The sequence below is a fragment of the Aythya ferina genome, assembly GCF_964211825.1.
Source record: "Aythya ferina genome assembly, chromosome: 5".
Taxonomy (NCBI): Eukaryota; Metazoa; Chordata; class Aves; order Anseriformes; family Anatidae; genus Aythya; species Aythya ferina.
This window is the reverse complement of record NC_140301.1, coordinates 64,705,339-64,777,427: the sequence shown is the minus strand read 5'-3', so window position 1 is coordinate 64,777,427 and position 72,089 is coordinate 64,705,339. Positions and strand designations below refer to the sequence as shown.

Below are 72,089 nucleotides of genomic sequence, written 5' to 3'. Positions count from 1 at the left end.
CCAGGGAGATCAGGACAGGGGAAGTAAAATCCATGACAAACAACAAAAACCTCCATACTGCAGGAACACTGGAGTGAATAAAAACAGTTTTGTTCTGCGAGGCATTTCCAGCTCAGTCGCTGCAGCCCACGGCTGCTCGGGGGGTACTGCGCCTGCACCAGCCTGGCCCCGGGCTGCCGGCAGCTTCCCTCTGTGCAAATGCTGCACTGCTGACTTTTCAGAACACCTTTTGCTTTCTCCATACCTTTCTTTTTCTTTCTCTTACATCTTACTCAGACTCAAGAGGAAATAAATTTCTAGGTTGTTTGGCCCTTTCCACTTCTGAAAATAGGCCTTTGTAGTTTTCTCCAGTGATCGGTAAAGATTTCCCAAAGCATCTAAGATTTGTCTCCCGAGAAGACACCACTGAGCACTCAGTTCTTTATAGACTATATCATTCTATAAAAAGCTATATAAAATTGTTTCGTTTGAATTATACCTACTGAATATCTACTGCCAGTATCCAGATGATGGAGGAGCAGGCTTCTTTCATCTCAAATAACTCAGATGAGGACCGGCAAATAAATCTCACAATTTTTTGGTAAAACTGATATTTGAAACGATCAGTTATGCAAATTAATCTGTGGAGTTTTCAGATGTACTGAGCTGTGGAAAAGGAGAAGGAGGTTACTGTGGTTAAGCATCTTCCTAAGCATATATTCGGTTAAATCCCACCCACTGTATTTGAATTTCTGTAAAATAATTGAGATACAATTTGTTATCTGGATTAGGCAAAATGTGTAACCTCCAGTGTTACACATTTTGCAAATACAAAGAGAGCACTGCCATTCCCAGGGGATCACAGTGTAAAAAGGATTCGTATCTCTAACTTCACTCAAAATATTTTTAAAAGGCTTCTACACAGGTAAGAACTTAAGAAGAAATGGTACACACACTTCATATAAATGTACTGGTTTTAAAGTGATTAGTCAGGCACAACCTCTACCACATACATCCCTCGGTTTGATCATATCTCTGTCTTTAGGCACCTGAATGTGTCACTTCTCAGCCATCACGGGCTTCCGAGTAAGAAGGCATTTAGACAGTCACAGACGGGGTGAGGATGGAAGGGGCCTCTGGAGATGATGTGGTCCAACCCCCCAGTTTAGCAGGCTTGGTCTCTTTTATATTTTGGACTAAGCTCCCTTAAATTTTGACTTCCATGAACGGTTTTTCTGTTGCATTTGGGGAAAATAAAACAAGCTATAAAACAGGAGAAAATATAATGCTAAATTGTAAAGCCATCCTGGCATGTGTTTTGAGACATCCTGCATTCTCTCCAGTCATATTCTGTTATAATTATTTTTAATATCCAATTAGGGAATATATCCCTAAAATATATTCTGATGGAAAAATAATATCTTTTAATTCTGTAGATAATTTTTTTCTTATTTTATTCCTACTTTTATTGAAATAGTCTCTAGACATATTTTCTTTTGTAATGCAATCCAGTATGACCCGGGGTTACATTTTTTTATCACTGTTAGCTTTAACTATATGTCTTAAAGTTTCTAACAGGAATGTAAGTGAATTACATTATGTAACTAGACCTCTTTTTGTAGTGAAATATTAAATGCATGTATTAGCAGAAAATTGACCATTTAATTATTATTTATTTATTAAAAATGTTCTTGTTCATGCATGTATGCGGACACATACATGCACACATATATAAATACGTATATATATATATATGTATGCACTTCTATTTGATTTCTCTTTTTTTCCCTTGAAACTAAAAGCCATCCGATATGATGCCTGGTGACTCAAGCCAACTGACTTTTGACAGTGTGTAGGATTTTCTTGCTTACTACGTTATTTCCTTCCAATTTCCTCAAAATAGGTCAAGATCTGTGTAAGACACTGAATTCCCCACATCAGCCATGAGTGGCTGGGGTCCAGGCTCCTTGGTAGTTCTTCAGGGGAGTGACTGCCGCAGAGCTTCCCTCTTCCATCTCCACAGCGAGCCGAGCTGTGTGGTAATGCTGGCCATGGGACTTCACGTGCTGTCATTTCCTCACTGCTAACATTTACGCTCTACACATACCACTTCCCAGGAACACCAGCAGAGCTATCTCAATGATCACTTCAGATGTATTGATTACAAAGGCTTTTTCTGTGTTCCCAAAATTTTGATTAACAAGAAAGTAAAAATAAGAAGTTATTTTCTCTATAAATTTATCTCATTTTTATTGACCCTGATTACTTATTGATCTTTCCACTTGTACAGCTGTGTCCATAGCCATGGAAGCACCCTCTGTTCTTGGCTGTCATGGCTCATAATTCTTCTCATGTGTTCATCAGCATTTATTTAAATGTTTATCTTTCCTGGACTGGTTGCTTTCTGCTGCATTGTGTCATGGAAGATATCACTAGAAATCCACTTAAAAAATTATCCCCAACCAAGCCAGGGATCTTATTATCTCTCCAGTTTGATAATGATCAAAAAGTAATGAGCAATTACTTTTGGAGGAGTCTTTTTTTTTTTTTTTCCCTGACTTGCCTGTATTTCCTTGCGCCCTCGCCCCCAGCTCCCCTCTGCCACCACCCCTTCTGCAGGCATGCAGGTGGCCCCAGCAGCTAGGCCTTTGAAAGGCAGAGTCTGACAAAAGCAAGCTTCATAAAATGCAGTTTTATTGAAACTCAGCCATTAAAATATTGTAAATTCCATGGGGAGTTTGTTGTGCAGAGAGAAAATGACAACAGCCCAGCAATGGGAGAACAACCAGTGCTGGTACTTTGGGAACAGATTCTTCCCATGCTTGCCTTCACTTTAATATCTGGTTTGCAATTTTATTTTTTATAATGCCATAAATTTGAATACAGGACTTAAAACTGAACTCAAAATGCACCTTTCCTTTTTATTACACAGATTTTTTACTCACTGATATATTTTTTTTTGAATTTCAGGGGTTGATTCGTAGAAGAAAAAAATAAGAATTTTTGACATTTTACTGTCCTCTGTTAAAAAGAATAGACAAATAACACAAGCATTATGGCAAAACTCGAAGACAAAAGACAGCAACCAGCCCTAGTGGGTCCCTGTGGGCAGGGGGTCCCTGTGGGCAGGGGGGTCCCTGCGGTGGGACAGGCTGTGCCTGACGCCGTGCCAGGGCACAGCTCACCTGGCCGTGCTGCAGGAGAGGCAGCGAGGCTCCTGGCTGCTAGTGGGGACGGGGCTGCGCTACGGGGGCTGCCACCAGCTCTGCACCACTCAGGGGGATAGCAAATTCTGATTCAAGCCATGTATATTCATGCCAGAAGACATAAGTTGATTCCTGAATAAGCATAAACCCACAGAACTACCTCTTAAAGTGGATGTGAAGCAATTTGCCAGTTGTCTGTGTGGCAGCTGACAGCACTGTAAATCCATCTGGGTGCCCAGAATCACCCTTTTCACCTAGCAAACATGTTCATCTGTACCCTTCTGTATAAACATCTTACTTTTTTTTTTTCCATGTTTTTTATTTATTTTTCAAGTACTTCAGCAATTTGGGGCTGTTAAAGAAGTTTTGTCTGAAGAAAGAAGACAAATTCTTTGTCTAAGGAAGTTTTAAAGAAATTGTATGTGTCAGGTAAGGAAAACTGCATCCGAAACATCTGAATTTCAGAAAAGGGAAACAGAAAAAGTGCAAGGCAGAATTATGAAGTGATTTGAGCCTTTCATATCATCTTGTGACAAACCTGGGGATGTCTGGTTCATTTGCACCAAAGCAAGTTAAAGTGAGCACCATTGCAAGGTAAATAATTACCCATTTGTTCTGTGCAGCTGTGAGAGTCCAGGCGTTTATTTCCAGCAAGGAAGGCCGTGTCTCTCCCGGTCAGTACGATTTGCCAGGATCCTGGGCTCCACAGGGTCTGTGTGGCAGCCAGCTGCGTGCAGCAGCGCTCTTGTTAGCTTGTGCCTTGGCTGCAGTATTACTGAAATCTTGTGGCGCTGGAAAAGCTGTGCAGTAGCAAGTGATGGGATGTTTAAAAGCCTGGCTCACATGCAGTTGCTTCTGAAAGAGCACAGACTGCAGTGTTTGCAGAAATTAATCCCTGCTTCAGAGTGCTTTCACCTTACTGTGCTGCACCAGTTTGATGTTGCTCTCCTGCAAGGTGGCATTTCAAACGATACACATAAAATTAAACAGCTAAAATCTGAGACCTGAGGTTTGCTGTAATGCGCATCCAGAATAATTTAATGCTAGAGACTGGAGAATATTAAAGTGTTTTTTGTGGTCAACATTGGATTGATTTAAATATTGTGAATATGTTTAATGGTATTTAAATTATTTTTTGCACAGACTTAACTGCTCTAATAAGATAAGAATATTTTGAAGAACTTATATACAAGAATAATTTATAGGGCTGCTTTGTTCTGCGACGCACAGTAAATCAATGTGATTGGATGGAAATGATGTTTGAAACTATTCTACTTGGGGGCTGTTATAACAATGCAAACTACTTCTGAAGGACAGTAGGTGAATTTAATTCAGTTTGTATCACCACATTCATGATTTAAAGTTCCTAAATGGCAAAAAACAAATTTATTTTTTCTACCAGGAGAATATTTTAAATCACCTTAAATACCAGAAGAGATTTATTCCAGTTTATGGGATCCCATAATTAGCACTGTAGAATACAGAAAATGTTCCTGGATAACATCACCAGTTCCCAGGGATAGGTTAAATAAACACAATTTCTGTATTTATTTTTTTTTTGTCTCACTGTCACCATGAGCACTGGGGCTACCAACCCCCCTTTTCCAGAAGCTGGTAGCTGACAAAACTACCTGTGCAGTGCACTTGAGATATGTCAAGGAATATAATAAGACAGGTAGATAGCTTTTCTCCCTTCCCTTCCCTTCCCTTCCCTTCCCTTCCCTTCCCTTCCCTTCCCTTCCCTTCCCTTCCCTTCCCTTCCCTTCCCTTCCCTTCCCTTCCCTTCCCTTCCCTTCCCTTCCCTTCCCTTCCCTTCCCTTCCCTTCCCTTCCCTTCCCTTCCCTTCCCTTCCCTTCCCTTCCCTTCCCTTCCCTTCCCTTCCCTTCCCTTCCCTTCCCTTCCCTTCCCTTCCCTTCCCTTCCCTTTTTTAATTAATTTTCAGTTCTGTTTTCCCTCCCTTATGGAAAACCATGTCAGCAAGCTGCTCAGTTCCTCTACTGCAAGCAATCTGTAGCAGTTACCCACTGAACTGCCCAGAAGCCCACTCTTGGTGGGAATGGGATAGCCCCTTGCTCCCGCTGTCTCCTGGGGTGTCTGTTCTTTCCCTGACTTCAGCACCATGGTTTCACACCCCCGACAAGGGCTCTTCTCATCCCCTCTGACAGCGGTCCTGCTGTGCGCTGCAGGAACCAGCATGCATCCAACCCCACTGCCTCTGCCTCGGCCCCATCAGCTCTGCTCTGCAGGGCTCTGTGGGGCTCTGTGGGGCTCTGTGGGGCTCTGTGGGGCTCTGCAGGGCTCCATGGGGCTCTGTGGGGCTCTGTGGGGCTTTGTGGGGCTCTGTGGGGCTCTGCGGGGCTCTCTCCCCAAGACTCCTCCACCCCTGCTGCCGGAGGTCAGGCTGTGGTACTTGGGCATGGGCACGCAGCCCACCCATGAGCAGCAGAGTGAGGGGACTCCTGGAAAATGGGAATTACAGGAGCATATTTCACATCTCTTCCTGCTTTGTGACCTGCTGCCATTAAAAATAACTTTCAAAATTTAGTTACCTCTCTGTTCAAACAAGCACTATGTTCCTGTTATACAGGGAGACAACAGGCTGGGTCACCGTAAAAGTATGTCTCTCGGAAAGAGCACTAAATTTTGATTACAGCCATCAGAAGATCAAGAAGAGTCCACTGTTACAGGGATTCACAATTCTCTCTCAAAAACTGTGCTTTACACCTGCTTTGACTATCACTTGAGTGCAATGCCCCAGTGCTTTCAGAGAGAAACCTTTCCAGAGATTTAGGGGACTTCATTCCAGCAGGAGACAGCACAAGAACAAATTCAAAATCCTTATTCAAAATTAGAAACACATTTTTAACAGCGTGGTTGATCAAACACAGAACAAACTGCTTTGGAAGTGGTGGAGAATCTGCCCATTGGCATCACTAAATCAGGACAGATTGTTTTTAAGATGATATGCTTGATCTAAACACAACCTGTCAAGTGTGATACAGGGCAAGTGCTGAAATCAAATACCCTGTCACACAGCGAAGGTCGTATAAACTGAGATTACAGCTCCTTCCTACAGGACATGAAGGCAGAAGACAGCGCAGCTGCTCCTGCATGACAGAGTTCCCTGTATTATGAGTCACGTCACTTCCATCCCATCTCAAGACTTCAGGTCTGCTTTTTTTTTTTTTTTTTTTTTTTGTGTGTGTGTGTGTGTGTGTGTGTTTTATTTTCCACAGCCATTTTTGAGGGGTTGGCAGGAGAAATGGCTTCACTGACCAGCTGCTAGCAAAAGGATGCAGAAATCATGCTTTAAAATCAGGAGGCAGCGGCAGCGTAAAGCCAACACAACGGCTGCTGCAAGGCTTGCTGGCAAACTCCTGTGATGCTCAGGTGTCACACCAAGTGTCCCGGGCTCCAGCCAGCGTCCAGAAGAGCCCCTGGGCTCTGCTGCCTGCGTGGTGCAAAGCCTGACAAGCGAGGCCACAACAGGGAACTGCAGGGAACAGCAGTCTCACATCTTCTGCTATAGAGAGGGAACTGTCGGCTTAAGCAAGGGTGTGGTAAAATCCTGTCCTGGCTGAATCCCCTCCCAGCCCGACAAACTAGCAGACTGCAGTTAGCTCTTTTGAAGACATCTTCTTGGGTGCACCAGTGCAGCAAAGGAAAAGGGAAGCAAAAAGCAGATAGGCTCCAGCTGTACAGGGGGGGCAAATGAGATAGGTTCTTGGGTCCCAGGTGCTGCCAATGGCTGGGACCTGCAGCTGGGTTTCTGCAGCACACAGGATCCATCCCAGCCACTGCCTCATGCAGCAGCTGTGTAACTACCTTGATATTTTGGCATTATATATATATATATATATATAATATATATATATATATATATTTTTTTTTTCCTGAAGCAAATCTTCCACTTCTGTTGTTATCTGCTTCTTACATGTTATGCTATTAGGATTTGCATTTACAGGTTTGTGCTTTTCTTAATTGCATATGCAGCCTTCTAAGTGCCTTAACAGAGGGACGCCTTCTAGATAAAATAATTATAATCAAATAAAAATAAATACTCATTACCTAAATAGCATATACAACAAATAGAACCTTTCCATTTAAAGGCTAAGTGACAAGCTTAATGATGAATGATATAGACTAATTACAGGTTTCATAACTCATTAGCATCAAAATGCAAAAATGCTTTAAGGCAAGATAAATTGGTCACTATAGTCCTGCAGTTGCTTGTCCCAGCTAGCCTGACGATCAATGGCAGATGCAAAGGCAATAGCAGATTTGTGCTTTTTCTGTCCCATAACCAGTATTTCTGAAGGCACGACTGCTGGCATCACTGCACCGGTGATGCTGGGGGCTGCTCCCGGTGCCCTCTGGCTGGGGGGAGCAGCCCATCCTGCCTGCAGATGTGCTCCCTCCTGCTTGTGCCCATCCATCGCTGCAGCTTCTTTCATGCAGGCAGTGCACACAGCATCCACCCTGAATTATTGATGGGGCTGCTTTATCATTTGGACATCTTCTCAACAGGGTGCAAGGTCAAGCCGATAAAATCACTGCACAGCAGCACCACAGCCTGCCTCACAACTCGTCTTGTGGATGGTGAGCTGTAGATACTCAGTGCTGTCAAATCTGCTCAATACTGAGAAAAGAGAGCAGAAATACGCTGCTAACTTTATTCCATCACTTTTGGGCCATGTAGGAAAGCCTCAGGGTATTTCGGATATGTTACTGGGTTTGTTTGTTTGTTTTTAATTACTTTTTTATTTTATTTTATTTTATATTACTTTATTTTACTTATGTGCAGGAGACCTACAAACAGACATACCAGCATGGATGATTCAAGGGAGGGTTGAAACAGTAGAGAAATTCCCTGTTGGTGTAGCTTCAGCCCTGCTGAGCACACGGGGCAGCACAGCCAGAGCAGGCGGGGCTGGTGCTGAGCAGCACCATGAGTAGAAATCCCAGAATGGGCTCACAACGTTACTGCCCCAAGGTACTGCTGGCTGTTGGCTGCAGGATCATCCCACAGAACTTTATGGGTAAAATCACTGTGAAGGTCTGCAGGAGACACAGACAATCATCCATCTGTAGCAGACTGAGGTAACCTCCTGACAACCCCACCTGGAAGGATGCTCCTTCAGCTGCTGCTTGGCCAGCTGCGACATCGCCAAACCGCTCCACACAGATGACTCAGGACAAATGACAAAAGCAAACTTTTGAATTCTATAATACTTTCATTGAGCTGATCAAAATCTCCTGCATAATGTGAAGATAAGCTCAGAACTTCATACAGAGATTTGTCCAGCTAAGAGACATCCTACCAACTGGGAGATGTATTTGGGAGAGAAAATGTTGCATGAAACCTACCACACCTGTGGCAAGTGATGTCATATGTGATATGCATGAGGACCATCCTTTCTGTCCTGCTTTATGTGGTCTTGTTAGACAAGTAGGTAGATATGTTTAGCTGAAAAGGGTTCTGAAGTGTCCAGTGAAAGCTGCTTATGGTCCTGAAGCCTCTACTCCTGCTTAGCCCCTGTTCGTGGGCACTAACTCCTCCTCTGCCAACTCCAGCACTGTCTTTCTCGACCATGAGGACTGATAAAACAGTGACACAGTACTTGGATGTAGATTTACTACCTACTTCACTTCCTACAGTGACTCTGTCCTTAAGACATACTGCCAATTTAAACAAAACATACTGCCATTTCAAACAAAACCAAAATACAACACAGATTAAAATAAATAAATAAATAAATAAATAAATAAACTCAAAATAAAGAAGAAACATAATACAGAGCCACTGCCTACTATGTCCCAATTTTAGCTTTATTTATAGGAGATACTGTTGTAAAATTAAACCTTCAGATAATTCACATTGAAAGGCAAGTCTTATGGAAACATTAATTGCTTACTGTTATAGCTTATTTTTATCATGTTGTCTTGTTACTCTAATTTGTTAGGCAATATCCGTAAAGCTTTGATAGCAATGAGGCACAAATCCTAAATTTCCACAGCATATGTGGAAGTGCTGTCTCAGAGAGCCTGTAGCACGTTGCAGGTAAGATCAGGCAGAGGAGATCCGCACCGGAGAGCTCTGCAGTTCTGCTTTCATTTAAAATGAGTGGAGAAGACATTTCTGATCCATGGCACCTGGAAACACTTCAAGTCTTCTTTTCTCCTCATTTAGTTTAGCCTTTTGAAAATATGAGCTTTTTATTGGGCTGGGGGGGAGGTAAGGGAATCGAACTTGTGGCTTTTTTGAACGTTGCAGGGCCACGCTGTGAGCGGCCGGGCCGTGTGTCCAGCTGTGGTGGCAGGCGGTGCCTTGTTCTACACGGCCCATGGGCGCCCAGGCTGCGGCCATGGCCGGGCCTCAGGCCTGCAGCGCCCAGTTCCCTGCGGCCTGGCAGTGGCACAAAGAGGACATGAGGAGGGCGGTGTGAGGACACCGCAGAGCACGTTTGGAGCACGGCACAGGAAGCGATTCCTCAGGGAGGAGGGACAGCGGGTCGGGTCGGCTCCTCCTGCCCCAAGGCTGCTGGCCTCGTGTGCTCTGCGGGGCATGGGGAGCACCAGGAGACCCTCGAGGTGCGGCTCCTGCTGCTGCGCTGCTCAGGAGGGAGAAGGCTCCCGAAAGCAAAAGCTCCCTTCAATGATTTACCCTCCGAGTGCTTCTGGCATGTGCTGCTGCACTGTGTGCTTCCCTAGGGAGCAGCAGGCAGAGAAACTGCAGCCAGGAGTGGTGCCAGGCTGGCCAAAATGGAAAGGGAAGATCTTTCCCTTGTTTGCCAAATAAAATAAAATAAAATAAAATAAAATAAAATAAAATAAAATAAAATAAAATAACCTAGCCCCCTCAGACTTTGAAAGCTTTGAGCCTGTGGGCCTTGTGAACAGAGACATCTTGCATCAGTTTAATGGGTTGCTGAATAACCGCTGTGAGATGACTGATTGAAATTCTCTGTAACATATATAGAGATATCTAGAGATAAAACAGCCTTAAAAACATGGGGGGAAAAACAACAAAAGCAAAGTAGTTGAATGAAATTTGCTCATGACAGCTGCTCGGTGCTGCACTAACTGCTCACTACTGATGATGTATGCTTCAGCACATGATTGTGTTTCTTCAACCCTACTTCTAAGATGCAGCAAAAATAACATAAGAGAATACTCATTAGCCACAAAAACCCTTGTTTGCATGCAGATACGGATGAGCATTTGCATATAAATAATCCATTCCTCAGACTTTTCTGGGAAGAAAGACCTACTTTTATTGGTGTTTGTGACTACTGCATAGGAAGGGACATGGTCAGGCTGAAATGCAGCAGCTGTCTGGGCTGAACAGATGTTCAGGAAAACCACTCTGCAGTCTGACCAACTCCAGCAATTAAACAGCATTTGGACCTTGGGAAGATGCAAACAACTTCAAGTATTCCACACTGCATCTCAGTATTTCATGTCTGCCTCCTTTCAAAGCCGTATCAGTCAGAAAATATGCTTGCAGCCTAAACCTAAGTCCTTGTGGGTGACTGATAAAGCACTTCTTATTTGAGAATTTTCTTGTCCAAAAGAAAACAGGAAGGTTGACTCCTTATTGTTTTTTAATATCTAAAAAGCAATATCTGATTTTATTTTATTTATATATATATATAAATATATATAAAAGATTCAGAGAATGTTGATTTCTTTTCATACTGATGCAATAATGACATGCATGATACAATGATTAATCAGTCTTCTAGCTACCATTCACTTCCCTTGATACGTAGGCTGGGTAGCAAAGAGCTACACCAAATTTAGAAAGGATGAATCTATTTAGCCCTAGTAGAGTCATTTCACTGTTCAGCACCACTTTTTTTTTTTTTTTTTTTTTTTTTTTTTTTTTTTTTTTTTTTTTGTGTGTGTGTGTCTGTGGTAAGCTTCATTTTCTATTGACTCCTGGCCAATGGTGAACTGATACACCTGACCATCTTTTAAACACTATTAACATGATGATGTAACAAACTTAGAGAAGCCCATTAATTCAAATATACCTAATCAAAAAGTCATGCAAACTAAATTAGATATACAGTTAGAGCAAGGGATGCCATCTGTTCAAACTTTCTAAGGGCTAAAGTAACTGAGATGAAGCCAATTTCAGTAGGCAATAATAAAATTATGCTGCAGAATTACAGGCTCTATGTCTCACAGTTTATTCCCCTTTCCTTAAATTATTATCCTAAATCATATGAATACAATTACCTTCATCTATACATTACCTGATCTGCCTTCTTTTTGACTATTAAATGTAACAACCTTTGTCAGTGAAATGTAGAACAGAAGTCTTATAGCTGCTGAAATGGAGTAAGAAAATGTCTCATTAATTTCCTGACAGCAGTAATTTCAAATATTTTATATGCTTTCTCTAAATGGTCACCACTTGCGCGATACAAGCAAAATAGACGTAAATTGTACATCTGACCCTTGCATATAATGTGTCCAGTGCTGCTGTGTGATGTGACGCTTTGGCACAAATGTTATAAGCCTTACATTGATAAGCACCACATTTACCTCAACAAAGGAAATGCTTGGGAAAGTCCTAAGTCAAAAAACACTTTCCTGTTAACAGTTCACTGTTTCAGACTTACAAAAAGTCACTGGAGTAGCCCACACCTGGAGGGCAGCCCTGCACCCCTGGCACCATGCTGAGCCACAAATCACTGCCCATGGGAGGGTGGCTCCTGCAGCGAGGGGAGGCATCTCAGCTGCGTCTACTTTTTGCAGTAGTGGGGGCACTGAACATCCCTGCCTCAGCCAGTGTTCAAGCACTGCCCCTCTTGAAGACAGCATTATATCTCTGAGCCAATTTTGGCTGAGCAAGGTCTCTTCTGTGGCACTGGGACAATGGGGTTTGGGATGTGGGCTTTAGTGGGCACTCACAAACGTGGGGTGATGGTGCATCACTCATCCTCATCTCCTTGCCTGCTGAATCTATGCACCAATGAGTGATAAGGGTATCTTGTCAAAAATCCATTTTCTTCATGGAAATTAAATAACCAGGTAGAAGCCCAGTCCTGCTCTATCTAATACTGGGAGAAAAGGCCGGTTTCCTGATACAGCTCCCTGGTCTGGGCTTGGTGTGTCTCTCTAGCACTGCTGCAAACACCTCAGGCACGGATTGGGATTCAAATCAAGCCAAAGGAAAAGCCCAGCAGGCTGAATGCAGCCATTCTGTTTTGGAGGGTGAGAGGTTTTAAAGGTATGGGCATCGGCCGTGGCATGCCAGCTCGTGCCAGAGGACAGACCTGGGACGTTGGATTTGAGAGGGCAAGCACAGGCGTTGGGTCCAGGTTCGGCTGTGCACTTCCTTGAAAACACTGTGCTCCCTCAGGCTGGTGCAGGTCGTGCATTTCTGAGTAAGGAGCTATTTAGGCTCAAGAGCAGGCAGCAGCCGTACATGTGTAGAACTCTAAATACTGTTGCAAACCTGTACGTGTGGAGTGAGTAGGCCACAGAGCCCTGAGTCCAGGAAAATAAATTCATGGATATATTAATATAGTCATAATATAATGTTCGTTATGTAATATTCATTAATATTCATTAATATACATCAATATGATAATATATCAGTCATATAAGAGTAATTTGTTAATATGATACTAATAATACAATAATAATAATATAACAACAATAAAACAAACAAGCACTTATAGCATCGAGTCAATATGCACTTTCTGTTTAAACTGGGCTTAGCAATGTTGGCCTCATTAAAAATAATTTGATTAAAACAATATCTTTCTGGAAAAATGACAACCAAGTCATAAAACACGCCACAGACCAGGGCCATGCTGCCGTTAGGAACGTGGGCTTGGTTGCTGATCGGGGCAGGCTGCCCAGGAGCCGTTCACCCAGACAGGGCTGTGCTGCCAGGGGGATGCTCCCAGGAGTGCCCACGGGCTTTGTCCCTGATGCAGGCGGTTTGTCCTGGTGTCCACTGCTGCATCCTGGGAACAAGGACATGTGGGGACCCACACGGCTGCGCTGATGCATTTACATCACATGGCAAAGGTCAGGGAAATAAGTGGTGTTTCTAAAAGATGCTATATACCAGTGAAATGACCCTGCTGCTGGCCAAAGAGACTGTGGACGTGCTGCGAACAGAGGAATTGCAAGGACATGTGGGGCGAGGGCAAACAGCCAGCAGCTGCAACGCGCTAGGCATCACCCGTGCCCTGCAGCACCCAGTGTGCAGCCCCTGTGCTCGCTGCCTGCCTCAGGGCTGGGGCTTGCCCTGAGCTGCAACCTCCAGCCAAGACTGCGGTTCTGATAAAAGTGTGCAGAGGGAAACTTCTTGTAACGTGAAAAGGAAACAAAGAGAAATGGCGAGCTCATATTGTTTTCAATTTCTTTCCATTCTACTGTATTCCCGTTGGTATTTACATTTCTGCCCAATAATGAGGTTTTCTTTTTTTTTTTCTTTCATCTACTCATGGATATTTTTTCCTGGTATTGGCTCAATTGTACTTTCTTCAAAGTTAGAAAAAAAAAAAAAAGGAAATAAATAGGAAAAAAAAAAAAAAAAACACAAAACAAAACTATGACAAAAATCCCTTGAGTTATTTCTTTCACCAAGCTTTGAAAAAGAAAGGAAGGGAGAAATCACACTTCAAAAGCTGGAGGGATAGCATTCATTTCCGAGTCTAGGAATATGTGAATAAAGAAGAAACTTTTCAGAGAGATTGATTTTGCTACTGAGCTCTTGATTTTCGGAACCAGCTGTTTAATAAAAAAAACGTGTATCACAGATATGCTAGTATTAATTCTGTGTAGAACCTGTTTACAAAAATAGATGAAGTTTCACAGGATTCAGATGAGCTTAAGCACCTAACGATTCATCCCTGTCCCTCCTTCAATATGCCAGGGAAATCTGGAAAAGGCCCGGTCCCATTCCCCGAGCGCAGGCTGCCCCTTCCCATAGGGTGCGTGTCCTGCACTGGCCAAACCCAGCCCTTCTCTGCCGGGGATACTGTCTGCCTTGCATTTTCCCAGCCCTTTTATTCTCTGTGCATACAGTAAGCTGTAGTGACACTGTGTCTACACGTGTTGAATTCCGCACCAGGCCCTCTGCATTTGTCTCTTTCATTCTCAGCGAGCGTGCTGATGGCCTGGGGAGCCCAGGAGGTGTTCAGAGCTCCTCGCAAAACCTGGGGCCCGGGCAGGCTGCCTGACACCAGCCAGCCCCCACACAGCCATACCCCAGGGGCAGGGCCACTGCATTCAGCCTGGGGCACTGCGGGGGCTTGTCTCAAAATCCTCAGTGCTGGCACCTCAGCCCCACTGACCCCGCACCGATCAGCGTGTCCCGGCTCGTGGTTTGAGACTGCAATGGACAAATTCACTGCTTTGGTCTGGTATCCATGTGTCTTCTTCACAGATCTCTCCTCTAAGACCTTGATTTCAGTTTTTGGATTGGAAGGGAAAATTTGCATTGTAGAATGGCATCTGAGAGAGCTGATTATTGCTACATAAATTAAACTAATTGCAGGCGGAACGGGTAATCTGGAAAGCAAAAGCATGCTAGGAAGGAAAGAACTGGAAAGCGGATTTAAGGGGAAAAAATATGAGTTTTTTGTGTGTCTGTAATATTTTTGGTTTTGTGTGTTATTTCATGATATGGATTTTACCTCTAATGTCTAATTAATCCTTATAGCTCATCCTAAATGAACACAGAAAAAGGATAGCCACTTATGGCTCCAGTCATGGTAACCACTTCAAAATGCTACATCAAATTTAATTAATTCTATACATTTCTGCATGCTTCAGAGTCATTTTGCTGTTGGTAACTTATTTTGAAGCATATATAATCAAAACCATTTAATCTTGCTTCCTGTGCTTCACCTGCAGGCCAAGCAGTCACATTTCTGGGCAGCTAACTCAGAAGTCGGACGGACTGGGGTGGCTGTGAGCCTGGGCAACAAATCCTGCCCTACTTACATGTGTTAAGCTTAAAAACCTTAAATAGTATTAAGAAGAGGACAACAAACATTTTACAATGAACATTGAAACAGATATCACCATAAAAATAAACAATTTTGATTATTATTTATTTGCTTTTCTTTTTTTTTTTTTTTTTTTTTTTTCTCAGTCTAAAGGCTCCAACACATTCATTACAACTATACAAATGCTGTGATTAATCTAAATGTGTGTTCACTCTTTAAATATTTGTCCATCTCTGCTTTCGGTCAGCTGTACTCTGCAGCAGCACTACGGCTGCTGTTGGAAGTCAGGCTCCTGCCCTCAAATGCTCACCCCATCCTGCAGCACGGTGCACACTGCTGTGCCCCCGGTAATTAATGAAATTAATGAATGCCCTCTACACGGGGTTACATTCAGTGCTAGTAGCAATGCAGTTGGAGGGAGGCAGGTGTGTTCTGGGCACTGGTTAGCACATTTGTCCCCCCAGAAGGTGCTCGACTCGTGGGACCAGTGTGTGGGCAGCGATGCACGCACCTGGCTGCCTCAGGCATCCCCTGCGCCTGCAGGGGCTGTGCCTCGCACACCCTTCTCCTGCCTTGGTGGCTTTATGGTTACTTCATGTGGTCCTGGAAGGCAGCTGAGTAAACAATCCCTAGGGATCTCCAAAAAGCATGTAGATGTGGTGCTTAGTGACATGTTTAATGGTGGACTTCGCAGTGCTAGGTTAAATGGGACCACAAGTGAATGATGGGTTGTATTTTCTTTCCCAATCCCATCCTGGAGGGCTGAGCACAGACACGGGACCCTCCAGTGCTGCGGGCAGGCCCTGGGTTGGCCGTGCCAGTCCCAACTGGGACTGGTGGGCGAGCAATGTGCTGGGAGATGTGTTTGGCTGGTTTCAGTGCTCATCACTTCCAGTCAAAGACAACAGCTTCAGGTTTAGTTCAGAACCTGAATTAACCATCACCTTCTGATCATTTCTCTCTGTAGAAGTAAAATGATGCATTTCTCCCCAAATGTATTCTCTGGATGAGTTTGTCAGTATGGGCTTCCCAAAAATAAAGCAAGCCAATTTTCCTTCTAATTTGTGTGAATGTGGTTATCTTCCAAACCAATAACTCAGCGTGCTCTTCATTATTTTAGTGTTTTAATAATTTTTGTCTTTCTTCCCCCTTTGCTACAATACTAAAAATAGGCAGGCATGTTTTCCTTACTATAAATATGTTTCTGTTAAAAGCATCTCATCTAAATATTCCTTGGGGAAATTACGTAGCTACCTATATATAGAGTAATTTTATCTTGGAACACTTGATCTTTGATATGAATGCATTTCCAGGCTGCAAAGGAATATCAGGTGATATGTCATCTTTCTTCTGAATTTCAGTCGCAAGTGTAATTTCCTGAGAAGGGAGGGAAGGTGAGCAGAGCAGGGTGAGCACTGCGCTGCCGCGAGGGTCAGGTGCACGCCCTCTGCTCCGAGCTGCCAGCAGCCTGCCCCGAGTGCCAGTCGCTGCAGTCATCACACGGCAGCGGTTATCATGTGCCACGAACACACATCTGCACTCCCAGACTCACGTTGCCTTCCAAAACACAATCTCTAACATTGCAAAACAATTCCTTTTTTATTTATTTATTATTTTATTATTATTATTATTTGTGAATTGTGAAGTTTTCAGGAACTGTTCCACTTGACTTATTTGTGTATTTACTGGCATGAAGGTGGTGGCTGACCAACCATGATGTCAGCCATAAACTATGACTGAAAGCCATGCTAGCCTCTCTGAGAGCCACAGTAGACAAACATACCTTGGCCAACGCTAATGCATTCAAAAATAAACCCAGCAAGGATATTCAGCATTTTTTGTAGATATTTATGATTCTGCAAAATTAGCAAATCATGCTTAAGTAGATGAGTCTTTCTAGCCTGAAAACAAAAAATAAAGCAGGAACAGCACTGTGTAAATCTAGAACACCAAAAAGGAGTCAAGGGAAATAACAGACCTTGTTTAAAGATGAATTTCTAATGAGATATGATGAGCAACTTATCCGGCGTGATTCGGGTAATAAACACACCAGCTCCAATTTATGTGGAAGAGGGAGTGTAACTCTGCTGCAGCCCTGTCCAGGAAGCTGTAGGAAAACCTGTTAATAATAAGGTGCAGGGCAGATGTGCTGATGATAGCACGGCATTTTTCAGTGGGCTGGGGCCCTGGTGAAGAAGTGTTTAATGCCCGCAGTGCATGGGTCTGAGCCGCAGTCTGCCTCAGAGGGGCCCTGCTCTCCTCTCCTGAAGACCCACAGCCCGAGCTTGTCACTTTTCTTCTTCTGTGTTATAATCCGGCTTTCTCCCTACAGCTTCACTCTGTTTTCCTTTCCAGTCGGCATTTCTCTCCCTTTAAGTCCCTCTCTGCCATCCATCGGTGTTCTTGCTCTTTCTGAGCACAGCTGAAGCGTATTTGACCTCGTCCTTTTTTGCTGGTGACAGTACGTGGCAAAGGGTGATGCAGGGACCACTGGCCTGCAAATATGTTCACTGAGAACTCCTAATTAAAAATAGCTGTTAAAAGTCCTCAAATAAAGTGTGATTGTGAATGGTTCCCTACTCCCCAAAGAACACAGGGAACATTATAATTAGCTCACAAATAAATGTAAATAAAAAAGACTGCTGTAATAAGAAGCCTGGATACTCGTGACCATTGCAATAGTAAAAGTTGCCACTGTGATGAAAATTAATTACGTTTATGTACTGTTTGTGAGCAGGCCATTCGGTATAGAATAATAGCTAGAGAGAAAAAGCTTTTACAATTCTATTAGTTGTAATGGATTTGCAGGTTCAAACGCACGATTTATCATCTGAGTTCCACCCAAGATGAAAAGCAATACATAGAGCTAATTAATTAGCAGTGCCAGTAATTAACTGTTCCCCAGGTGCTCATGTTTTCCCAGGATGATGGGACGGATGGCATCCAGCACATGACTCACAGCACCCCGCACGAGGCAGGAGGGCGGCCGGCCCCGCTCCAAGCTGCTGCAGCCACCCCGTGCCCCAGGGCAGCGGCCCTGCGCCTGGACACGGGGACACGGGAGGGACTCCATGGAGCCCTGCTGGGGCCAAGAGTGGTGCCATCCGCACCCCACTGACCAGCCACAGCCTGCCCCAGACCCTCTTTGGTCAGCACAACAGGTCTCCTGGCCAGACGGACAGACGGACCTCGCTGGGGCTCCTGCCACCGTCAGCCCAGAGCCAAGCGCCATGCCATGGCATGCAGGGCCTGGGCAGGGGGAGTGCCTCAGCTCTGCAGCAAAGGGTCAGCCCAGCGGGTGGCACGGCTTCTTCTGCCCCGGGTGCCTGGCACTCGTTAATCATTTTAAGTCTCGCTCATTCTGCAAATGCTTTTCCAGCATCAAGGCTGCTGTCTCTGGGCTGCGTCAGAAGTGCTGGTGCTTTATAGGCTCAGGCGAGCATCAGCATAGAATTACAGCTGAAGCCTTGATTCTCTTGAGACTGCACTGGATGGATTAAATACACTTCCCAAACACTCTTCTAAAGCTTCAAGCCAGGAGAAAAAAAAATAACAACTTGAATCTCTAAGAACTGTGCCTTTATTTATCAGTTGAAATAAAACTGATGCATTATGCATTTCAGGGATGCATTAATGTTCATGTTACTTGAGAGAAGGGAGGGCTGAATTTACAGCTCTGCCTGGCGCACCTGGAGGCCAGCCTGGAGGCAGGGCACCACCGCTGAGAGGCCAAGTGATGGAGGAAAAGGGAAGATGGGGCTCAGAAAGCTCCTGCAGCGCAGCCGCATGCAGCTCTTGGTGGAGGGGAGCGCGGGGGATCGGGCAGTGCCATCACACAGCCGGGGCAGCACAACAACGTGGGCAGGGGCTGGATGTGCTGCTGCTGCTGTGCCACCAGCACCAGGCTGCCAGAAATGCTGCCCCAGAATCATCCAGCATGAAGAGCTGTCACAGCTCCCCTCCCCGCCTGCTGTCACCACTGCCAAGGCGCAGGCCCTTTCCTCATTCATAGTGGCACTTCTGTATGAGGAAATGATCGCCTCTCCTGTAATTTGTCCCCCAGCAGCTCCAAAACCTGAGGATGAGGAAGCTCATTTCTGCAACCCCAGAGCCGATGCCCCTCTGGTGCTGGCCGTCACAGCCTGGAGCCCCTGCAGGCTGTACCCATCGCTACCCCTGCCCACAGGTCTGCCTGCAGCGATAAGACCCTGCACACAGGCGGGGGTGACGGCCTCTGGCCAGGGGGAGAAGCTTGTGATGCCAGCCCCTGTGCTTGCTAGGGAAGGCCGTGCTTTACAGCCATGCTCAAGGGAAGGCCGTGCTTTCCCTACGGCCACGCTGGGGCTGAGCAGAGCCGGATACAAGCAGCAGCTTCCAGGGGCACGGCTCACTGCCCTGCACCCGCTGCCATCCCCGCATCTCTGATGCTGCCTGCAGCGGGGCAGGAGGTGCTGGGGATGCTGAATAAGGATGGGTAAGATGGTTCCTGCTGAACTCAGGAGGTGTCTGGCTTCAGACGCGTCTTCACGGCATACAGTGGGAGGCATTGTGGCCCTGGCATGGAGCCGTCCCACCCCGGCTGGCCTGGGGACAGGAGCAGCACGCTGCTCCCAGCGCCGAGGGGCAGGAGTCCTGGCACGGCTCAGCCCGGCCCCGGCTGGCACCCAGCTGAAACACCCTGTGCAGATACACGGCCTTCTCTTGCTTTGAAGCTGGTGTTGTTTGCCCTTTTAAAACACAGTTTCTTGCAACAATTGTTCCAATTCCTGGAACAGTCTGTCAAATTTTAATATTTCTTAAACAAAAGAGCAGTTGAAATAAACATTCTTTCTGGATTCTCCTTTATTTCCAGAAAAAACACCTGTGAGACACAGGGAAGAGGTTTTTCTCAGTGCCCACTTCCCAGACCCTGTGGTTTTTCTTACAAACCCAGGCTTAAAACATTTCCCCACAACTTTGGTCCTTGTGAGAAGTGCTTTAATGTACTTTGTGTAGGATGCTAAACTTTAAAACTACACGGAAACTCCTCGCTACTGCTGAAGGCAAACAATTGGCTTCCAAATGCATGATTCTAGTCTTGGCTCCTTCAGTTGTGTTGGCCTTTATTTTATTTACATGTGCTCTAAAAACGTTGGCTGTGAGCTGTTAAGTGGTTGTATGGTCTTAACAGTACAGTTCAAAAGGAGACGCAAGAAATATCCTTAAATATGCTTTTTAAAATGGAAATTACAATTATCAATGTCTGAAGGAACATAAAATGGAAAAGTGATGTATTCATTCCCATATTTATTATATGAAACAACCATAAAGGCTAAAAATAAAGTGTTTTCATTTAGCTAGTTAGCTCATGTTATAAATGGCTCAGGATTCAAATTAGGATTAAATAAAAAAATAGGATTTATTGAAAGAATATAAAGGAATAGAGGTAAGCAAACAGCGCTGGATGCACCGGGAGTCTCCGCTCCACCAGGACGCACACCAGTTACATCAAGCAGCTGATTTTTATGCTCCTAGACTAATACATATTCATTACTACTTCTAAAAAAAATAGATTATTAAAATTAGCTTCCGGGGTGCAGTCCCTCCTACTGGAGCATGCGCAGTCTCCTCTGGGGTCTCTTCTGGGGGTCTCTAGGGGTCTTTCATGCTGAAGGCTCATAGTCTTCCTCTCCACCTTTGTACTTACTGGGCACCATACCAAGTTTACGGAACATCTTCTTCAAGTCTTGTCTCCCAGCCGCCCTTCAGCTTCTTTCTCCTTCCTCTTTATCTCTTGGCCCCCCCTAACCAGATACCAAAGATCCACATAGTATCCCATAACAGTCACTAGTTGTTATCAGTTGTTCTGAAACTCCCAGACACACGAGTAATTAAAACATTCTTCCCCAGCCATTCACAGACACATCTATAGCAGTGTTAGAAATAGAAGTCTGGAATAACAAAAGCAAACAGGTTCATAAATTTAAGAAGTGATAAATTGACTAGAATGAGGGGGAGACTGGGACACACTGCATCTGTGGTTCAAGAATTAAATTGCCAGTGCAGGGCCCAGAGGCAGACAGGATTCAAACAGAATTGTTCTTTATGGACACGAATTGTTAAAACATTCCTCACACTCATTAAAAACATTTCTGTGGTAAGATCCTACAGAGGGACAAACAATCTGCCAGAAGTAATTTTTTTACTATTACCCCTCCCCCAGGACATGGGACTGAGGTGCCCAACCATAGGTGTTGGCAGCATGGTGAAGCCCTGAGGCACCTGCAGGGCCGCCGGCCCCCTCTGCACCAGGTCTGCGATCGGCCAGCCCATGCCGTGGGTGCCCTGGGATCTCCAAAACGGAACGGGGTGCATGAACAGACACCTGGATCTGTCCCTCTGCACTTCAAGGAGATCATTTAAAACTGCATGAGAAGTTAGCAACACCCCCCTTGTGGTTCTGGTCAGGCTGAGGGAAACTCAGGGAGCTTTGCAGGTTTGGGCGCGCTGAGGTTCCCCTGAGACCCCTGCAAGTGCCCCTAGCAAGCAATGCTCTGCGTGGGCTTTCCTGGGGACCCTGCTCTGAGTGAGCCAGGACAGAGCTCCTGGGGCTGGGTTTGCGCCGAGGGTCTGCTCGGCCCACGGGAGGGCAAAGGGCTGCCCACACGCTGGTGCTAAGAGAGAAGCAGCACTCAAAGGTCTCTGAAGCACAGCCCGTGTCTTCCAGTAAGATCAATTAGTAAATCAATAACTGATTATTATTGATTGGCTGGTGCTGATTCACCCTGGTTGCATCAAGCCCTCTGACAGACTCCCCGATTAGCAAAGTCTGCACCATTCACACATCCTCTTGCTGACTTTTCTGATGGTCACAGCAACGGCGAGACAATTCGGAGCTGTCCTGCCAAGCGCAGAACAACACTTCAGATTTATAAATGTGGAGGGCTGCACGTACTGTGCAAGCATTTTCAGGGAGAAGGTGATTCATCGTTATAAATCACAGTTAGAAGACACATAATCATTTGTTATTAAACGAACAGAGGATAAATCAAGCACTGAGTGTAACTCTAAGAAACACTACAAAAATGATGGGGCAAGTAATGGGAAAAACAGACAATCTGGCAGGAACTGAGCCTCCATGGGACCAGCACTCCACCGGCTTGCTGGGCTGCGATATGACAGTAATAATGGTGATGGCTGGCTCTGTGTTGGCATGGTGAGGGAAGTTTCCTGTGCTTACATGCCATGACCTGGATTATTGATTCAAAAGATGCAGACGATTGGGATCAGAGTGCAAGTACCCGGGAGCAGTAGCTCATGGGAAGAAGAGGAAGTTTTGTATCTTCTGTTACTAAATTACTCACTATTTATGGAAAGTGAACTTACTGGGAGCCTCCACGTAGTGCTGGAATGGCTGAACTGCAAGCACCAGATCCCCATCAACACCACCCCACGGCCGGGTGCCTCTGGCATGCTGTGGGTGGTTTCTTTCCTCCGAGCAATGCCCCACCTGATGGGATGCTGGATCGCAGGGACAGCGGCCTGTTCTCATGAAGAAGATGCATGGAGATCTGCAATTTACTTCCATTTTTCTTCCCCTCCTCATTCCTGTGTGTTCCTTGCTTCCCATCTTTACTCTCACTGGCAGTGTGAGCACTGGGAGGCTTCTCCTGGTGCAGGGGAGCCCCTGCAATGGGCAGGGGGATGGGAGGCCAGGATGGTGTCCCCGTGCCTCGGCTGGCCCCCATGCACCTGCACCTCTGCCCTGCTCCTGGGGGAGACACAGCCACCCCATGCAGCTGGGCACCCACTGCGGCTCATATTGCCCAGCACCGTGGTGCACAGCACCGCCAGCAAGGAAATCCTCTCCCAGTGCTGCATCTGCACAGCCTTGCAGGGATGGGGCAACTTGTGCCTCTGCCCACTGGAACATGTCCCTCTGCTGTTGTACAGAGGGGCTAGGCAGTGCCTCTCAGGTTTTAGTGGGCAGAGAAGGGCTCATAAATGGTAAATGTGTACTAGAATTTACATTGAATTAGTGCATAAGAACAAAAAAAAAAAAAAATAGGACTGCAGAAAAAAATGTAATGTGGTGCTGAGGTATCAGCAGTTTGCACAGACTTTCTCCCTTCCTGGCTCGACAGAGATCTTGTCAGTTTACATTTTAACTTCATCTGGCTGTTGAAAGCACCATCTTAAGATGTTTTCATATAAAATGATCTTTAATATGAAGTTCAGACTGATGGAAGACATCTGTTCTGCTTGCAGCAATGGCCATGCTGACAGAGCATTTTGCCCTGGCCGGTGTACGTCCTGTGCTGTGCCTGTGCCTCCCCAGGCTTCGTATCCAATTAGGCAGTGTCACAGCTACTGCCAGCAGCCTGATGAGCTCCTGGTCCACATCTGCGTTCAGCTACGAGACATAAACTGAACCTGGACAGGTTCCTATCCCATGATAAGGTAGACTGCAGGCTGTTTAATTTGTCTGCATAAAGCAATCATATATTATGTTACATCAAATATAAAATCTCATTAATCAGTTACAAATCATTATGATTGAAGCTCATCAGCGGTCTAAAGGTCATTCTGAGCTCCTCACTGGGTATCAGGGAGGTGGAATAGAGTTGTAGGTGCCAAAATCTACATTTGCATCATTCTGGTACGGGTTACTGGAGCAGAAGGATACGAGACCAAACCACACAGGAACCAGACACCGAGTCAACGAGTGGAGGGAGCTGGAAAAGCGGTGGGAAGGCACAAAGGAGCAGTGCTGAATTTGTCCCTGCACCAGGACTTTGTCAGGAGAACAGCGTGTGCCTGCAGGGGGTAGGAAAAAAGTTGCTTTGAGTTTAGTCACTGCTTCTGGGTTGCTGCTGTGGTTTGTTTCCATCTGTGGGCCTTCCGAGCCCATCTGAAAGCAGGCAGCCGAATACAGATGTAACGAATGATATGCCGTCACGAGGACAAGATTGCTGCCACCTTAATACACCCTCAAAGCAAAAGAATAAAGAGAAGAAGATAAATCTAGAAGGATATACAATGCCTTTAGAAATATTTATTTTTTGTAGTATTTTCTCACAATGCAATGCCAGAGAGCTATTAAATACAAATATGAAGTTCATAGCTTGCAGAAGCTTCCAAAAGTCTGGTAATAAATGTCCACGTACATGTGAAATGCATTTAAATTTAAATAACATTTTCAATCCAAAATGTAATGCCAGAAATGACATTTTAAAAAGTTGCAGTGTGACTCTCTAAGCAAAAATCAGAAGAGAAATCTGATAAGGCTGCAGCGAGGCCCCTGCTCAGAGCAGGCAGCCTACGTGGCCCCCCCAGCACTGACACTGGGCAAACAGCAGTGCCCCGGCGGCTGCCCCTCCGTGCATGGCAGGGGTGGCAGCGGCTCCCCGGGTGCCAGAGGTGCCGGGCTTCCCGTGCCGGGCCTGGCTGGCCACATGCCCGGCAGCCCTTCTGCTGCCCCATTCCCGCAGCAGGTTTCCTGTGCTTCAGTCTGAAACCTCGGCCTTGCCGCAATGGGATAGTGAAGGCTTTTTAGGCTTGCGCGTATGATTATAATGCTGTGGCTCGCCTCCTGATGCATTATTTAAAGTATTGGCTTAGTTTCTGGGTTAAAAGCTCAGTCACAGTTGTACAACTCCATTCTAATTCTCTTCTCTTTTTTTCATTTGTCTTTCTGCAGAGTTGTTCAATTTTCAGTTGCAAAGGTTATGAGTGCAACCACAGTAGGGGTGTCATACAAAATAAAGCAATAATAGCTCTTCCTAGTCTGCACTGTGTAGTTTCTCATAGCACATTTATCACTGCAGGGCCATCGGGCTTTCCAGACATGCACCAGCAGATGCGACCGGTACCTCTCATCTGCTGCTGGAACTTCCACTCCTCCAGACAAACAAGCGCAGAAGAGGGGAAGGAAAGCAGCAGTAAGCTCCGGTATCGCTTTACATTAATTTTGACAGCATTAAGATTAATGCTATCTCCTCTCATTTATCAGATGGTGGGAGAATGTCCGGTAGCTGGGACAGAAACCACACTTTGCTGTGTGCTGTAAAAGGCGTTATTATTTGTGGTCATGCTAGAAAAAATGTTCTTCTGCTTATTTTACCAGAACTGTGCTCATAAGTCATGAGTGTACATGTCATTATCTACCCACCAGCTGCTGTCCCCACTCATCCCTCAGGCAAAATTCAATCACAGCTTCTCATAAATAAAGGATTTGGGGTCTGCTCTGTGTCAGTACAGTTGCAGGGTCTGATTAAGCAGGATGGTGCTGCTGATGTGCTCCACTGCAGCAGGCTGGACAGTTAAATGGTATTCCTGTCCTCTCAGTGTCAGGACAGCAGCATAAAGCATCTGGACATTAGCAAAAAGACACTGTCAATGATCTGCCACTTTTGTCACCAACCCACAAGTGACTTTAATAAATTATATTAGAGTTTTGTTTTGACTTTACATTAGAGGACTCGGAATATTTGGCAATATTGTTTGCATTCAGACTACAAGTTTTGTTTTACCTGTAAGAAATTAATTTAATTTCCCAATTGGTAAAAGCACAGCATCAGATTCAGAAGGGCAAAGACAGCTCTGAAAAATTAGTATAGCTCCAGAATCTTCATATACACTGCAGTGGGTTTACGTGGCAAGGTTTTGGTAGTGGGGGAGCTGCAGGGGTGACTTCTGCGAGCAGAGCCCAGCAGCTGCCCCATGCTAGATCAGGGCCAGCTCCAGCCAGCTCCAAAGGGGCCTGCTGCTGGCCAGAGCCAAACCAATAAGCGATGTTTTTTGTGCCTCTGTGAGAGCACACTTAAGAAAGGGGAAAAAATAAAAATAAATAAATAAATAATAAACTGCTGGGCAACAGCAGCTGGGAGAGGGGAGTGAAAGCCAGCTCTGCAGCCCCCAGGTGAGTGCAGCAGGAGGCAGGGGGTGCTCCAGGCTCACAGCAGCAGTTCCCCTGTGGGCTGTGGAGAGGCTCCTGGTGGAGCAGGCTGTCCCCCTGCACCCATGGGTCCCACACGGAGCAGATCTCCACGCTGCAGCCCCCCCATGGGTGGAGGAGCCCCCGGTGGAGCAGGGGGATGTGGCCTGGAGGAGGCTGTGGCCCACGGAGAGTCCACGCAGGAGCAGGGGGCTGGGGGGAGCTGCCGCCCGTGGGGACCCGTGCTGGAGCAGTTTTAGCATTTAGGTTGGAAGCTGAAGGAGCTCTTACAGCTTCTTTGCGAATCAAGCAAGTATGTACCAGGTACACATCAGCTGAGGGAGCTGTCAGCCTGGCCTTCACTTGCCGTTGGCTCAGCTCTGTTTGGGGTCAGCCTGGAACTGAAATTCCTACCTGAAACCTCACTATGGGGGGAATATGTTTATATCCGCACACAGTTTATCTTCAGACACATATATGGCTTGGCAATCGCAACAGATGTTCTTCGGCAGTAGCAAGCCACGTGTTTGCTGAGATTGATCCCCAGAGAATTTTTTTCCAGAAGCTGCCTGACTCGCCTTCCCTCTGGGTTGCACACGTGTCCATGAGCAAAGCAGTGACAGGGAAGGCAGCAGCCTCTGTGAGCAGAAGGTGCTGCTAGGAGCCTTGCTTCCACAACGCAGATTCTTGAGTGTCCCATTCATTTTCTCTCTGCAAAGATAAAATGCTCTATGTAAATAGCATATTTAAATCTGTGGCCTTAACCAAAAAGTAAAGAGAAACACTTTAACTCTTTGGTTTAGCAGTTACGTGGGACTACTCTGCTCATGTAATGACAATTTGTTTGCCAAAAGTCTCAAAGTACTCGTGATTTTATTGTAATGCTCTTATCCTCTAAACACTTTGAGCTGTTGCATTTTGTTAATTGCCAGCTACTTGTCAATTAATCACCACCCACCAGTCCTCTTAGCAAACGTATGCCAATGACAGTTCCTCTCTTTTGCCCGTAGTTCACCATTTTCTTTATATACATCCTCTCAACCCCTCAAGATATCTGCTAGTTTATAAGCCACATCAGATCCCAAATCTATTTTAAATGACTGCATCACTTCAACCTGTTACTTCATATAAAAGAATTAGGGCAATTAGAAGTAGAAATTTGTATGAGGTCATGAGTAGCCTCCTTGTCAATGCATGGCTGTTCCCCAGAGTCCGTTTGCTAGAAACCTTTAAAATAGACTCAGATTAAATGATTTTTAGACATATGCTCACTGAATAGTTGCTCAGAGCTTGACATGTAAATCACAGACATATAACAGTGAAATAGGAATAATCTTAATGTGAAAGTCCATATTTCTTCCTAGTTACTTGGAAAATCTTTTCTGGATTTAAGCAATTTTCAAGCAGCTTTGAGAGCAAAATGCAATGTAATTCCTAATTCTGCACTCAGTGAGCCAGGAGTCATTAAAGATGTGGTAGAGTCTTATTTCACTATGCATCAATGTTAAATTGTATCTCATGTTCTCATTTTTCTTCTGAAATACAATTTCCATATGGATTACTTGTAAAATATAATGCATGTGTAATTTTAAACATGGCTGGGAGATGTTACATTCACACTGGAATGGAGCAGAGTGTTCAAAATTCAGAGGGAACACAAAGCTGGGGTAAACAGTCAATTTAACTTCCATTCAAGTTTACCATATTCTTACACAATACCACTTTCCCTGAAATTGTAAGGAAGTGATAGTTCAATTTTCCTCCTGGAACACTCATCATGCAAGAAGAATAGAAAATGTAATAATGCTTTAAACTTCATTTACTTTTACCCACCTGTTTTGACTAGCAAGACTTTTATCATAAAAATCGGGTAACCTGTGGCACCTAAAACAATACGTGCCTGGGTAAAACATGATGCTTTTTGTTAATATGCCTGCATTACTTTGTGAATCATAAGATTTTTACATCTGCTAAGTGTCTAGATATTAAGATTATTAGTCTCTTGATAGACAGGTTGGATAGATAGAAAAGCAGCCAACAAGGGCTTTTTCTCTCCTGTTTCTTTTTCTTTAAAAAGAAGCACATGACAGAATGACTAGACTATAATATAATTTAGCAGTGATTGCAAAATTTTCAACTCTAATTGTCTAGAAATTCGATTAATGTATTTAAAACAAACAAAAACAAACAAACAAACAAACAAAAACATGCTCAGCAACCACTACAGAAAGTCCCTGGGAACCTGTGACGTATTTCATGTTTGTGGAGGATAAGCAAAACAGACAGCAAGCTACTCTGCTTGTCAGCATGGTCAGAAAATGGCATTTTGTGAGTCTCACCCGACCATTTGGCATTAAAGTAATAAGCTGTGTCTCTAGGCTGGGGTTAGAGGTTTTATATGCAGGTTTTTGTGTTGGCCTTACTTGAGAGTTCCTTTGGAGGTTCCAAATGCAGCAAAGCTGAGGATGGAGTGTGACAGGGCCTGGAGAGCCCCAGTGAGGGAGACCAGGAGAGGCCATCAACAAATGTGGCTCAGTAATGCACCTGCCTGAATTGCAGCATCTTACAAAGATTGTACATAAAAGCACTAACCCAGCAAACCACTTAGCCCTTCATTGGAGTCTGAGAAACATTTATGTCCATTTTTTCTTATTTAACTCTTTAGGAATATTATGTCACTAAACTGTAATACTCCTAACACATCTTCTTCCCTTCTTTTGTTTGGGTCAGCTACAGTAAAAGCATCAAGCAGGGCTGGACATAGTTCCCTGGAGATTTCAATGGAGATTCTTATTAAATGGTTTTACTTTGGTAAATGTGTGTCTTCGTAATAACAGCCCACCATCATCCACTACCATGCTACTGATAGCAAATCACTGAGCATCGCATAAAGTGATCTGAAGTTGAGCTCATCCTTGGCTGTTTCTTCTCTGGTGCAGAAGCAAGTGCTTTCAAATGCACTTTCTGTTCCACGCCGTTCCTGCCTGTGTACAGGCTGCAGGCAGTGCCGGCAGTACTGCATCTTTCTACACACACCTTAGCAAACAGGCGTTTTAACACCTGTAGGCTCTCCAACTGCCTCTGCAGTTTCCAAGTATAACTCTACTTATTGATGACATTACTACTTCCAATGTCTTTGTAATTTTGTCCCTTGTTCTCACTGATTTTTCTCTGGTTCAGAAGCCTGGTTTGTTGTTGTTGTTGTTGCTGTTTTTTGTATAGTTACCTTTTCATCATTATCCCTGGAGGTAAGCATCTGCTGTTCTTTGAAATGCATCCTTTGCCTTAGGATTGTATTGCATCTTGTTGACACTGTACTTCCCCCTGTCCTTCAAGCTTTCTTTCCCTGTAACATCTGTTTGGGTTCTCTAAAGCTCAAAACACTGAACTTCTCCTTTTCAGGAATCTTTTTTGTTCTTATAATTTTTCTCCAGCATAATCTCTTCTTTGAATGATTCGTAGAAAAGTTACATCTGCCATTATCATTATCTATTCCATCAGGTTCCGCATTAAGTATTCTATGCTTTTTTTTTCCCAAACATTAAGTCAACACTATTTTGCTAGCACTGGAGCTCTGCCACCCATTCTGAATGAAAACATCCAAACTCCTTTTCTTGCTCCATAGTTAGAGGCCAGATGACATGGCTTCTGGGGGGTGCAGGGGCAGTGGCTGCTGCATGGAGGGGTTGCTTTAGCACCTGGGCAGGGTGTGTAAGGTTTGGGGTGACAAGGACAGCACAGAGATACTGCTTGATGCTGCTGGGCAGCAAGAACATTCCTTCACCTATAGCAGGAAACTTTTTAGGGAAACTTTCTTAGAAACCTAGGTAAAAACCTAAAGATTGTCAAATGACTATTAGTACTTAAAATAATAATAATAAATAAAATAAAATAAATAAATAAATCATTTGCTCTGTCAGTGACTAACTGCTAGGCAAGATGAGAGCTGGAGAGGAAAGTGCTCGTGTCTGCCCCCCGCTGCTCCCAGGGCCTGCCGCAGCCCCCCACCAGCAGTGTTTTATCCTTTCCACCCATCCCAGCAATGTCTCCTTTGGGCACGGCTTTTGTGCGATGACCATCGCACAGCCTAACGGATTTGCCCTGCTGATCACCTCCCTGTGTGTAATGTGAGTGGTTTACGGCTCCTGCCAGTGCCCGACTTTTAGGACTTCACGTTTAGAACGGGACAGGGCGCTCAGAAGGACAGCTTGCTTGTCCCCTGCCTGTCTGTGGGATTTGGGGTGTGAAGTGGGCACCCACCAGCAGTCACAGGAACTGCATCCTAGCAGACAACCTGTAGGCATTTCTTGGTGGCTGGATAAAAACTCCCTGTAATTTTGGGAAGACGCCAAATTCTGTACCAAAACCAGAGGACTCCAAGCCTGACTCACCATTTTGAACCCTCCATGAACCATTGTGAGCCATTCCCTGAACATACTTGAGCAAAACAGGGAATAGGGTCAATACACTCCTGGGTGTGTAAGATAAAACAAGAGTGACTAGTGGAAAATTAGTGAAGAGAACATAAGTATTGGGTTTTTCTTGCTTTATAGGCCAGAACAAATATCTGTAAAGACCCTGGCTACCCTGCTGCAATCATCATTACTAGGAGCACAGCAAACTAGGGGGAAAAGGATGGCAAAAAGCTGAAGATGCCACTACTTGTTGGTAAGACTTATTCTGGGCACTGAAATAGGAGGCAGTGTTGTTAAGACTGCCTCATGTTTGCTGTTAACAATACATCTTCAGCCGATTGAAAAAGGACAAAATCTGTTCTTCTGCCCTGCAATTTCCATTGCTTCTGTTTGCCCCCAGCTGACTCCCTGCTCTGTACATTTTAATGCTCAGAGTTTCAGAATATGAATTAACATTTGGAGAGAGTTCTGGAGTCAGAAGCATGTATCTGCAGCTGAGATGGAGCTACATGGAGAAAATAGAGGATGACTAAGCAATTAGTAAAAGCTCATTGAAATTGTTTAAAAGTCTGACTGTGATTAAAACAAATGTTGGATTAGGGCAACAAAAACAATACAAATTTCTGTTATATAAAGGGGGGGGGGGGATTAGCAGAGAACTGTAAATCTGACATTTGCTAATTTCTGTTTGCCCAGCATCGTTGCCACCCCTGGCTTGCTGCTGTAGGTGTACTTCACTCCTCATCACCCCTTCATTGTCATGTAGAGAGCTGTTTATACAAGCAGTCCCTTGTGCTCTCCAGAGCTTCCTTCCACGGATGATGATGGGTTTTTAAGTGAGAGACACAGCCTGCCTGTTTTCTGCGGGCTGTAATTCTGTGAAAAATAGCAGACCACTGTAGGTTTCCTTTCTTGTTTTCAATTATTTCATCACATTGTTGTTCCATGAACACATAAGGACAAGAAATTTCACATCCCTAACTAGTAATGATACACTTCTAAACTAGCTAAAATGCTTGTCCCCATCGTTTAGACTGCCAGTCACGGGATAAGAAATTGCCTCTTGGAATTGTCAAATGTCTCAGTTTAAACCAACCCGGTCACACACGTAACCTGGATTGTATTAAAGGACCATCTACACCGGCCCTTGTACAGAGGAAGGGGACTGGCACACCCATTTTAAAATCATTCGTGGGGTTAAAAAATATGAAGTATAAATGCTTCCACTTAAGGGAAAGAAAGAAAGAAAGAAAAAAAAAAAGAGTCAAAGAAAACAGCCCCCTAGATCCTGTCAGCCTGGTGCTGGGTGCTGACCCCTGCCACGTGCTGGGACAGGGGCAGGGGCAGCGCTGCAGCCGTTCACTGCGAGCACCTTGGCCCAGGGATGCTCAGTCGGACTCTTACCACTGCCAGCGACTTCATCCCTCAGTCCAGAACTAGGTCAGGAGCAGCCAAAAGCAATCCAGTAAAGGGGGAATGGGACCAGGGCCAAAGCTGGGGGAACCGGGTGCCAAACAGCAGAGGAAGAGCTGTGGACCCCGATGTGATGCAATTACTTATTTATTTATTTATTTTTTATTTTTTTCCCCCCTCAGAAAGGAAATTATGAGGTATTACAGCAGTAACCCACACCTCAACATTGTCATAATCGTGCTTCCACCTTTGAAGTATTCACAGCCAGTTTATCTGTGTCACCACAGGCACACATCATGTCAGAAGCACACGGCATATCTCTGGCTGTGCCAAGGGGACAGTTGTTCCCTGAAAGCTCACGGTGGGGGTAACTGATGGGCAGCCTCTTGGTGGAAACCTCTACTGTTCTCAAATATGTAATCAGTCCAGATTCTTTATTTTCACATGAGTTACAGCATGTTTTGGATTCCCTGGTCTGTTGCATATACAAATCTGATTTAAATAATAATAATAATAATAAAATAAACAGATAAATAAAAACAATTTAAAACTGGGGAAACCTGAGAGAATATGGCAGCTACAGAAGAACTTAGAGGAGTCAGCACAAAAGATATGCTGAAGGCCACTGTGAATCTCTCACTACCATCAGTGGCTACTGCGTTGCTCTCTTTTAAGTCTGTCAGCCTCCTGCCTCTGTTTTGGTAAAAATCTCTGTGCAAAAGCTGTTCTGCTACAGCACTACCAGAATGAGTCGTGTTTACCACAGCAGAAGGTCTGTGTGATTAAAGATGGTAGGAGAGCACAGACCCAACACGAATTAGAGACTGGTGCTTTGCTCTGCCTGTCTCTTCCCAGTGAACACATCCTTAAAATATCTTATGCCCCCACCCAATTGATTTTTCTCTTGTGCGTTGTTTTTGCTGCTTCACCATTTATTTTCTCAGCTACAACAGAGGCACCTCTCTCTTCCTAAACAACAGCTGTTTCAGTAAGAGTTGCTCATGTATAAGATGTTATAACATGGTGCTTACCACTCACTTCATGCTTACCTGCCACCTGACAAAAATTGATCCTTTCTGTCTTTGTCATATATGGGAAATCTGTTGCTCCAATTCTTTCTCAGAGGCTTGTTTTTCTCAGCTGTGACAGTTCTTCATCTGTTTCTGTGAATTTTTTATTTTATTTTATATTTTTATTACTTGAACTTCATAAGCCACTAAATTGGCATATTCTTGCATTATAATTTAATTCTCCATGTCAAGGCTGTCACCTTTATAAATATTTCTCATAAGTTTTATGGATCAGTGCATCAGCAGATTATTAGGAAGAAGAAGAAGAGGAGTAAATTGTGTCTTAGGATAAATTGCTGAATGTTACTGTGGCTGCTATGGGTATAACCAGTTACGACCATACACTTGCATTGCAGTACCATCTGGAGGTTGTCCAGGGGAGGCTTTGTCATGCCCGGTGCTGTATAAACACAACCCTGGAGGGCTTGTTTCAAAATGAGGTGGAGCAAATGTAGAAGGAGGCTGGGACTGGGAAAAGAGTATAGAAATACTGGCAGAGGAAGAGAGATGGAAAGGGAAAGCACATCCCAGCAGGTGACAGGTGGAGCTGCTGTGTGAGCCCTGGGGCTTTAGGCAGCCTGGGGGGGACCCAGCCTGGGGAAACCCCAGGCACACCCTGGGGAGGGCACGGGACAAGAAGAGGACATGCACACTGTGCACGGGGATGGCTTTCAGCCACCTCTTTTAACCTTCAGCAGACTGGAAAATAAATAAAGCAATGAACGCAGAGCAGAAATGGATCTTGAGAGGAGGTGTATGCCAACACATGGGCATCTACACCGGAGACTTCTCTTCACAGCTTGGCAGCGTTCACTAAGCATTAGTGATTCAGCTGATCTGCTTGTTCCGATAACATCTCTAAAAGTGAAAATGTTCTTGGAAATGGTAAATAAAACTTCATTATCATGACAGATAATGCATTAAAGTGTAACAACAGTTTGTTTATTAGATTCGTAGGTGGTAAAATGAGGGTGATCCATCCAAATCTGCTTTGATGGGTACTGGGCCCTAAGCCGGCTCCATTTTAGCACTCTGGTGCAGCACTGATGAAAGCTGATTGAGATTTGGATGAGCTGAACATGTTTTGCTTTTTATGAAGACCTACCAGCTGAGTTCACGATAGCTGCACACAGAGCAGCACTCAAACCCTAAATGCACAGCAGACCCAGGAGACGGGTAAATGGATAGCTAGATACTGACCTGATAGACCTTATCAGAGCAGCGCTGATGGGCAAAGGATGCCACTTTAAGAAGGCAATTTAATGGGAGGGAAAAAAAAAAAAAAAAAAAAAAGAAAGAAACAACAAACAGATCTCAATATTACTGATATCACACTTGCCTACTTACAAGAAGAATCTTTTGGATAAGATAAGGAAAATGTTCTTCTCCCAGTTGCAGGACCAGGGGTGGAAGGTCAGGATTAACAAGGCCCTTTGGTGTCTTCGGACTCCTGACAGCTCCTTCCTGTTGCATATTTTAGGTCTGTAAGTGTTAGCCTACAGAGCCATGTTCTTTTCTTAAGAGTTCACTGCATTATAAATCTGCTTCTCTGAGGTTGTTCCTCTACATTAAAAAGTCCCCAGCTTGGGGGTTAGGATGTGCGTTGGCCACTCTGTGCTGCTGGAGGCCAGGCAGAACTTGGTGCCCCACTCCTCTGCAGCTGCTTGTGACTCCGAACAAGAAGCAAAGGACATCAATCTAACTTTTCTGTCATGCAAATGCTTTAAAAACGGGTATCTGAAATGGCATTTGGTATTTTATATATCATAGGCATTTACAGTTCATGGAAGGAGCTGACAGTTAATTATGTGGATATTCCTAATTATGTCTGAGGATAATACCAAGAACAATTGAAATAAAATTACTGTAATTTTAAATCAAAAACTTCTCTATGTTTGAAATGATTAAAAGGCTGAATATAAATATCATGTTTTGATTCATTTTTTTCCCCGTGAAATTTTAGTTGAATTATTTTCTCTAGCAGGAGATGTTAATAACAACACAAGGAAATTGAACATCAAGGTTTAACTCAGAGGCAATAAATCAACGTATAAAAAAAGGTTAAGGGTTGCACATTATGAAAACATTTCCAAAGATAATTACAAGTTAGAGGCATGTGTTGATTGAGTAGGAAATCTTATCATATAGACAAGGTTGGATTCACAATGAAGATAATCAGGTAGAGTACTACTCAGTGATTTTAAAAGAAAAGGTCTGTTGAATACCCAAAATAATTACCACAGTGTGTCTGCAGAGTGGTACAATATATCCAGAGTTAACCAACATATCTGCCTCCAAATCAAGTATATGTGCTGTAGCAGCCAATGACAGAAATTTATCAAGCTGCCACTCACCACCACCTTCTGCTTCAGGATGGTTTGTGCCAAGATCTACAGCTCTCAGACTGAAATTGGAGAATGATGTGTAGTGTTTCTCATAAATCTGGATGTACCAGCCCAGACTCTGGCTCCATATGCCCATTTGCAATGAAATCACTGAGCCAAGGACATGCCTGGGAGGACAGAATTCAACCCCTGAAGTTTTGGATTTTATATTTTATTTTTTTCTGGTGGGAAGAATCTGTTTGATTGCAGCTATAACCTGCTGTTTATGACTGTACATTGCCAGTGTTAAACATGCAAGAACAAGAGATAAGAAAATGTGGCAGCAGAGTGAATCATCTAAAGAAAATCCAGCATCTTTCTCTCCCGATTTCAAGGCTGCATTGCAGGGAGATGAAATCAGTACCGGAGAACCTAGACCTTCTAATGATATACGCAGAATGGGATGTAAGTTAATCCATTACAGCCTACCCCCTACTAACAGGATTTGCAACAGCCTGAAGCAGGTATAATTTGGTTATCACTTAGTTTAAAGCAGTTGGCCAAATACAAACACAGTTGTTACCAGCAGGTACACTTTAATTTTGCAATGTGCAAACTGCTTTAATGACTTTCCCCTTCTCTCATTTTTGTCCAACTTCCAGGATTGAGAATTTCCACTGCCTGGATAGCTTTGCATTGCCAGACACTCAGGTTTCGGTCTAGAAAAATAAAATAGAGAAATCTTGTGTACAACACAAAGACATTTTCAAGATAATTATGTCTTTAAAGAGTTAGAAAGAGTTCTAATATTCTCTCTGCATTCTCAAGATCTGTGCCAGTTTGTCAAAGGTGCTGAAGAAGGCAACAGCCGTACACCAGAGCAGAACAAGGTCCTGTTGCCTCCTGGAATTAATACTAGGGGAAACTCCCATTTACATGTGTTGACAGTGATAGGACAAGGGGGAATGGCTTTAAACTAAGACAGGGGAGATTTAGGTTAGACATTAGGAGCAAGTTTTTCACTCAGAGGGTGGTGAGGCACTGGCACAGAGAGGCTGTGGATGCCCCATCCCTGGAGGTGTTCAAGGCCAGGCTGGATGGGGCCCCGGGCAGGCTGCTCTAGGGGTTGGCAACCCTGCCCGGAGCAGGGGGGTGGAACTGGGTGATCTTTAAGGTCCTTTTCAACCCAGGCCATTCTGTGATAATACATGGTGTGGAAGAAGGCTCAGCACCAGCACAACAAGCAAGGCAGTGCCGGGCTCTGCAGCTCGATGGGGAGGACACATGTCTGGGCTGCTCCTCACCCACGGGGCTGCTGAAGCAAAATGGGAACGCACAGGAATGATGCTGGGAGGAGAGGCCGAAAGGAAAAGGGGAGCTGATCCCTCCACAGGGTGAACTGCTTCTGTTATCCGTAGCCAGGCTTTTAGTAAAGCAAGATTGTTTCCTTCACTGTTGCAATAAGCAGGATTTTTTATTTTTAAACACAGCTCTTTATTCCTCTGAAATCTTGTTTAATGCTTGTTTCTGTTAATTGTTGACATCATGACTCTGAAACGACTAGAATGAAAGTGTCCTTTTGGCTCTTTTTCCTGAACTTCAGGTAGTTATAAAGTCCTGTGAAAGACAACTTTCAGGAGCTGATGGTTAGCCACATATAAAGACAACCGAGTCTGGCAAGCCATTCCAGTCATCTCATTAAGTCTGAATAAATATGAGAATTTAATATTAATTTCATTTTCATATATCCAAATTAGAAATCAGCAGAGAAGAAAACAACATAATCTGATTAAACAAATTAGAATCATGTTGCTAACATTGCCCTTTGCTATTTATTTATTTTTTAACAGCAGTAGCTTAAAAAAAAATCTGAAAAACAAACTCCACCAACTGCTACCTAACATTGCATCACCCTTTGCTTCTGCCCAGGACACACCCAGCTGCCAGGGTGCTGAGAGCCTGGGAAGTGCATGTTCCAGCTTAGGTTTCCAAGCCTGCACAGGATGCTTACCTTTAATCCTGCTCAAGACTCAGGTTAAGGCAGTGAAATTTGGGCTGAGGATTGGTGCCTGCTGCAGGCACTCAGCAGCAGAATATAAAATGCTCCCACAGGTGACCAGAAGCTCATTAGGAGCTCATTATCAGCTGAGCCTTTCTGCTGTTAGTGTGTGAAGCCTGTCTGCCTGGATGGGGAGAGAAGGGGCCAGAAATTACTTCCCCGCACATATCCTGGTGTAAGATCCGTGCCAAGGCACCTAATTAACTGTTGCAAGGGACGGACTTGAAGAATGGACACAGGAACATGTCGCACTACGGTATGCATGGTTTGCTCTGGTTTTGCCCTTTTTGATAACCCCCCAGCTCCCTGTGAAGGCCATGCCCAGTTTCACAGATGCTATCCCACTCAGGTACCTGGGGGGGATCGAACCCAGCCAGAAGCTGTCTGGGGGACTGAGGTTTTCCCTCTGCCACCGTTCAAGCAGCAGCAGGAGCCCCGTGAGCTCACCATCCTTCGGCTCAGCAGGGCCTTCAGCCCAAGGGGATGAGAGGTAACAGGCGTGGGCCCTCCTGCAGCCCCCTGGGGCTGGGCGCTGTGGCACCCGCAGCTCTGCTGCTGGAAATGCTCTCTGCTCCCAGGAGAAGGCACACACCTCCGGCTGAGTGCGGCTGAGCCTTTGAGTCCCTGCTGGAAGGGAGCTGGGCAGAGGCAGCGCTGCGGGGGGGGTATCGCTGCTTTACATTCACCACAGCGTGGGTCTACTGCATAGCTCTGAAAGATGAGGCCGGGATCTGCGTCAGCTTTCAGCATCTCCCCAGCCTCTGCGCAGGGCGTTTGAGTTGCTCTCTCCTGTAACACAGCGATATACAGCAAACGCTTGCACATCTTCGGCACTGCAAGTACAGTGAGTGCTTCTGCTCAGTGAAAGAGAGGGCAGCATGCTTTGGTTTCCCCTTTGGAGTGGTGTTCCTGTGATTAATTTAGTTAGCTTAACGTGCATGAATGTCTCTGGGCTTTCTCTGTGTAGAGCCTTCAGAGATTCACCCTTCCCTTGGGATGTGTTGTACAAAATATCACGCTGTTCCCATAACCGCTGTGACAGCTTGCTTGCTTCAGGTCATTCTTTGTATGTGTGCTGCTTTCCTTCTCCTACTGTCTTGGGTGTGAATGCTCTTACACAGCTTTGGCTAGTATAGGTGCTTTCATTTTTTGAATTATCAGCTGTATTTGTGTGTCTGTATGAATAAATAAATGGAAACTCAATAGGAAACCTGGAATTTGGAAATTGCAATGGTATTCCTAAAAGAGGTTTAGAAATGAGAGGCCCTTCCATCTGCAGTTCCCCACCTCACCACTCAGATTTCTGACTAGACCTCTTGTACCCTCGATGCAGAAGGGCTAATTATTATTTTTTAATTTCACTAGCATTTGTAACAGACGTGTTATTGTTTAATAACTTTAGGTGATAAAGTATTTTCACTAAATATCAATTTTATGAAATTACAAAATTCTAAAATATTTAGACTTTATTATATCTTTAAATGTATTATATTTAATGGTAATTGTTATAGTCAAATCATCATATACTATAAGCAGCAAAAAAACTGTCTCGCCTGTAGTCATTTTAAATGCAAAATCACTGTGCAACATAGGCTCTATCTTTACTGCAGAAGCTTGATGTTGGGCCAATTGTCTTGAATGTTTTTCCAATGACATAGAAGACAGCAAAATTATTTCTGGCAAAATGACAAGGGCAAGTCAGCCATATAAAAGTAGGTAGGGAGCCTGGTAATCACGGCTAGATTGGACATCATTTAGTGATCCCAGCATGACATATGGCCTTCCCTCTTGTTAGAATAATAAACAGAAGAGTAGAGGGGAATCTTACTATCAGAAGCAGTACTAATAAGGTCAGTTCTGCATTGATATTAAGCTGTAAAAAAGGCCAACAAACAAGAAAGAGTTCAGAAAAGGGCTGCCACCATGTCTTTATGTTTCAAAAGCCTACTTTTAAATGAGGAAAAGAGTTTTCCTGAGACTTGAACATGATTTAGAAATTATAAGGGGATGCACAACATGGCTAGCAATGAGAGGAAGGGCTTTCACAGGGAGGAGTCCAAGCCTTCAGCTGTTTTGTTCAGGGTGTAGTATGGTCTGGTACCTGAACTCTTTACAACAAGTCTGGGATTATTTTCTGAAATGAGTGTTCTTATAGGCAGCATATAGTATTTAGTAGGAGAAATTCCCTGTTGCTCACTGTATAGTAACTGCACAGGGTCCTTTGGTCATTAAATCTGTTCTGATTTTGCCTCTCCCATGACTTTCAGGTGAAGCCACACTACCAAGGACAGCTGAAGGCTTTTTTCCTCTGCTTCCTTGTCCTGATGAACCGCCTCAAATCCTGGCTGCACATCATGAATTCTTCCATTATCCCACTAATCCTTCTGACTTTTCTGCCTTGCTCTTCCTATCTTTACAATATTTGGCATTTTTTTCCCTCAACTGCCAACTTAAACCTTATTCTAACTACACAGGTAGCAATTATATTAAAAAAAAAAAAAAAAGTTATTTTACCTGTGAAAGAAGATACCAAAAGTGAGAACAGGTAACTGCCTGAATAAAGGCTGCAAAATTTTAATTAACATGTAGAAGGGACGTGCAAGAGTACACTACTTCAACAAAAGCACAAAGATCCAGCATGGTTATGACAGCACTGCTGTACGACTGGAACTGCTGGCATAAAAAAGAAAAATTTGATAAATAAACCAGGAAAACACAACAAAACCAAACCACAGAAAACTCTAGAAGCGGGAATTGTAACAATACTAAAGAAAATAAAGCATCATATTAAGAATAAAAGCAGAAATAGTAGAAAAAGTCACATATTACAGTGGGCTTCATGATCAGGAAGATAACCAGTGTGGATATAAATTTATCATGTTTGGTGTGTTGTCAAAGCTATTTAAGATCATACTACACCATGGCCCACTTATAAGAAAGGTCTATTATATACTCTCTATATATATTATTTTACATGGTTTCGTGCCATTTTCAGGGAATTTAATCCTAAACTTATGATGCTTTACCAGGAAAATTACTCATCTGTGCTATTGGGGATGGATGTCTGTACTGAAGGATCCAAGCATTGAGGTGGTGCCCGTGCTCACACCATCACACGTGGCTGGGGCTGGAGCACCTCTGGGTGCCCCTGGGCCCCCTGAGCAGGGTGCCCAGCCCCACGGCCAGGCAGTTATTGGAGATCTCCAAGGAGGGGTCCCAAACCAGCAGCAATCAAAGCTGTGGACTGATGCCTCTGTGGGATGCATCCTACCAACAAAACTTTGGGTTTTGGAAGAGAAACTGCTCAATGAATCATTTGGTATGACATACATTGGGCATGATCAACTGCCCGTGTTCTTAGTACTTTAAAGCAATTTTGTCAAATAGCAGGAAATCCACTGGAGAAAAATAAAACAAAAAACCAGCATGCGTTTCTTGAGGGATGACTAAGAGGACTGATGAATTATAGCTGGAAGATGTCAGGGTTTCAAAACTTCCAAAGTATATCTTAAAATAAATTTCCAGGTTATATGTTAAAAAATAAAATAAAAAAAGGGGGGGGGGGGGGGGGGGCAAATGCAATAGAGGCTCCTTCTCTGGAAGGCAGGCGTAAATGGGGCAAGACATTAAATGAGATACAGACACGCAGTTTTTATGAAGTAGCCGGATCACATAATGGAATAACTCTTGCCCTGGGGAGCTTCTTGAATCTTTGGATGCCGGACCCAAAGCAAGCAACAGCCACCAGCAGCCAGGCTCTGTCACTCCCCACAGAGCAGTGGGGCTTCCAGCCCAGTGCGGTGCCCTTGCAGAGCCCAGTGGGGTACTGGGGGACCAGCTGTGCCCTCACACACAGGGGTTGTGCCCTCCGCTGGCGAGGAGACCATCACCTGTCATTTGAATGCATGCCCTCACTTCTGATCCTGCTCAGCTCCCTGCGGAAAGGCTGTCTGCGGCAGCAAAGCTCAGCATCCAACTTTCACATTTTTGTTTATGGTGAGGAAAAACACAATCCTTTAAACCAAAATTGCAAAAAGTTATGTCATTAATTATCCTTGCGTGTATCCTTGAATTATTTAAAGATACATTTTGCCCATGGTAGACACAGAACAGAGACTTATAGCCTTTGATATTTTTCTCATTTTTTTTCTATGCTGAAACACTGGCTAAATCTTCTAGGCAGCATTTAACACCTGCTGCAATAATTTGATTGAATGGACGTCACATTTCTGTAGGTGGCCTCTTTAAATTAAACACTCACAATAAAATGTTATAGCTGGAATGAGGAAGGCCATGCAGCAGGCTTGTGCAGCTGGAGGCTTTGGGCAGCAATGCCTATTTACTGGCCTGTGCTGCCTGAGACCCAGCATGGCTTCACTTGGCCTTACTCTGCACCTTGGCTTTCTGCTGGCAAGAAGGGGTGTTTCTTACATCCAGAAGTTCCTGGACAATTTCTGCTTCAGGTTACAGGAGCCTAAATGTTTGTTTTGCCTGAGCAAAGCAAACCGGGCTGCCTCGCTCCTGGTGCTGCTCACCCCAGGGGGCCAGCCATGCCTGGACAGCCCAGGTGGTACTGGCACTGGATGTGCTGCCACCAGCTACCCCGATGTTCCTGTTCAATTAACCCTAATAATGCACTCATCACAGCACTCAATGCCCGGGGTTCCATGTGCCTGCTGCTGGGGCCCATCGCGGCCGGGCGGGGGGCGCTCAGCTCCTGGGGGGTGGTGGGTGAGAGCCCCCCAGTTTCGCCTCTGAGCTGTGGTGCCTTCAGCAGAGATAATTCGGTTTCTTGGCAGGCAAAGCAAAGGGTTTCTGGCTGACCAAGACACAAGCAGCAGTTGGAGGCAGCTTCATGGGGCTTCTTGTTCATGGTGTTAATCTAATCAGTGGGCTTCATTGGTCTCTCTTCACACAGCCTTAATTCCACCCTAGGTTTGCAGTGGGGCGACAATATAAGAAAAAATACATTGTTTTAAAACGTTTGGTTTGTCATGGGGAACGTGTGGCCTGGTACAACTATGCTTCAGGCTGGAGACAGAAAGCTCCTGCCAGTCACCACATCCAGAAATTACTTTGTCATTTCTGAAAAGTCAGCATAGAAAAGCACCCACATTTTCTTTCAAAATGTGCTGTGTTTTTTTTTTTTTTTTTTTTTTTTTTTCAAAAAAAATCATCTGTGAGCTAAATCTCATTTAACTACGGCGTGCTCCTTGCCAGAAATGCTGGGAGGTCAGGAGCGAGCGCGCTCCCCCTGCAGGGGAGGAAGGCAGCGTCCCTCCATCCCTCCGCTAAATCAGCTGCTGGGAAACGTCCGCTGCCTCTTCAGGGTAAGCCACCAACCATTCCTTTCCTTCTTCCATTTCGTTGTTCAAGCACAGGTTAAATGCTCACCCCGTCACGGTTGTCTTATCCATTCAAAAGGTATAGCACCAAAGCTGACCTTCCATTTAGGATTCTTTCAATACTTTATATTCTTTCATTTTTACATTAAGATTAGTGAAAAGTGTAATTTGGCACATACGCAGTGAGAGCAGGAAACTGTCCCTGGCAGCAGGTAACCCGTGCTGGCCAAGTCACTTCTCTTCAGTATAAAAAGTGTCATAACACTAAAGCTTTTGCTTTCAGGAAAATATTTCTTGAAAGAGAGAAGCATGTGTGGGAACTTGGCTGAGGCAATATCATCCCGTGTTATCCCTGAGGTTAATTTTCCCTGCGTGGAGGGATTCTCACAAGCAAAAGCTTCTGCAGCCGTGGAGCTGGGCCTGCCTCGTGCGCATTAGCAGCAGGTGCCCTGCCCGCAGTCCCAAACCTCATGGGCTTTGGCTGGGCTGGGGGCTTTGGAGAGCCCTGCCCACAGGACACACGGAGCAGCCCCATGCAGCCGGAGCACCGCGCTGGAGGCCCCCCCATGTCCCACTGCGGGTGAGATCGATGGCTGCTTGATGCTGCCTGCCTCTCGTTCATCCAAGCACGGGTACTTGGACACGGCTCCTCACATCCAGTGCTGAGCTGCCATTGATTCCAGCAGCAGCCAGACACTGAACGATCCTAAATACCGCCTGTCCCGGCCTCAGTTCCCCGTACGCGTAATGGTGACAAAAGCGCTCCCTATCTCGGAGGGAAAGATAAAGGCATTAAAGCCGGCGAGGCGCTCAGATGCTGCCGTGGTTATCTCTTTATAGACAGACGAGCCAAAGAACACTCAGATGCTGCAAAGTACAAGATTAATACACACAAGTAAGAGATGACCTTGCCTTTATTACTATCTACACTCTAAAAGGACTAGTTGATTTGATAATAAGACGCCCATAGTAAATATTTATGAAACATCGCATCACGTAACAATTATAGGTTATTTAAATTTAATTTGCATTTATACTTTCAAATCAGGTTATTATATAGCAAAAATGTACTAAAATTAAATTCATAATGCACATTACAGCAATTTGAGCAAATTGTACCTTGAAGCAATTTGTATTTAAAATGCAGTCTGTGTGCTTCTTCACTTTCCAGCAGCCTGTAAATAAATTTACAAAGCATTTTCAGTAACAGTCATAGTGTTCCAGTTGTAAATTGATGTAGTCTGAAACAAAGAACAATTACCACTTAAAGAGATCCTATGTTACACTAAATCTTAAAGCATTTGAATTCCCTGGCAAAACAAAAGGAAGTGATTTTTCTTTTTTCATTAATCCACAGCAACAGTTCTTGTCAGGTGGAAAATGTTTGTGCAGTAACCCCCTGTCTGTTTGTCTTCATAAACAATGAGCTCTTAAAAGGGGCAAACTGCAGGCAGAGCTGATGCAGCTCGGGGAAGCCAACTTCCAAACAGCACTGTAAGCAGCGCAGCCTGCTCCCATCCCTCCATCAGATGAGATTAAGTTAGTTTTGAAACTCTCCCCAAAGATCAGCTCCATCAACACACGGTCCCCAAAACATTCAGGCTCTTCTGCTCCATCCACAGCCAGAAGACCAAACACCAAATCCATCTATGTCTGAGGCTGTGCGGCTGCTGATGGCTGCAGTGGTTCAAAGAGCAAGGAGCCACACCAGTTCTGAGGAGATGGCTGGGCAAAGTTGCAAGTCGGACAATTTGAGCACTGAACTCTTGTGGGGCTGCTCCTCTCCCACCCGCAGCTGCCCCGGGCCCATGCGGCTTGCTCGGGGTGGAGGGCTCAGCCAGCACGGGGAAGCACCAGGGAGACGGATGAGCAGAAGCATGGCCCAGGGGGGCTGCCCCAGGAAGAACAAATGGTGGGGGTGTGGAAGCAGCCCAGCAGAACGAAGGCACAAGTTTGTCCTCAATGGAAAATGTGGTTTAATTGGAATGAGTTTTTTCTGGGTAGGACAATATTGATTTGAAAGTGATGGAACAAACAGAAATATTTCCATTCACACAGACGTTTATTTGGACATTTCACTTCAGATGCTGAAATGTTTCTTTCCTAATTAGCATTTTTAGTTGTGCCACTTTACATTGATTTCTTAAATTGTGTTTGTTACATTTTATCTACTGGCTCGCTATTCCTTTTGGAATGAAGGCAGACCTTGGAACGTCAGAATTTCCTTCTGACACGCTCTGCTTTTTCGATTTAATATATTAAGAATTTTCATTTCTTGTACGGTAAATCTTGTTTAATTGTTTATTTTCTTTTTATTACTAATGACCTTTCCTTTTTAACAAGCCAAGTGAGAGTTTTCAGCCAGTTAGCCCCGCCTGTGAACGCTGACACGGTGGCACAGGTCAGGGCGGTGCATGGCCACCCCAGGTAGGATGCGCGGGTTCCCCTCGTACACCAGTGCCAGTGTGAGCCTGCCCCCGGGTGTCTGAACTTGCAGGTGCAAAAAGCATTCAACATTGAACGTTTCTGAACACTGAGATATTTAATAAATTGGCCGTGATGTCCAGCAGTGAACCATATTGGAGCAAGGCTGGGTTTGTTTAAGCATCAGCTGCCGCTGGTAAGCCTGCTCACTGCGCTCACCAGCAGCAGCCCCACAACCTGCTCGCGTGCTCTGTTCCACACAGCAAAAAGTCTCCTCAAGGACTTTTATATCATCACAGGGAATGATTTTTTTCTAATCCCCCCTTTGCTTTTGGGACTCCAGTGTCTCTCTTCTGCAATATCTTCATTCCCCAATGAGGGGACAGTGGGTCTTTTGGGATGACTAAACAGGCCTGAGCCCATGCATTTTCTGTATTAAGTCATTGATTTTTGTGTTCAAATATAAATCCAGAAAGCTGGTTATAGAATTTATATTCCTTCTTAATAGAAGATATTCATACATTTCTTAAATCCATCCTATTCCTAGGAGGGATGGATTTCCTCTTCAGTCTGAAAACCTTTGTTATGTCCTGCTGATTCCTCTTTTAACAGTTTCTTTAGAGACTCAGTTTCAGATTCAGAGGAAAATTATCTCACTCCTGTTTGTAAGTAAAGCGCAGTAATTGTTTTGTTGTTGTTGAATATATCAAAGTAAAAGAATATAAAAAAGGGGAGTGAGTCAATTCTTCTATGACTAAAAAAGCACAAACTCCAGGCAGACAGGCTTTCTCTGAGATGTGAGCCCACTCAGTTGCTCACTCAGGGTTGTTGTGCATGTTCAGCCCCTGCAGCCTGGTCTGATGATGCATGGGCAGACATGCAGGAGGACCAGGGTCATCCTTGCCCCCTACCCCCTGGTCTGCCCCCAGCCAGGGTCCCGCTGCGCCTCTGTGCTCCAGCTCTGCTCCACGTCTGCCTTGGAGGGCTCCTGCACCACTCACAGAGGGGTAAATCTATGCCTTGCACACCCGGCTAATGAAAAAATGCAGTGGCAGCTGCTAGTCCCTCTGACACCAGAGGGAAGAGGGAAGCTCTTCTTCCTTCCCACATCACGCAGCTGCCAAGCACTCGTCTGAGACACCTGGGTGCCACTTTTGCATCAGGAAGCTCAGCCCCATCCATTCTTCGCTGGGGTAAGGCAACACCAAATGCTCTCTGTGTCTCCTTCTGAAGGTGCAAGTTGAAGAAAAAAAAGGAGCGAGAATACATACAGACGAAAATGAGTTTGACGCTCAGTCTGGGTGAACGGGGCGCACTAAAGGTATTTGGACAAAATGCGTAGTGTTCCACTATTAGGGGAGCCTAATTCTGTCAGGTCTGCAAGTCATTTCGTTTCTCATGTTCAGTGGATCCTTATGTTGTTTGCCCAGTAAAAGAGCTGTAGGAGAGTTGCTGAGGGCTCTATCCAGACAAAGGGAGGAGAGAGGAGGGGAGGGGAAGAGAATTCAGTTGGAAGGGACCTACAAAGGTCATCCCACTGCCTGACCACTTCAGGGCTGACTAGAAGTTAAACCATATTATTAAGGGCATTATCATTAGTACATATGTAAAATGGTAAAATGCTTTTCAAAATGACATATCCCCATTCAAAAAGAAAATAACACAGCGGTGTGCAGGGTCCTGAGCAGTTCTAAATGTTCTAGTCCAGGGGCTTCAAGCTGTAGGAGCAGCAGACCCTGAGGGAGTCCGTGCGCTGTTTATCTGGGACCCATGAAAGCTGACAAGAAAAGTTAATAAAATCATAATGTCAGGTACGTACATGTATGTGAAATTTCTCTGGTACATCCAGTTTAGCGAGCAATGTTTAGGGGTTACCATCCTGAAGACAAATGAAAACCTTTAAACTACTTATAATTGCTAATAAATTGTTTTGATAATTTACCTGGCAGCACACTGTCTCCATACGGACAGAAATGGTAATGGATAATAATATGCATGTAAAAACCTTTAAATTTGAGGGATGGTTTTATTTCCCTTCATTTAATCAAAAGTTAAGACTCTTGATTAACTGAAGCCACTAAAGCTGTCTTGGCACTTTTCATCAATGAAGCTCATTAAGCTTAGTGTCTTGGCCAAATTCCTTCTGTGTCAGACTGGAAGTACCAGACTAAATGCCTGCAGTGTGCCATGCAGTGATGTGTGGCACACAGAGTTCATCCTCATAATGGGTCTCTTTCTATGTCAACGACGTTAAACACTTGTTCACTTATCTGTTCAAATTATGCTGATGACCATGCAGCTGTGGTGAATGAAATTCACACGATTAATTGTCCATAACAATAGAAAGCCTTTAGTGTGGGAGCTGATGCGTGCTGGAGCGGGCACAACACATCCGCTCACATTCAGGCGAAAAGTCCAAGTCTTTGCAGTTCTGTCTCACAGGGGTGAACTCCATCTAGTGTGACCTATTTCCCACAGGAGACCAGAGAAACCAGCATTCAGGTGCAGAAAACTCAATACAAACAAAAATCCCGTCTTCCCTGCTCCTCCAAGAGTGATTATTTCAGGTTTCTAAATGCAGAAAATAAATAGAAAGACTGACCTTCAATTAATTTTTCAGATGTTGCTATACTCTGTGAGGTGTTGACAGTCAAATACAGAATTGAAAACTTTGGGGTCAGCAGAACAAAATCCATTCTATTTTAGCTTATGAAATATCAAATCCAGTCAACTATGAGAGTAAGTAATTGCCCGTGCCCTTACTTAACATATGAAGTGACAAAAGAAGATGAACTTTCTGACCAGGGACAAGGGTGTCCTCTTCACAGTTTGCATCATCTAAAAGCATCCAAAAGCATCATCTAATCCATTGTTAACCTGATAACGAGTGTGCTAAACTGTGGTGGCTTCAGGGTGAATTTCAAATATTAATGGCATGCAGGAACAGAAGATAGAAATATCGCTCACCTTTGAACAACAGAGGTGCTGTGCAATGCACGACAGTCAGCAATGCTCCAGTAATTCAATGACACTTTGACATTGCCTACTCCTCTCTCGTTACTGCACTTCTGTATCAGGTTTCCACAGTTCAGCACGAGAACTATATGGCAGACAGAGCAATTCAGATATTTTAGGTGCTGGCTTATTTATTTATTTGTTTTAAGCAGTGCTGTAGGTGCGTTCAAAAAGGAAGGCAAAGGACTTTTCACAAGTGCAGTCTAAGGCACTGGGGAACAAAACATGATGTATTTGGATATCTGTGAGTAAATGTAACCAGACAGGAGGGATTTCTCTAGACCTATACAGATCTGTAAATGAAGTAGAGCGAAAAAGTCATGTTCTTTCTAGGGAGCAGGTTAAGGCAATAACTCATGGGCCCACTTTGCAGATGATATGAATTCCACTGTTTCAGTCACCTGATCATTGTATTTGTAATTTGTTTTGGAGAGCATGTAAAGAACACTATTATTTGAAAGATGATGGCTACCAGCATACTTCTCAAACCACAAAAATTAAGGATTTATGCCTCATTGTGAGCTTTTGAAATGGGGGCTCTTCCCACTTCAGAAAACTTTTGGTCAATCTCTGGGTTGCATTTGGTCAATCTCAAGGGAAAAAAAAAAAAAAAAAGGCTCCTGCTACCCAGGCCCTGCCTGCTGCCACCTTTGCTCCCAGGGCACGCTGCTGGTCACGGTCAGCTTGGTGCCTGCCAGGATGCCTGGCTCCTTCTCTGTGGAGCTTGGTGACCCCCAGTGTGTATAAATGCCCAGGGTTGTTCCTCACCAGTGGCAGGACTTTGCAGTTCTCCCTGTTGAATTTCATCGGTTCCTATCAGCCCATTTCTCCATCCTGTTGAGGTCCCTCTGCATGGCAGCCCAACCCTCTGGCATACAGCTGCTCCCTCCGGTTCTGTTTTGTCTACAGACTTGCTGAGGTACTCCCTGTCCCATTGTCCAGATTGTTAATGAAGGTGTTAATCAGAGCAGGACTTGGTATTGACTCCCAGGGTACTCCACTAGTTACTGGCCTCCAACTGGACTGCATGACACTGATCACCACCCTGCAGGTCCACCCATTCCACCAGTTTTTGAACTACCTACAAACTATTTAGATCAAACAAGAAATATTTTTAGAACAGGGGAAAAAAAAAAAAAAAAGTACAAACTACTCATGGTTTATGTCAGGTCAGGTCACACTGAATAAAGTGATTCATCATGTTGTTCTTAATAAGTCCAGCCTTAGGGTAACTGCACCCTTATCAATTCATATGAGTGTTTGAAATCAACCTAAAAAAAACATCTGTAACATCAGCCGCATCCGTCACTGTCCCCAGAGGCAGACATCACTCACCACGTGTGCATGCTTCCATGGTAGTGTCCCAATGCCTCCTAGCATTGCTTCAATTTCCCATGTTGTTCATTCATGGATTTCTGTAGCTGCTGAGAAATTCTTTGACCTGGGAAGAAGAGTGAAACCATGTGTAGCAACCTGCCCAGATAACTATGCTTGTAAAAATCCCAGTCTTCAAAGCCCTGTTCACTGTGGGATGAGAATGTGAAACCTTGGCCTTGTTAGTGGACACAGAGCATGAAGTCCCGGCGCCACCAACACTACCTCTCAGTCACTTCAATGGAACCAAGATCTTGCAGGATTTAGGGTCTGCACCAGCTCTGCTGAAGACAGAAGTCAAAGCCTGTTGACGTCAAGGAGAACCTAAAATGGCCTGTAAAATGTAAGTAACGACCATACACAAGATGGACGAGGTTACTCGGTGTAACCTGCCACCACTGCCAAGATCCCCCCAGTGGAACAAACTCACAAGCCCCCAGATATGGGCCCCTCTGTATAACCACGTGTCACGGATAACACGGGGTTTACGAAAGGGCAGTCAGGAGTCAATCTGGCTAATGAAAGCCCAGCTGAAAGGGGGGCAATCTAGCTGAAACAGTGCTCATGGGTCACTGTAACAAAACCCCACCCACCCAGGTTTTTTGTGTGAATACATACTATGAAGAGTAACCACTGGTCCTACTGTTCAAATTACACACAGAGATGAGTAAAGGAACAGAAAATCATTTTTCACCTAAAATAATCTTCTTTTGTTATGTACTGCTTCCAAAATCTTCTCATGTTCTGTTCACAAGTATTATGCAGCATGTTTCCTCTCAAAAGTCTGTTTTTATTTCACGTTAAGCCATGAGTTTCACTTAAAAAAATGTGGTGATATTTTGCTTGATAGTTGAAACAGGTTTTATTTTGTACTTATCATGATCTGCAGTATTTGAAAAAATCTTCATGGGCTGTGCCCTGGCTGGGGTCGCTACCTCGAGGAGCAGCACCGCTCTCCCAGCTCCCCTGGGAGCCCCTGGAGCCCACATTCAGTTTCTGGCATTTTTAAGAGGTACCAGAGCCATGAGACCCAATAGTAATTTTCTTTCTGTGCACTTGCCTTCTAAATAAATATGTTTATCTTGATCAATAAACTGAGTTTTTGCCTGTAGGCAGTAGAGGAATTTCTCCTAACCATGGCACTGAAGTGATAAGAAATGCCAACAGGTGGAAAGAATATTGTTCAGTAAAGGCTGCAGATAATTGAAAGATGTCAGTTGGTAGGAAAAATTAATAATATTGCTCCTGTTTTGAAACCAAAGGTTTCTCCGGTGCCTTTCTTTTCTTCAAGGGATAGAAGACTCTTGTGGTCAGTGTTACTGCAGGTCAAAAAAGCGACTGCTGAGCTCTCAGATGAAAAATATGGAGCAGTTTTAAATTCCAGTTCTGCCCAGGGTCAGAGTACCACAGCACAAAGGCTGAGTGGTGAAAAGGAGATGGAGAGTGTTCCTCCAAGGTTGGCATCGACTCCTTCAGAAGTTCTGAGCTCACCAAGCATCAATCTCGAGTGTTGTTTTTCTCAGCAAATGCTTCAAAGCTGACTCTGTTGCTCCTTCTCACTTCAGAGGCAGCCAAACAACCCAAGTCTCCAATAACTGCAGATAATCAAATGGCAGCAGGGGCGAAAGACACTTAATTAAAATACTGTGGTTCTGCGCATTAAACAAATACTGCCTCCTGCAAGAGACTGAGCTGAGCACGGGAGCTGCCGGGGGGGAAGGGGCTGCAGGAGCTCTGCCCCGACCGACTGCCACGCAAAGGATTTAGAGATTTCAGATTCTGCTGCATGTCAAATCTGAATTTGACAAAAAATATGGAGTGGGAAAGGGAAAACCACAGCTCAGAGTAACAAGGCTATTGTAGGGACAGAAGAGCTCCCGTGCAAGGAAGTAGCAGGTAGACTTGTGATTTACCTGAGGGATGTTCGAATCCATTCCACTGCTAATGACAATAATTTGAATATTTACTGTCTTTAAGTCAGTGTTGCGAGTAAATAGTGACAAAAGCTGCAAGGTGGGCACCACCCTCAAGCAGATGTGCAAGTTGCTATATATATAATGATTCCTGGCAGAGTTTATAGAAGAAGGTGCTGGTATAAGAGACCCGGCACTAGTGATGGTGGCTGAGCTGTAGTGGAAATCTGAGAAGATGAAGAAAGGAGAGGGGGGAGTGAGTGACAGACATCGAGACAGGAGGGGCTGGAAGGTGCAGAGCTGGGCACGGAGGACCTCCCCAGATGTAACAGGGGTGGAAAACATGAACACTAACCAAAATGGAAGAGAAATAGGCAAAAGACAGTGTGGGAAAGCTAGGTGGAAATTCTGAATTAGGGTTATATGCAGTGATCATTCAGAGAAGGGCTGGTAAGTGTTCGCAGTACTGATGAGGCTGCCGTATGAAATGGTGATAACGAAGATGCATTCAGGCTGAAACCTGCACAGGGAGGCACTCCTCAGGGAACAGACTGCCTTTACAAGAGGAGCCTAATGAGGCTGGCTTCTTCAGCCTAAAGAAGTGAAGGCTGAAAAGGATGCGATTGCTCTCTACAAACACATGAACGGGAAAATATAAGGGAGGGATAAAACATCATTTATTTTAAAAATAACTTTGGCATAAGAATAAATGATGATAAACTGGCCATGAATAAATATATTTTTGAAAAGTGTGGTGTTGACATTAGAAGAACATTCTTAAACATTAAACCTTGCAAAGTCATGAACAGCCTTCCAAGCGGAGCAGTGGGTGCAAACATCTCCACTTTTAAGCTCAATGAATTCATAAAAAGGAACAAATTGCTGCAACCCCAGGGCACTGGAATTGGTAACCCAAATTCTTTCCAGCCCTCCATTCCTTTGTTCCTATGCACATAAAAAACTGCTGCCACAGACAGAAGCGTTTGGCATTTAAATTATGTTAATTTAATAAGCACTGAATAAGATGACATGACTGAGAGTTGCGCTGCAGTTGCAGGAGGCGCAGCCCTGCCCAGGCAGGCTGTAGCCTTCTGGCCATGGGGCACGGCACGGCTCTGCCAGCTGGCACGCGCGGCACAGTCAGCAGCAAGCACAAGAAGGACCGAGGAGCATCCAGAGGAGCCGTATGGCAGCAGCCCCTAACACTCTGCTGGCTGGCTGGAGAGGCCTGTGATGGTGTTGTCTGCGGGCACTCCAGGCACGCCACACGCCCCTGCAGGAAAAGCTTTCACATGCCCACAGCCCTTGCCTGGGGAAGCAGATCTTCTGCTCATCAAAGGGCATCTTGTCCAGAAGTGGGGCTCTGCAACACTGCCATCTTCTTGTATTCCAGAGCGAGATGGAAGGCAAAGGAGCCTCACGTAGGAAAGGCCAGTGCATCAGGATTCTTCAACCAGTTCTTCACACCCACATCTCTCCCCACACGTGGTGAGTCACCTCGCCTGGAGGACGTGTCATCATTAAAACTGGAACAGTAATGACAAAGGAGAAAGTTTCTACAGTATAAAGGACTTCAGCTATAATAGAAAAGAAGTGAAATTTGTCTTTAGTCATGCAAGCCAATGGGGAATACTGTGTTTTCATCACTGAAAATAAATTTGCAGCAGCTGTGGCAGGTAAGGGCCACAAACAGAAAAGAGATTTGCAGATCTGTGCCTCTTTGGGAGAAGGATGTATAGACATGTCATTTTTCAGAAGATGTGTCAAAGTTCAGAAGAGTAATTTATTTGATCATTGGTAGAAACCTAAAAAATTATAATTGATTACATCTGTGCAAGAAAAGTACAAAAGAATGTTGACTGAACAATAAACTATGTGATTGGTTGGAAAGCATTAATAGGAGACAAATCTTATTCCTTTTCTGGATGCTTTTTGTAAAGCATTGAAGATAAAAATACATTTCAAAAGAATTAGATGCAAAATGTGCATGTATTTGCTGAGTACAGTAGTGGAATAAAATATTTAATGTTCTTGGCTTTGGGAAAGGTGGGGAAGAAGTGAAAATAAAATTTAAAAACTTGAAGCTTTGTAACTATTTGAAGAGTAACTTTCAAAGGACTAATAAAAAGAGATTGTCTCATTAAAATAAAACAGAGTATTAGTTTTTATCGTTAATATTTTTGTCATATATTTAAGTGAATACCTAAATACCCCATGCCCCTAAAAATCATCTAACTAAATTAATATCAATCTTCTTCATCTTGCAGAGATTATAATCTCAATCATAACAATCAATTCCTCAATGAATTTTTATATCAGGAAACACTTTTGGCTACATAGTAATGCCAGACTGTGTAGTGTGAAGGAGTTTCACTAAAGTGTGAGGAGATGCCCTCTTCCATGAGAGCTTAACTTCTCTCTCACCCATAACATTTCATAGATTTTCTACAAGTTTATATTTCCATTTTCTTCGTTTAAAGTGAACTACTTAAAAAAAAAAATAAAAAAATCTCAAATATATTTTTTCTTATGGCATTTGTTCTTATTTTCTACAATTTTGTGAAGTCTATAATCTGTGTTTGAAACAGACTTCAGGAAAACCAATCAGCATTCATTTACAAATATATTAGGCTTTAAAGGCAACAAACTGATCCATAAGTGCAGGAATATATTCCACCAATAAATGTTCGAGCATATGCTATGTAGTTGCGAAATGTGTTCTGAATTATTAATCCAAATCTTTGAACGTGTGTTCAGTATAAAGGAGCAACCTTGCAATATAACCCATGTCTGTGGATCCTGTACAAAACTACCAGCAGTGATTCAGAACATTATTCTTCTTGTTTAGATTTTCTGCCCACAAGAGGAGTTCCTCTTTTAAGACAAATGGTACTTGCATGGTGAGAAACTGCACAGCGAGACAAGGTTGAGGGGCAAACGAGACCCGCTGGTGACTCAGATGAGGAGCAGAGCTCAGTGAGCGCCTTACTTTGCACACACAACCCCTTTTTCTGTGTCCGTGTGGCTTGTGGATTTCCTAAAAGTACCAGCAGGAGCCCAGGCAGGGAGCAACACCGAGTGCTCCAGCAGCCACAGCTGCTTCAAGCATGGTCACAGGCAGACAGGGTTAGAGATGGAGAAAATATCGATCTTTGCACACATCTTGCCTCAAGGGGTAATCCCATGACAAGAAAGAAAAGTATTTAGATAACTTTAACATGACAGGGGAACAGGCTCCAAGCAGGGAGCAGGGGTAAAAAAAAAAAAAAAAAAAAAAAAAAAAAAAGAGAGAGAGAAATGCTGGCTTTACAGGCTCCAGAGCGATTTAAAATTGCTGAGCTGCAAACAGCCTCAAGCACCTCCAACTCTGTACGGTGTCTTTCTGAACCTAATTGCAGCTAGCCTTGCGACTGCCACTGCTGGCACTTCAGCACCTCCAGGGAACTCCTAGCTACTCCAAAATCAAGCTTTATTAGGGTGGCCTTTGTGTTTCCTCCCCAGGAAGCCCCAGTGCCATGCCACGACTGCCTGGGCTGCCTGTGCCACCACCCAGGGCAATGAGGGCCTGCCGCCTCCCCAGGGTGTGTGTGTGTGTGTAAAGAAAAGGTTTACTGGCTAAACTGGGAGATCAAGTAACAGCAGGCAGTCAGTCCCACAGCAGAAGCCCTCAGCACACCCTGTGTGCGGTGTGGGACTGCCCCCAGCCCTCGCCCCCTCTGCAGGCCCCGGGGCCTCCTGGACATCCCCCGGGTGCTGGGCCCGCGGGGGTCACTGGGACCTCAGTGCTGGGCAAACCGGGGTACTTGTGGTGAAATGCAGCTGCTTTTCCCTCTGGATTTTGACTCTGGCTACATCTTTGTCTTCAGTGGCTGAACTTTTTTGAAACTTAGCCCATTGACAGGTATCTGACAGCCTCTTGTATTTTCTGGCAGAGTTGTGCTGTAGCAGTTTAACAGTATATTGAAAACGAGCCATCCTGAGTGCTGAACAAAAGCTTTTTCCTCTGCCTGCTTCTTTGCCTTCTTCTCCATGGATCTCACTCATAATGAGGACAGGTTTCTTTAATCTGCTGGACTTCCCAGGTGCTCACTTCTGAGAGAGCAGTAAATGATTGGAGAGCACTGCAAGAAGAAAACCCGAAGGCTGAGGAGATGAAATAATAAATATACCTGTCATGATGCTTGCACAAGAAGTGTTTTCAGTGATAAATAGCAGTGACAAGCTCAATCCAAGCGTATCAGTATGGGGGGATCAGCAGCTCTGACCTCTTCCAACTCCCACACTGAAGGTGGCTGGAGCAGCACGAGGTGCCACCAGGATCGGTCCCTCCCCAGGACCCTCAGTCCCAGTCCCACCAGGACACTGAGAGGCGCTTCTCTGGTCCCCAGTACCAGGACTGCTGGCTTTCTTTTTGCATGCTCAGTACAAAACGAAACAAAAAGTGATGCACTATCTACAGGATTTTCCATTCAATATACTTACACTCCTTACAGCTCTGAGGATGCTAACTATTTGTGGGTTTTGTTTTACCTTTTGTAATGTACTGATTGGGTGGCGGGAACTGGAGTGCAGTACAACTGATGTAATACAGCACTGCTGGGAATCCCTGGATGAAAAAATGCAATTGCTTTTCACTTGTATGTATAAGTTGTAATTTCTCTGTGTGCTCGATGAGCATGGCAGCACTACGATGTTCTCAGGGTGAGAAACTGTGAAAGCAGCTTATCCCAACCCAGCTGCAGCGTGCACGCAGCAAGGACACACTGAGGCTGAGCCTATCCCTGTCTGCACAGCACCTGGTGTGAGCTCCCTGCCGAGCAGAAAGCTGCTGTGCCCTGCAGGAATGGAGACATGGGTTGTGGTCACGCAGGTGAGAACTTGGCGCTGTCCCAGCTGAGCCAGGGCTGGGGGGAGCTTTCCAAGCTGGAAGGGCTGAGGATGACGGAGGAGGATGTCCCTTCTCACACTGCCTGAAAGGAACAAAACACACCCACTGGTCTGCAGCTGTAGCCCAGGCTGTGTGGGCGTTGCAAGCAGATATACATAACACAGGAATACAGAAATACAGCAATATCTGACTACTAGGTGCTGCACTAACTCTGCCAATGAAGGGACTCCCAAATCACACCCAAACTGCCCTGAGCAGGTGCTTGGATGCAGACCCCCAGCATCCTTCCCATCCAAATTGTCCCAGTTCCACAGGTATGTATTTGGGCCACCAGGCAGAGCTCTTTGCTACTGCATTAATAGGTGGGAGGTCAGCTTCTCTCTGATTCCCCTTCCTCTCCTCCCCGACTCCTCCCAAAAGATGTTGTCCTACATAACTGCAACACAGTGCCCCCTCTCCCGCCCCTATGCCCATGGCAGATCGCTGCTGGTCTCCTTCCTGATCCTGTGCTCACACACAGCTCTGGCAGCACTGCCTGTGGAGGACAGAGAAACACTCAGCATCAGAAAAATAGGAGTTTTTCTTATTTTCTTTCCTCCCCAGTTATTAGTACTGCATCTCCATGCCAGACCCGTGCTCCCCTCTGAGTAGGCTGCCTGCCTCTGCAGAAGCACCTCTGGCCTGTTTTTGTACAGCCCTCACCACTTCAGGTGTGAAGAGGCTGGGGTAAAAGGGACACTCCGGCTGCCCACCTACACCAGACGTGCTCGGTGCCTGGCAAACGCCGGCTCCCAGCCTGGAGCTCGCAGCCGTGTCCCCGCAGCACCGAGCTCCGTTGGCAGCAGAGCATGCTCGAGCTGTGCTCTCCGCTGCGCTGGGCCTCTAATCTGCCTTGCCCCCTTGCTGTCTAGCTGAAGGGGAGATGCTGCAGGGACCAGTAATACCCGCGTGCACCCGCTGAGAGCTCGTTCCTGCCGGTGAAGCCTCACTCAAGCAGATTGAGCTGTTTTCCGGCTCATTTGAGCCATATACCTTTGAGCAGAGAGACAGGCGGCCTGTCTCATGGGGAGGGAAGGGGCAGGCAGCAAACAAAGGGAGGATATTTCCCTCTCCCCGCTTCTGCTTTTCTCACAAGATCACCACTTATTGCCAAAGAAAATAATTACACTAAGAATATTCTGAAAATAAATTAAAAGATATAAAGCATGAGAATAACACTGGAAATTCTTCTTCTGAATGGCTATAAGGGTTTTTGGTCTGGTTCATGTGGATGATTTTTATTTTAAAAATATGACTAAAGGAAAAAATATCCACATAAAGTCTGCATTGTAATTGAAATGAAATCTGACAGAGCAAACAGCTAAATCACATCCACAGAAAGAACAAATGTTTGTTTAGGAACTGGAAACATAGAATTTGCACTTAAAATTCCTATTAAATGGTTAAAAATGTGCACGGTTCATGGTATACATCAAAGACAGAAAGTTTTGGGGTTGTATTAGAAAAATATATAACTTTTCTATGTGGATTTGTTATGGCAAAACCCCAGTGCAATAATTTCCAGTGAAAGCTAGGAAGTTGACAAAGGCATTATGTTCAGGCTCAGGACTCCCCTGAAGGGCAGTCAGGCTCTCTTTAAATGAACGGACACAAATGAAAGCTGCTCTCAGGTTCAGGGAGGAGGGCACTTTTTAAGCCCACACTTGATGACCAGCACCTGTCCTGTGCTGAGCAATGGAGGCCACCCTACACTGAACTGATGGGCACTTTAAAAACATTTCTGCTCAAGAACAAAGAAGGACTCCACTGTTTGGTTTTCTTTGTTATTAACGTCTGTTTTCCTTGGGGAAGGTTCTTCTTAAACTATTTTCAATCGCAAGGATCATTTTCCATTGGAAATGAGGTATATTACCGGGAGCTGTACTTGCACACAGCAGTTTCCATCCCAGCTTACCAAAAAGAGCAGAAGCAACCACACTGAAAAAAAATCCCAAAGTGGTTTTGATTAAAGTCTATTGCATTATGCTCAAGTAGGAGATAGAAGATGATTGAAATAAATAAATAAATAAATAAATCTTCCTTTGCCTTGATATTTGTTTGTGACTGCTAAAGGAAAGGTATGCCGTTCAAACTGTTATAAGTGTTTATGGGACAGAAGAGCAAGCAAGAGCAGAAATGCCATAGAGATGTAACCCATGCTGCCTCAAATGCCTGCCCTCATGCCTAAGGATTTCTTGTGTCTCTTACAGCCTCGCAGCCAGCTCACACGCCTCCGCAGAAAGTCAACTTCCCAAAGCATTTCCTTGACTTGACTGGGCTTTCTTGAGAATGCTGGATTCCCTGAGCCAGCACTTATGGCAGAGTTACCATGGCACAGGGCAGGAAAAGCCCTTGGAGAACAGGAGGGGATGGCACAAACCCCCCGTCACACTGAGCATGGGATGCTCAGCCAGGGACAAGGAACAAGCGTGGTCCTGCGAGCCGAGCCGCTGAGTCCCGGCTCTGTGGCTGAGCAGCAGACACCCATTTCCTCAGTTCAGTGTTTTCCCCGTTTCTCACTTCACTTCTGCTCCTGCCAGTCACTGCTGTACTTCTGTTTGCTTGTTTGCAAATAAAACTCGGTACAATGTTGCTAAAAAAACTAATTAGCTGGTGTGGTGCTACCCAGAGATGTGTTATTACTGAAAGGATTATGTAATAGAGGAAAAGAGCATCAGTCTTCCTGGAGTGAAAAATCCACCCACGCAAGCAGTTCAGACGGTGCCTGGAAAGGCTGAAACGACAAACGGATGCTGAGCGTCGGCCTCTGAGGAGCCGTGGGCTTGCACAGCGCCAGAAAGCCGACAGCGTGGGGCCGGCAGCAGCCACGCTGCCTCCCGAGAGCACTCCCCAGCGGGCAGAGACCCCCGCTGGGGGCCTGCTGGGGGCACACACGGCTACCTCGGCGTGCTCTGAGTCTGTTTTCTCCAGTTTTGTTGTTGTTGTTATTTATTAGTGGATTTGGGGGTTTTAATGGGGTGCCCCTGAACCAGCTGGGAAACAGCTCACAATGGCTGGGAGCTGGGGCGCAGAGGGGACGAGGCAGCTGGCACGGAGAGCCGGACTACTTGCAGCCACAGCCGCACACTGTGGGAGCAGGTTCTGCACTGCAGCTGCTCGAGTGATCAATCACCAAAGCCATTTGGCCATTTCAGGTGCTCGGGGCGGCTGTTCCCGTGTCCTGCACCGTGTAACCTCACCCCATCCGACCCTGGCTTCGGTGCGGTTTGTCCTGGGTGCCACGGGATGGGTCCAGCGGACTCAGGCCACTCTCCCTGAATTATTCTGTGGCTGAGGCTGAAGAGCCAAAAGTCACTTTCACAGCCTAGTCAGACTCTGTGATGGATCAGCCGTGTCCCAGTGAAGAAGTAAAGGGAGACAAGCACTGACAGAGATTATTTTCTGTCGCATTAACGTCTGGTACTCTGAAAGAGCACTTAAGCAAGGAATGCTGTCAGAAGTATGACAAATAAGATAAATCTGATATATGTGATGAATTGCACTTCTTTTCACTTCACTGCCATTGAACCAGAAGGAGAGTTCTTGTTTTCAGGGTCAGCTCTGGAGCAGCCCCCTTGCGAGCGGTGCTGCGTGGTGGCTGAGGAGAGGCCGCTGGGGACAGAGAGGGGCAGAGCGCTGAGAGTGACCCTTGTGAAGTTTCACATGGAAAAAAGCTCTTCTTGTACACTGCTACACGGAGCTACCAGAGCATTCAGTGATTGAGGAAGTCAGCAGGGAAAATTATAATAATCCCTGCTTATTCAAATGCAGAAGAATATGCACTTTTGGATATCTGAAACCCCAGAAAGAAACCTGGGACAAAACCAAGACAGGGACATGGCACTGGGAGATTACCTCTTAACCCCTATCTACTGTAACCTGGATGGACACACACAAGAAGGTCACTGGAGAGCTCTGACAGGGAGCAGTCTGGCAAAATAGGCATCCCAAAGCCCAGCAGCTGGAGCCTGGTACTTCGTGACTTCATCCCAGAAATAAGATGCAGGCGCCTTTGGTGCAAAGTGATACAAAGCGACCGGCATTCCCCAGCCCCATGGTGGATTTGCCATGGCATGAAAGCTTCAAAGTGAGCTGGGACAGCTTTAACTCACCTCCTGGGAGCAGCTCCCCAGGCAGTGTGCTGGGGTCATCAGTTATAAATAAAAACTTCAGGTGAGGCAACTTCTCTTCCTCCTGTGCATCACCACAAAGTAAGGGCACCCAGCAGGTGCCACCCTGCCTTTCTTCCCTCACTTCTAATCTGATAGCCCTCATACAGGTTGTGTCCACCCAAGCACCAGAAGGCAGGATGCCAGGTTTTTTTGGTTGGTTGTTTGCTTTTTATTTTTTTATTTTTTTATTTTTTTATTTTATTTTTCTGTAGTCTGTAATTAATTAATTAATTAATTGGTGTTTCTTTCTGGTAAAGAAAATCATGTATCTAACCAAAGATATAGTAGTTAAAGTACTCTTGTGTAGCTGGTTCAGGTTGGAAAGGACCCTGGCTGTCCCTAGCCTAAGCTCTTGCCCAAAATAAGACCAACATTGCATTCATACCAGGCTGCTCAGGGCACTGGCCAGCCAAGTCTCAATAACCTCCAGGAACAACGAGTTTCTAGTTGCTTGCATGAGCCTTTTCTGGAGCCTCATCATGTGTCCTTATCTGTAGGCATCAGATAGGGGCTATCCAGTCTCTCTGCTCTGTAAGTAGATTAAAGAACAGGTTGAGTTACAAAGAAAACCTCTGTTAATAATACATGTGCTCTGGAATTGCAATCAGATCAGACAAAAATGGGAGAGGTTTAGCAAGAAGAATAGTAAGTATGTCTCAAACATTTTAAGACTGCATTTTAGTGCCTGAAGCAAAATTCATTTCTTGAATGAAAAAGATATGATTCATTTTGCTTGACCTTATTCATGGGATTTTAGATAGCTTTTTTTCTTGCCTGATTGAACACCCTTATTTTTGGTTTACTTTGCATTTCTTTGTCTCTTTTTCCTCCCTTATTTCTTTTTCAGTACTATGGAAAGCTAAAAAAATCAAGGCAGGGAGAAACAATATTAAATATTAGGTAGCAGTGAAATTAGATCTCTCTATTAAAGCAAATAAAACTAATAATTTCTATATCCAATCTAAATTATCCACAGAATGTTCTCATTTTCTTTTAAATTCCTTTTTTTTTTCATAAATATTAATACTCAGTGGGCTCAATAGATACTGTAGCTCTTGATGCTCGAACAAAAAAAAAAAAAAAATTATTGATTCTCATGATAAATAATTCCTCTCTTAGGGTCACAATCAAGTTTCCACAGACTTTTTGTTTTCATGAATGTCTCCCCACACGCACCCTTGTTACAGAATCAGCTAAAAATACATGTCGAGTGCCTGCAGAGCGCGGGGGAAGCTCACACCTCTTCACAGAAAACTGCGAAAGCTTTCAGCTGCTTCACTTCAGCTGTGTTTAGCTCCCGTTTGAAGACTGAGCAGAATTTTAACAGAAAATATCCCGTGCTTTGTGCCTGCCCTGGGAAAGCTCAGTCAGTGTAAGGACGTCCTGCCACCCCATGTTTTCTGACACGCCAGTTATGGCACGGTATCACTGTCACGGAGGTGTTGTGAAAAGGGACCTCTGGCTGCTTCTGCCCCCCCGCTTCAAGGGGGTGATAGCCCACACTTGATCACGTTGGCGTCGCTGGCTGCTGCCTGGATTTGCCTGTGAGGACCAAGCTGGGAAAGTATCCCCACTCCCACCGTGGAGGATGTTGGTTCTGCACCAGGGAGGACTCAGGAAAGGGGCCATGGGCTCCCCTTCCCTCAGCCCCTAGCAGTCACCACCTATCCACCACAGGAGATGTCCACTGGAATTGTGGACACTTGTAGAAAATGTCAGTACTGAGAAGTGCAACCTAAGAGCCTCGTCCACTGTCTCCATGTCAAAAAATACGACTTCATTTGATAGTTTCCAGATTCAGATCTTCAGTTGTTCACTTTGAGATCTGGCTGTTCCTTTGCACGTAGAAGTTTCCTTTTTACATGGAGAAATGGGTTTCCAGAAATACTTGCGTACTGTGAATACATCAATACTGACAAGGGGTGTTAAAGGAATTTTCCTATAGCTTGTCCTCAGCCACTTCTTTCAACTGCCTTACAAGCTTCTGGTTTAGAATATCATTGCCCCATAAAACAGGAAAAAAAAATGCATTTATTCTCTTAAGACAATGCCTATAAATGAAATAGCTGCCGTGGAAATTATGGATCCTAATAGAATTTTCCATCTGCAATTATAATTCAGGTTATGTTCAAGAAGTACTCAACCATGAGACAAGGGGTCAAGAGATGAGCTGGGGACAGCTGGAACCATTCCACCTGTGAAACTTCCTGAGCCCACACAGACATGCACACCCATATTAAAAGAAAAAAAAAAAGAAAAGGATGTGTCCAGGACGTGTCCAGGAGTATTACCAGAATACATTTGCTCTTTATATAAAGCAGTGTGAATCTAAATGCTTGCCTTGTGTATATATACATAAAACATTGCTCTTTGCTCAGGAATTACCCAATTGTCTCAAACCTAAGACAAAAGCAAACAAAAGTTAGACTAGATATCCATCCCTGGAAGGTCTGCTGGTGCTCTCATTCAGCTGAGATGGATCCCCACTTCTGCTCTTGGTCCAGGCAGGATCTGGTGGCCAGGTTCCTGGTTTTGGTGTAGCACTGATACTGCTGTCCTGCTCCTGCTCCCGGCTCCTGAGGCCATGCAGGGTCACACGAGCTCTTTAAGGACACTGCTCTGCTGTGGCAGCAGCCAGGAGTGCTGGTGGCCTCCAGGAGTTTTTCTCCTGTGTCTGCAGCCACAATTTTCTCCCTACATGGAGACATTGGTGTGACCCAGGACTACACTATTCCCCCCTTTCATATGACATCAGCTGCATGCTGCACTAAGCAAAAAGTGACCTCTGAAAACCACGAAGGTTAGCATGGCTCAGCTGAACTTTTTTGCAGGCAATTTGCTGGCAAAGTGTAGCTCTGCTCCAAGCCCCGGGTGCAGGTCTCTTTTGGGAGGTACCTGTGCAGCAAGACCTAGCTCTGCATTGACATACCTGGACTCAGCAGCATGTTCAGTTATCAGCAGAGCTCCTTTGTATTCACGCTTGTCAATTTTAAATTCAGAATAACTGAAATTATTGCATTTTCTACTGTGAGGTTTACTTTAATTGATTAACTGGAGCCACAGTGCCCATAGCAACTTAAAAAGCCACGATCACTTACTTTTAAAATTGTACCTATTGTTTTCTATCACTGCACTGGAGTTTACCATTCTTCTGAAGCCCAAGTAACGTGGAAAAAAAATATATTACATGTATTTAATGAAAATGATTTGGAATTGGATAATGCTCTCATTGATGTAAAAGTCAAAAAAGTCCCACACTTAAACAACAGCTCTGAGTAATTTCTAATATTCTGAGAATGCCTTTTATTTGTAGAAGGTCTGAGAATTAATAACTTCTTAGCCCAAAGGAGTAAAAAAAGTAGGGAGAAAGAGACTCATAAGAGTGATATGAACTGTTGTTTTCATGATCTATTTCTCAACAGAATAAAATTGTTCATCGAGTAGCGATATGTTTACCCCAATCACAGCACTTCTCTCCTGGTGGTAAAGCAGCAATTTGGGAGGTGAGAAAGACTAGATCTGCAAGTATAACCAGAATAAATTTTCATAATATAAATCATTTACAACAAATACAGCAACACACTTGGAAACAGAAAAGTAAGATGGATAACAAATGCATTCCATCTTGTCTGTAGGAAATTTCTGTTTTGTTTTACCCTCTTTTGGATGGACACACACCTGCACAGCAGTTCTAAGGGGTGCCGGCAGGGCTTGCAGGTCCATGACTCTTACTAGTTGGACTGACATTTTATATTTCTCAGCAGTAGCAGGCTGTGATATGTGTGCATACGCAAATATACCTATACACACACCTATGTATATACACAGTTTTTTTAAAGTTTATGACTTCTTAAAATTTGCTCTACAATTGTTTTGCTGAAAAACTTCAGAAATATACGGTCTACTCTGGACCAGGCACAGAACAGAAGTTCTCTGCAATTTTATCCCATACATTCTTACTGAAAACCAATAAATATCTATTACTGCATAACTGCACTTACACTGTACAGCACCTTTGTTCAAAGCCCTGCAGAGGTACATGTCTGAGCACTCTGCTCTTCAACAAGAAGCCTGGAGGGGGAATGGTCGTAAACTAAAAAAGGATAGATTTAGATTAGACGTTAGGAGAAAATTCTTCACTGTAAGGGTAGTGGGGCACTGGAACAGGTTGCCAAGAGTTGTGGCTGCCCCATCCCTGGAGGCGTTCAAGGTCAGGCTGGACGGGGCCTTGGCCAACCTGGTCTAGTGGGTGGCATCCCTGCCCATGGCAGGGGGTTGGAGTTAGGTGATCTTTAAGGTCCCTTCCAAACCAAGCCATTCTATGATGGAACAGTTTAGATCAGTGAGGATGGGCCCAGAAGTGGGGTTTTCCCTGGAGAATGGTAAGAGAGGGGCACCCATCCTCAACCAAGAAAACCAAAAGCAGTGGAATGTGAGAGCAGGAGCACTCCTGAGCCCTGGGTCATCGTGCCGCTGCAAGCTCACTTACCAATGGAAGGCTGCAAACAGTCATGTTTTCCTGACACTCATTTAAAACATACACTCTTTATTTGATCCCTTTGCTTAAAAACAAACAAACAAACAAACAAACAAACACGGCAGGTTAAAACCAGGGATTCAGCATGGCCAGAAGATTTTTCATTCCTCCCGTATCCAAAAAAGTCATTAAAATCACTTTTATTTCAGTGCAGCGGTGCTTCCTGACAGAAGATCACTCTGGCAGAGCTTCTGATCAGTCCCAGGAGGAATGGCCATGCAGGGAGAACAACCCACATCAAGGCTGCCAGACGTGTAATAATGGGTTGACTAACAACCAGCTGAGAAGTCTTTCCATTCATTTGCTGTTTGTGAAAACCAGGTGGGAGAAAGAGGAGAAAGGGAAAGGAAGGGACAGGTTTGATCCCAGGTGACAAGTCCATACAGCAGGTCAGGATTCAGGCAGGAGCAAGGTCTTCTGTATTTCTACAACACTACAAAATGCTGGAAGAAAGGCTGCCAGTGACAGCTCTGACATATGCTCACAGCTGCACCGTGAATGGCACATAGGTAATGGGGGTTTCTCGTAATCAGCCTGTCAGATTTATGTAAAAACAGACAAGATAACAATAGCTAACTCTGCTTTTGTCTGACAGAAACCTGTGACCTATTTAGAAATTACTCAAAATACAGTATCTGTACATGCTGGCAGATAGGGGAACCGTCCTGACACTCACCTTGCTGATACAGTGACATTATTTTGACAGCAGTGCTGTGCAGCCAAATGGACTTTGGTTCATGAAAAGGGATTATGCAGATGGAGACACAGCAAAATTGTAAGAAAATACCCACAGCCTGTGGGATGGAGAACAGCTCTGGTGCGAGGCCAGGCAGCTGGCAATGCGTCCTGGGGCCGGCTGCAAGCGGCAGGAAGGTGCCTATGTTTGCAGAGCAGGGTTTATTTTTCACTGATTTCTGTTCTTCCCTGAAAAGCTGTGCTTGCAGGAACACACCTTTATCACAGCCTGTCATTTCTGGAGGCTATTGTTTTTGACAAACATGAGAGCTTCCACAGCCTGGCATGAGATAAAATGGGGCATCTTGCCTGGTCAAGACTGAGCACACATCACCTCTGCAGGTAACTCCTCTCCTTGAGACAAGGAAAAGCTGCAAGATGAATAGATCCTGACTAATCCCACAAGCCAGATACAGCAGTAAAGCTGCATGATTGATAACCTTTCAGTGAGGAAAAAAAAATAACATAAATCCTCATCTGACAATGTGTAGTCTGAGAATTGAACAATTCGTTTGGCTGATATATTTGCTTTTATGTTGGATGAAATCATTTGAGCTACAGAGCCCAAAAGTGTCACTGAGAGCTGGACTTCATTGTGCTAAGGGCGTTGTTACGTACCTACATGGAGCTAAAGGCAATCCCTCCTGGGAAGCAGATGGGGCACTTTGTGGCACGCTGCTAATGGAAGAGAGTGGTCAGGGTGTAGCCTGAGTAAAGGAAACGAGGAGGGAAGGAAAAAATGCTCATTGTACCACAGCAAAGAGAAGCTGAGGCCAAAGCAGAAATGTTCTGCCCCAGCCACCCCGAGTGTCTCTGGGGAGACAGCACGCCACCCCACGCTGTCCAGATAACGCCACTTCTCTCGTTAGCACCAAATGAGGAAAGAAAGACGTTTCTATTTGGTATTCAAATGAAAAAAAAAAAAAATGGAGACAGCAATCCTTTAAAAAACAAGCTTAGTCCCCCCCCCAAAAGGCTCTGAATATGTTTTTATTTTACATTTTGTGGTTCTTGTTTTTTCTGAGAGGCCTCTTGTGACTTTGTAATCAAAGCAGACGATTCAGTTTTAAAAACACGCAGGACATTTCTGTGGACATAATTCTTTAACCACACAGATCCTGTGCTCCTGGGTGAGCTGGTTCCTCAGACCCTGCAGAGCAGGACAGAGGAGACGGCCTTGAGCACAGCCAGACCCTGCCACTCTCTTCAGGCCAAATTCGTAACCCTGGCCGTTTTTCTGCCTCCTGTTCCTGCCCGGGCCCTGCTGTGGAAGAGAACTGTGCAGAGACGAGGCCAGCAGGCAGCGTGGTGATGGCCTCACACGGGGAACACAGCGCCTGGGCCCAGTGAAGCACAGGGCACTGGGAACCAGTGAGCACGGCCCCTGCCGGGACCATGAGTGGAAAGGCCTCGCTGTGAAGAGACATGCAGAGGGCTTTACTCTGGCGCTATCAGGAAAGGTGTGTGCTGCCCATTAGTGCACTGCCATGCCTGGGGGTGCAAGCAGCAGCCCCAGAATTGCCGTGACTGAGGTGAGAACAGGTGGCACAGCCCTGCTGGTTACTGCATGGCAGGGCCTGGGGGCTGCTGGGCCCTGCTGGTGGGCAGCGTGCCCCGAGCCCGTCGTGTGCGGGGCCCAGCCCTGCGCCCTCCCACAGCAGCACCACTGCCCCAAAGCCCAGTGCCACGGACAGGGCAGGACAGGAAACATCGCCCGAAGCCGTCGGGCAGCCTTGTGCTTTCCCCGCCTCCCAAGGACAAGGTCTAAGCGAAGCCTTAGCATGAGATTTTCCCACTGAGTGTTCAGAGGCGAGGAGCGGGACGCTAGAGAAAAAAACATTTCCAGCAGCACGTTGCTGCTTGCCTGTATGATCAGCGAGCCTAATAAAGCATCGGGCTCCTAGCACTTCGGGAACAATGCCATTTCCATCCTCAAAGGCTTTTTTTGGTTAGTGCATCTGAACAGAACGGAGTGCATTTATTTCAGATTACTAGTTTAAGTGACTAAAAATGTAGTTTGGGAATTTGAGCTGAATTCTGGTTTCGTTTTGTTATTGCTAAGATGGGTTGTTTTCTAGAGATTTCAAAATCTCAAGTGAAGACATTACCTTGTAGAAATATTTTCATTAAAAAAAAAAAAAAACAAAACAACTTTGTTTGAAATTTTGCCGTCTAAATCTTGCTTTCTAATTCAGAACACGATACAAAATGGTTTTCTATTTTTATTAAAAAATTATATATATTTATTTTCTTTTTAACCATGTTTTTCCTACTTGTGACTTTTGGTTCACCTTCTAAGTGAAAATTCCTGGTATTTGCAGAGTTCTCATGGGCACTGAGGTGGCAGCTGTGCCTCTGTGCCTGGCAAGGGCACTTGCTCTGCAGAGCACTGACTCTGGGCACCTCCACCTCTCAGTAAAAGAAACCCTCCAGATGGTGAGACACATCGCCTAGGTTAAGCCTCACCCTCTGAAGTGCCTTCCGTGGCCACAGAGGCATCCTGGGGAGCCTGACTTCCTGACTTGGACGTCATATCTTCCTTGGGGGGAATGGGCAGTCTCAGTGGTGGAATGTGGTAATCAGCCAGCTGCTGCACATCCTTAGTCCTGCTGCACTCCAGTAACGACAGGATAGGTGATGCCGTGTCTGACAACCTGACGTTCACGTCAGGTGTGTCAGGTTTCTCCAAGGCCAGCTAACCCTTCCTGATGTGCTGACATACCGCATACCATGCATGGGTTCACAATTAAATCTGATTACATTAGTGACAGTGGGTGGTAAGGTTGAATAGGGGGGATAACGGGACATGCGGGGTGGTTTGCTGAACAGCATGTCAGGATTTTTTGTGCTTTCCCTTTCTCTGCTTGGGACCTACTGGTCCATAGTATACAGCTTCTGTGGATGAGTAAAGCAAATCTAATTTCACTTCTAGGTGGAAGGAAGAAGGAGATGGAGCTGGAAAAAGAAATGGGAAAAAAAAAAAAAAAGAATGAAAATCTGTTGGTATCAATTGCTGCCTTTCTCTTCTGGAAGTGCTTCCACTCAGGAGAAAATTTTCCTCAAAATCCAACAGAGATGGAGTCTGGCCACTGATCTGCAGCCTGTGAGCAATGACTGTAGCTTAGAAAATAGGATTTATGTGAACTGAAAATGAGTTAACAGAGGAAAAGACACAGCAATTGTGGGAAAACATTTTAGCTTCTGAACTCATCCTTAATGGCAGCTTTTTATATCACATTTTGCTACGCAGGAAAAGATGTTTATCCGAGTGAAAAGGCTTAGCAGGTAACATCTAGGCTTACAGCTAGTTTCATCAGCATAAGAACAGGGTTTTCCAAAGAGGCACACAGAGCCTGGATAATTAATGGATAATTAAGAAATGAATCCTGCTTTCTCAGGACCTATGTCAATGCCTTTACTCCTGGCCCTTCTTGCTTCATGGCACACATGCCTCCAGCCCCAGAACCAGTGCTCTGGGCAGGGCGAAGATCTCGTGCTCCATACCAGTGTGCTTTGGCAGACAAAGCCCTGCCTGTGCGCACCGCTGCTTTGTTTGTTCTTGGCACTATCAAAGCAAAGTAACCTTGGCTGCCATTCTGAAATGTAGAATCAGTTCCAAGTTGCCAAATGATTTTCCAAAAAATGAATAAATCAGCATACCACCCGGTGATAAAAATTTTGTCATAGCTGACTTGAAAGAATCCACAGCTGTGAGGAACTACTTCATTCAAGAATTAATGATTTGAGGGAACAACTGTTTATTACAGTCATAGGGCCAGAACCTCCTCTATCTGCTTTCGTAGCACATGAAGAAAAAGAGAGACCAGAGCAAGGTTTTCAGGTTTGCTCCTGACAAGCCTTCATGATGTAGTGGTTGAGATCCTCCTGGAAGAGGAAGCTGGTATGAATAAGAAAACTGTAACCACCTCCCAACAAGATTTATTCTCTTGTTGATAAGCCGAATTAGTTTTGCTATTCTCTTCTTAATCTGATTGACAGGGCAAATCTGTCATCATTTATCATGACACCTACATTGGAAGTAAATTAAATCAACAAGAATGAAACTGTGTAATGCTTTATCTTGCATATAACTGCAGGGCAGGATGCACAGTGGGACTGTGTATGTTCCTTCTGGACACTGTAATGCTTGTCTGCTGTCAGGCTGTAAATGAAAGAAGCCATTGTAAAGGCTCCCTTTGCCTCCAAGCTGGGATCCTCTTGCCTGGAGGCTGTTACGCATTTGCATCCTAACAAGCTGCCTTAAAAATCATTTGATAATTGAAAGTTATAGTTTGTGCATCTTAACACTTATTTAATCTAATTGATCATTAGAGTTAATTAAAACAAGTCAATGGCTTCAATCCCAGTTTAAGAACTTGGCATGAAGGAGAAAGTGATTATTTCTTCCAACCTATATCCAGATATATCTCTGTTATGATATAGAATGTGAATGAGTTGAATACGTAAAGGTTGATCACTCTTACTTCTCTGTTGCTTCCCATGAAGACAGTGATATTATCAAACAGATCATTAATATGCCAGTCTTATAATAATTCAAAGTGTACTGCAATGAAATAGAAAATATGTTCTCCATCCTTCCTTCAACCTCAACAACAAAAACAAAATTAAAAATATTTGATTTTTAAAGTATTATTAGGGATATAAAGTATATTAGGGATAAATTCTGTAACCTCTATCTCATTTGATCTGACTCTAAAAGATTTCACATTTTGCACTTCCATTAATTTAAAAGAATGTAGAACTGCCACATAATTATCATTCAGGCAGAAATTCCCTTTGAAATCAAAGATTTGCCTAAGAAATACAGGTGTTGTTTTGTTTTGTTTTGTTCTTGTTTTTCCAAAATTATTTTATTTTATTTTATTTTATTTTATTTTATTTTATTTTATTTTAGGTTTTGCAGCAAAAAGTTCTCTCAGCAAGGAATGCATGCTTATGAAAAGAAACTACATTTCTAGCTCACTTGAACAAAAGTGACTTTTCACATCCAGAAGTTTGTATTGCATACAGACACATCATATTTCTTATTTGTGTATACTGAGTATTTTTAAAAGAATCTGTCATATCTTCAATCTTTTTCAGAACTAACACATTTATTGCCATAAAGCATTTCCTGACTATAATGACAACCTGTGAAAGGTATTATCACCTTGCACAACAAGGCAATTTCTTGCAAACACTGTACATAGAAAAAGGGAAAATCCCAGTGCCCAAAAGATGAAATTTTGAGGTTTCAAATAAGTTAACATGAAAATTACAAATTCATCACTTGCATTGAATAATTTTAATAATCACAAGCAGATACTAGCTTATTGGATATTAGATTACTATTCTATATGACTGCAAAATTTTAACCAACCTCGTCAGCAGTGACAAAATCTCTGGGTGTACTCATCTCCATATACATAAATTTGAGAAAATATTGTTTATTGTTTGAAACTTTCTTCAACAAATCTATTTTTCTTTGTTTTTTTGGTCTCCTTTGATCCAAATTTGCTCTGAACTGTTGATCTGACATTAAAAAGTTCAACAAAATGGAAGAAATGTCATTAGTTCATTGTGACCATTTCTTCCTTTTTTGATAAGCAGATTCCAGAATATTCACTGAACAGAATGAAATGGAAAATGTATTCAGAGTAAGAAAGAAAAAGTACACATGTTGTTCTAACGCAAGAACTAGGAAACATCAAAAGTAGACAGCAGGAAGCTGTATCAGAACAAGCAAAATGGGATGTGCAATAGAGCCTTCCCTGGGGAGCTCCTTAGCACAGGATATTTTGATGCTACCAATTTTCATGGGTTCAAAAAGCAGCTGTGCAAATTCAGCAAAGAAAAAGTCTGTGCAGCTACAAAGTATAAAGTCAGTACTTCTGCCACAGGACATCTTGTAGTCTGTACTGCTGAAGGCTAAGGTTTATTTTGGAAGAATATCACTGCATGCTGGCACATAGGAAGGGATGGGTGAGAGGGAGAGGTCTTACGTATCTCCCTTATAGACCTATAGTTGCCTTTGCACAAAATATTAGGTGGAATGTTGTATATTACAGCAACAGGCATCTGCTCTTGGACAGTTATGGTGTCACAAACTATTCTGTGAGGTACAAGGTATCCTACAAGAGGTACCTAGTTAATCTATTCCATCACCTGGAGTTTGGTATAGTACGCTCCTGAGGGCTTCAGAGGCATAGCTGTCACACCTGCCCTGCCTCCTTTTTTTCCTTTTTTTTTTTTTTTTTTTTTGTAATGATTTTTCTTCATTATATA

General features: G+C 44.5%; 2 long non-coding RNA genes across 2 annotated transcripts; both read left to right on the top strand.

The window, feature by feature from the left end:
* Positions 1-7,081: 7,081 nt before the first annotated feature.
* On the top strand, positions 7,082-8,993 carry LOC311437824. Its single transcript, XR_014693741.1, has 2 exons — positions 7,082-7,149; positions 7,990-8,993. It is a non-coding gene; the product is annotated as an uncharacterized lncRNA (long non-coding RNA).
* Positions 8,994-37,366: 28,373 nt separating this feature from the next.
* On the top strand, positions 37,367-41,412 carry LOC311437616. Its single transcript, XR_014693592.1, has 2 exons — positions 37,367-37,618; positions 39,630-41,412. It is a non-coding gene; the product is annotated as an uncharacterized lncRNA (long non-coding RNA).
* The last annotated feature ends 30,677 nt before the right edge of the window (positions 41,413-72,089 follow it).